The sequence below is a fragment of the Rousettus aegyptiacus genome, unplaced genomic scaffold, assembly GCF_014176215.1.
Source record: "Rousettus aegyptiacus isolate mRouAeg1 unplaced genomic scaffold, mRouAeg1.p scaffold_m13_p_9, whole genome shotgun sequence".
NCBI lineage: Eukaryota > Metazoa > Chordata > Mammalia > Chiroptera > Pteropodidae > Rousettus > Rousettus aegyptiacus.
In genome coordinates, this window is record NW_023416312.1 from 101,108,046 (window position 1) to 101,165,120 (window position 57,075).

Consider the following 57,075-nt stretch of genomic DNA (forward strand, 5'->3'; position numbering starts at 1 on the left):
CACATAGCCCAACCTCACTTCCAACACTGGCCCTTCTAAATTAGAAAGCGTGATCCCCCAGGGAGCTGTTTTCTTATGCAGGAAACTGCAGGCTGACTCTGCCTTTAAAGTAGTCTTGTACCCTCTACTTGACAGCTACTGAAAATGAGGCCTACAAAACAGTGATGGTTCATGCAGGGGGTTGAATAATATCTCCTCCGAAATTCATGTACACCTGGAACTTATAACAGTTTAGGAAGTGAATACAGTTTGAAAATTAATGATGCTCTGTAAACCGTTTCAAGTCTGTGATAAGTACAGAAATCATGGGTATATGCAGACATTTTATGTCTGTTGGATCTAATAAAAAATGTAAACTTGTATTTGGTATGTCTTTTTTTCTGTGAATTTTACTACTAATTTTATTGTATTTTACAAAAGTATCACTCTATTATAGATTAAAAATAATTTTTAAGGAGAAAGAAAAAAGAAAGGTCTTTTACTAAAAAGAGTTGAAAAGCACTACTCTAAACAACAGCTGGCAGCAGCTTCTAGAATTTTCTGGAAAGAAGCTGCTGCTGTTCGCTGCTGAACCTGTTCCCATTTAAAATTTGTGTTTAATTTGTCATTTCGAGAGAATTCTGGAGAGAGTATTTGGATCCATGTCCTTATATCACTATTTTTCTCAGAACTTCTAATTGTTTTTGTGTTTTGTTTTATCCAAGTTAAAATATTTTTACTAATTATTCTGATACAGGAGTAACATAGTTTCTAGATTCTGGGTGGTAGCAGGGGCGGTAACATCATTTTTGAATCTTCTGTACCCTCCCCCACCCCCCAAAAATGAGAGACAGAGAAAATAGAATAGCAAAACCAACAAACCCAGGGAAACACACACACACACACACACACACAACTAGATGACAAGGTATCCCCTAAACTCCAAAATCTGGACTGGCTGAGACCAAACCACTTCCAGCCCCCAAATCGATGGAATCTTAGTATCAGATGGAAGGAAGTAGATAGAAGGAATTGTGGGCAGAGCTGCCTGATGGGCCTAGAACTCTAATACTTACCTACCTTTAGGTAATTTCAACTATGGAATTCTTTATGGTTGCCCAAATGCAAGGCAAGAAAATAAAGAGAACCAATAAATCTGTAGCTAAACTTTTCAAAATACAAAGAGACCGTTGAGGAAAAAACAATCAACCTGATCGAACACTTGCACGCAGTTCAATGAAGAATAGTTTTAGAGTCTAGATGAGGGGGCGGAGGGTGTGGCTTCCTTATGGTCTCCAGGCAGGTGCAGGGGCCACAGCCAATATGGTGAAGAAGGAGGGGATGTGGAGCTCACTCTGAGACTGCATTCTTGAATACTTGGCAGCACGATTTCTAAGAAATTTAAATACTTAAGTTGAGAACTTGAAGAGAAGGGCCTATAAACAGCATACCTCTTCCCTGCCATTTCTGAGCCAATTAAGAAATACTACAAAAACTCAGCTTTACACTGGTAAAACTGGTGAGTGGATACAGCTTGTTACAGAACCAAATGGGATTGCTAATTCCCTAACTCCCATCCACAGAGTCTTGACTTGAACAACTCATTGGAGGAAGGTCTGCAGAACAGGCTTCAATATTGACACCTACCACCCAGGTGGATGGAGAAAGGAAGAAGAAAGAGACAAAAAGTTTCACACTCAGAACCTTTCACAAATTAACCACTCACTGAAGAAATGTGGACCTATGGATGCTGCACACCAATAGTGCATTTCTCTGCATCTCCATGTAGCATAACCTTCCTTGAGGGAACCAGAGGAGCAAAGAGCTACTCCCCAATGCACATGCCTCATATTTCACATTTTTGTACCTCTCAACCCACTGGGCTTAGGTATTAAGTCTATGTTGTACCCACAGCCAAAAGTTCCCTCCTTATTCGACTCTCATCCTAATTATTTCCAACCACCATTGTCCAACATATCTCATCAGAGGTTCTGCAGCAAGATCAAATGACAACCATAAGATACGCTGAAAGTAAAAGTTCAACATACAAGATTGCTCAAATATAAACCCACTGTGAATTTCCTGGGGAGACAATAAAGTTCAAAATTTTCCTTACAAGTTGAAGTTTAAAGATATTAGAGAAAAGCCCCAAATAAAACTCTTTTGGTCTGTGAACTAAATTTGAAAGCAATTGAAGTTCCAAATCACTCTCTCCAACCTCCCCCTCTGCTCAGACTCAGAGGTTCTGGGAGGTTAATGGATCCAGAGTCCTGCAGTCTGGGCCACCATCCACAGGAACTGGCCTTGGTAATTAGTTTATCTCAGTGCCAATTCACTCACAATCTTCCCTTTTAAAAAGAGTCGAAATAGTTAATAGGATACACACAGACATCCATACCTAGCTCTGTAGCCCCAGCAGAAAGATTTTCCCAGAACTTGGTGCCACGTTGGCCAAGATCCTATCCGAATCTCTGATATCTAACCAGAGAGAGATGCAGAAAATATGGGTAATTTTGAGCAATGTGGTGGCTGAGTTATCATTGCTTTAAAACACCTAGAAATTTGCAAAGGTAGCAGCCTTGGTTGCTTAGGTATCATTTGAGATGCCTTCTTTCAAAGTGTTAAATTTATCTTTAAAACCTCTTACTTTCCATTCCTCCCTTTGGGCCCTATGTCTTGGTTATCCTGATACTAAAGTGAGTATTTGCTCTACCTGGAAAAAGAGTAGGTACTCTCAGCCCTGGGCCATTGGTCTGTGTCCACTGGCCTTGCCAAAGGGTTGCTGCAGCCTTGACCTCTGCCTCCAGATCAGGTTTCTCTCTTAGGCTCCTGTTGGTTTCTGCTGAGGCAGCTTGAGTCAGGAAAGCTCAGTGACTTTGTTTTCCACACGTGCAGGACAAAATCACATCAAAGAGGTGTTCCCAGAGCCCATTACATGACCTTTGTCTCCCTTAGAAATCAGAAGAACTTTTCTATTAAAAGTTGTGGCCAAGAAGAGGGAGGGGCTAGAGAGGAGGAAAAGGAAGATGGAGGGGCCGGAAAAGTGCCACACACCCATCTTGAACTGTTGGAAGCCTTTCCGGGGGCAGGATCAGAGGTAGAAACTACTGGAATGATTCAAGGGGATTGTGTGTGATCCTATGCAGAAACATGATTTTTTGGGGGGCTCCTGTTTCCTTTTTCAAGGTATTGCAAAACCCCAGAAAGAGGACCTTCTTCCTGCTGCTGTCTAGAACCCAGCACTGTGCTGGCCCTCCAAGGACTGGGAGATTCTGAGACATGGCACTGGCTTTGGCTTGGGCACTTGTAATTCTAAAAAAGGCAGCAGTGGTAAGGAGGCTGTACTGAGCAACCTTGTAGGCAATGGAAGTCAACAAAAAGAAGACCTAAGGCAGACAGCCCAGAGTGGCTGCAACATGTGGACTACTTTACAAATGCAGGGAAAGCATCCTCAGGGAACCCCAGAAGTAACTTAGGTCCTGCTTTAGCAAGCTGCAGACCACGGCACAGGTTGGACACTGAACTGTACCTAAACCAGCACTGGAGAGATGAAAGTATTAGATGGAAGTTTAGGTCAGCTGAGTAGTACCATTCTCAAGGTTCCATAACTCTTATTTACCACTTCATTCATTGAAGCTACCTGGATAACTCATATTTTACAGATTAAAAATGGAGGCCCAGATAGCCCTGACTATTCCCTCTTGTAGTTACTACAAAGAATCACAGAATCTTAGAGTTGGGGGTTGGGGGGCTTAAAAGACCACCAATCTCCATTGCTCACTGGATGCTCCACCCTAGCAATGCTTGATCCCTTGATTGAATCCAGCCAAACCCTTACATTTTCTACCTCTAAAATCAGCCCAAGGCCCATCACGAGCTGGTGATTGCCCAGTGGGAGCTTCAGTTTTAGCAGACCCAAGTTAAATAACATTGTCGAGACCTATATTGTATTTTTTTGCAAAGAAAATGTAAGTAATTGGGTTTGAGCTATGTGACCTGGGGAAGGCACTCCCCTTGGTGGGATGGACCACAGGGACGGCCTCCTTCCTGACCTCTCCTCTAGGACTTCTGGAGTCCTGTCTTCACCGCTATTTAACGTGAGTGACAGAAGGTAGAAACTCCTCTAAGGACACTTTGTTCCTAATAGCCATCAGGCTGCTCTCTGTGATCCACACATGCAGGAAAGCCACCTTCTGGGCTCTAGGAAGCTGCGCCACCAGGTCCAAGCTGCTTGGCCTCATCTCTGCTCTCCTAAAGATGGGCTGGTTCTCTTTTTTGGGCTTCTCATCAACAGCGAATGGTAATAGAAGAATCCCTGACAGGGTTTCTCCTTGGATTTTCACTTCATGCACTGATCTGCCCTCCCAGGTAACATTAAGTCTGTTATCCGGGGCTGTTCAAAGGACATAAGAAAAGAGCAGGAGGGACACACGAGCCATACTCCCAGAGGGGCAGCTGCCCTGTGTTCCATGCGAGGATGCACTTTGTACCATGGAGTGTGATAAGACACACATAAAAATTACTTTGGTGCAGAAGTAATAAAAGACTGATTAAATTATCATTCATTTTGATTATTTTATTTACTTTTTAAATAGATTTTACTTATTATTTCTTTGTTATTATTTAATTATAATTAATTACATGATCACGCATCCATACTGTACAATGCGGCAGTTAAGAAGAATGAAGTAAACTAATATTCACTGACTGAAAACCACTCTCAGCCATACTATCAGGTGAAAACACCAAGGACAGTAAGTTTGTACACTGCGATCCCTTTAAGCTTTTTAATGTGAGTGTGGTGAATGTTTATGTATATACACATGTGAGTGTGTGAATACGTGTATATATGCGTGTGTATGTATGTGTTCATATATGCATGCATGCATGTATTCTGTGCGCCTATATGTGCGTGAGTGTGTATTTTTATGTGAATATGTTTGGTTTAGTGTATGTGTGTATATGTGTGCATGTATATATATGTGAGTGTGTGCATGTGTGTGTGTGAGATACATGTGTTTATATGCACAGGACAAAGCAGGGAAGGAACCGAACCCCACAGCTAAGAATGGTTCTCTCTAGGAGAGGGGAAGATTGAAGGAATGAAAAATTTCACATTGACTTTCACTTCTCACTTTTTAAGTATTTGGATCATGTGTGACTTTTACTTTCATTTTTGTGTTTCTCACGGTTTAGAGCCCAAATAAAACAAAGAAATCCCCACATTTTGTCATAGGAAAAAAAGTGGAAGTGATTTGATGTGGCAAATCTAAAGCCAAGGGTCCAAGTCCAAGGAAGATAAATGTGAACCTGGAAAACATGCTCTCACTCATAAATAGTTATCATGGGATTCACAGGCTACAGGGAGGATGAGAGCCGGGAGATCGCAGAGGCAGAAAGCCAGGCTGGGCTGTGTGATTTTGGGGCAGGGCTGGTGATGGGGAAGAAGACTTTATGACTATCTGCTCTCATGTAAGGAGTAGGCAAGTTGCCTTCCAGGGACCTGTCCAGCTCAAAGACTCCAGGTTCCCATTAGGTCAACAAAAACCAAAGTAATACTCACTGTAGCATGCAAGTGGCTGTAAAACTGGAACCACAATGATTTTTTAAACCTAGCATCAGAATGGGTTTTTAGGTTTCACTTAATTCATTTTGAGTCTCAGTGGCCCCAGAAGAAATATGTCCCTAGCTTAGCTCCTGTCCTTTAGGTGACAACTGCACTTCCACGGGACCCTTAACTCCTGTTGATGCTAGATTTGTTAGCTCTCTAGAGTCTTTAGAAATCTTCTCTCTTCTGCTGTGTGGGAGGGATGCACAGGGAGAAACTGAAGGCTAAACACAAAGCTTCCTACTTGTCATTTGGGTCCTGCCAAGGGAAGAAAGAAGCAAACATCTCCAAAGTCCAGGAAGTGGCCTAGCTTTAACCCCTTGCTCCCACACTCTAGAGGCAGACCAACCAAAGCCACTGTCCTGCCAGGCACTCAACCCCCATTGTCCTGAGAGTTCTCATTCCCGCCCTGACTCTCTTCTAACTCTGCCTCGTTTGCTCCCACCCTGTGCCCTGGCCTACCCTGTGCCCTTTGTTCTTCTCACTCTATACCCTCCCTGGACAATCATGACCTCAGCCATTCCAAGTACATCAGAAATTCCCTGCTTTCACTCAACCATTTATGTTAGGCGCCTACTTAATACCTGATGCTGTACTAACTGTAGAGGATATAGAAATAAGCAACAGGCATTTATTTGACAAACATTCATTGATGTTTCTGATATGTGCCAGTCACTATCTGAGAGGTTGAATAAGACACTGTTCTTGCCATCATGGAGCTCACAGGCTGTCGGAGTAGACAGAGAAATAATCAAAGAATTACAGGACTTAGTGGTAAATAATATGGTTGGGAAAGTCCGGAGTGCTGTAGATACCTAAGGGAGGGACTACCTCAAGCCTAGCATCAAGCCCAGTGTCTAGAAGAAGGTGACACATAAGCCAGGGCCTCTCTGTAACTGAGAAGTGCTGAAACAAAAGAAGCAGTAACTACTGCTGATTATACTTTTTCTTCTCTGGGCATTGTGTTCACAGCCCTTTGGCTGCAAGAATCCTGGGAGTTTGAAAGGATGGTAAAGGAGGAATAATATAATAAATGCATAGTTAAAAGTGTGTTTAGCATCAATATGCCAGACCTTACATCCTACAGGAATTCGCTATAAGGTCAATGACCATTTAGGCCCAGTCTCTGTTTAAACTTATTTGGTAACATCAAGCTCAGCAACCCCCACCACCACCCCAAGAGAACTCTTCAAAACGTAGACAGAAAGACTATCATTAGAGTCTATGAAAAACAACTCCATGTATTGACTTTGCTCATCTTGGTTCATTTTTATAACTCAACAGGTGAACTAAAATGACATTACAGTGAGCAGTTCTTCATTCTCAGTGAACAGAGGACAGATTTTAAGAAGCTCAGAGAATGAAGACCAGGGCCAAGCCTAGCAAAGAGAGTTGGACGTCCTGGAGAGCTGGCTAAACTATCATCTGTGAAAAGGGCTCCAGGGTCTCCCACAGCTTGGAAAATTGCTAGAAAACTGACTTTTCCAGCCTAGGAGTTCTACAAAGGAGAATATAAGATGACCCCACTACAGGAAAACCACACCTTAAGTTCTGAGTTTATTATCTTGGGTTTTGGGGATCTGGCTGAATTGCAAATCTTTTTTTTTGGACTCTTTTTAATCATGCACCTTGTCACCCTAGCAGGGCACACGACCATTGTGCTCATCACCCTCATTGACTCCTGCCTCCAGACCCCTATGTATTTCTTCCTTCGCAATCTGTCCACTATTGAAATTTGCTATATATTGGTTATTGTTCCCAACATGCTGGCCAATTTCCTGTCCAGTAGCCAGCGGATACCCATCCTAGGCTGTGCCTTGCAAATGCATCTTTTCATTGCCCTTGGAGGAGCAGAGTGTTTCCTCCTTGCTGTGATGGCCTATGACCGTTTTGTAGCCATCTGCAATCCCCTGCACTACACACTCATCATCACCAGGGCCCTCTGTCTGCAATTGCTGGCTCTGGCATGTGTCAGTGGCTTTGCGCTCTCACTCACCCTTACCACACTAATATTCCTCCTGCCCTTTTGTCGATCCCATGAGATCAATCATTTCTTCTGTGACATCCCAGCTGTGCTCTTCCTGGCCTGCTCGGACACACGAGCCAATGAGATTGCAGTCTTCCTGGTCTGTCTGCTCATCCTGCTGATTCCCTTCTTGTTGATACTGCTCTCCTATGGATTCATTATTGCTGCCATTCTTAGAATTCACTCAGCAGAGGGCAGGAGTAAAGCCTTCTCTACCTGTGCTGGGCACCTGCTAGTCTCTGTTCTGCACTATGGCTGTGCAATATTCATCTACATTCGCCCTAAGTCATGCTACACTCCAGAACAGGACAAAATTGTGTCCTTAATCTATACCAATGTAACTCCCATGCTCTACCCCATGATCTATAGTCTCAGGAACAAGGAAGTCAAGGGTGCCCTTAGGAGACTCCTGGAGAGCCACAGCCGGAGGAGGCAGTAGCTCAATGCAAGGTGAAGGGCAAAGTGAAGCCCACTAGGACTAACCTGGCCCTTCACAAGATGACGGTTGGTCATCTCAGTGTACACCTATGGCTCCATTTCTCCTTCTGAGGGCTGCTTCATGGTTCTGCATGCATCTGAATCTTACCATCCCCCATTCTGTGGTCAGAGAGATGGAACAAATCCACAGGCTTTCCAAAATGCAGAATTTCTGGGAAGTTTTGCTGTCCCTTCGTGGGCAATTACATTCAACATCTAGAACATTGTCAGAGACATGAATGCTGGCAGGAAGAAGGTCATGAGACAACTCAAAGAAAACCTGGCTAAAGATTAGCAGGGATAGAAATACAAGGAGCTCGTAAGTCCAAACTAAGTAATATGAATGGGTGGAAAGGCAGAGCCAGTCCAGAAACCTGCATCGCTGAAAATGACCTAGTGATCATTTGTAGCACAACGATGCAAACCAAAGCAGCAGCAGCAGCACCAGGAGCCTGTAACCTGCTCCATCTCCAACCCTCTCACCATCCTCACTAAAGCATTTCTCATCTGCCCCATGTTGCGCCTCTGGGCCAGGTGACTCATCCTCATCATTCCACTGGTTAAAGGGCCACTTTCCCCTGGCAGCCTGTGCAGACTTCCCCTTCTCTAATCTGACTTGCCGTGCTTAAGGAGGTGCCTCTCCATGGTGGCCTCATGTACTTCCTCATCCAGTACTGAAATGATTTGTCCATATCCGTGACTGGCCTGGAGGCTCCTTGAAGGGAAGAACTCTTATTAATCTCTGTCACCCTAGCACTTAGCAGTAATGGAACTGCCATGAACTTTAGCATATCTTCAAATCCTAGTTGTTAATGGAAAGAAGACCTTCACTATTCTGCTGATCTGAGGCCTCTGTGATTCAGGGACTCATGTCAAGTGTAATTATCTCAAGAAAGTATTTATTTACCCCACTTTTACCCCACAGGCTAGGTTGAGTGCCATGGATCCTTGCACTTTCCTTCATCATAGCACTCAGCAGGAAATAATTCTTGAATGAATGAATCAATGAATGAGCACCTTGTGTATACCACACACTGGGCATAGCACTGGAGATACAGCATAAGACACAGTCCCTGCCTTCAAGAAGCTCATAGATTAACCTGAGGGATTAAGCACCAAAATATCTTTTTTTTTCTTAACACAATGGTTACGAGTTATTAATAAAAAAGAGAGATTTGTCCCAACACCAAACCTAGGAATACCCACATTCTGTTAAAAAGGTCAGGAAGGGGGGCCTGGGTCCTAGACAACCCTTCATTGTACAACTAAAGCAACACAATGGCCATATCCCTCTGGACTCATATTCAGTCAATGCCACATTTTCTTATAGATCAAGGCCAAAAAGCATCCTAACTGGCACACAGAAAAACACCATGAGTGTCAGCTATTTCCAACCTGTCTGCCCTCTTCAATTTGCAGCCCCTCCTACCTCCATCATCATGCCTAGGCGACAACCCCATCTTATATAGCAAAGAGACCTTCAGAGCCACCAGAGGGGCACTCCTCAGTGGGAGCGGCAGATCTTGGAGAACAGGAACCATGAGAATCATTTTTCCTAGTGCCCAGCTCTACTTGCTCTTTGGTCAGTACCTAGGCCATAAAGTCACTGAAAGAAGATGGTGACTACAGAGAAGAATCCACTAGAAGCTCTGCCCGGTTTACAGACAAGCAAATTCCCAGTGACTGTCTAGTGCTGCCCAAAGATAGGCTCATGTTGCTATCAGATGCGGCAATATTATTCCATATCTCCTGGGATTGTGGTTAGGATTGTGCGGACAGTGGTGCCTGACCCAGTGCCTGGTGTACAGGGTGCCAAATCAATGGCGGCAAAGATTAGCCACAGTTTGATGTTGTATTGGGTCCTTCCATTTTGCCCTCTCCCACCTCAGACTGCACTTCCTTTTGTGCTCTCAGAGCTGGAAAATACTGTAGCTTGAAGAAGTGTATGTCATGGGGGGAGACATTATTTTGAGGTCCTGCGGGAAACTTAGATGGCAACTCCAGGTTGATCAAAGGGAAGGTGTGGTGACTGCTAAATTAAATCCATGTGGCTACAGAGAGAGAGAGAGAATGGAGTGAGAGTGAGACAGGGTCAAAAACAGTAGCTGCTTATTGCTGCTGACAACAGCCCCTTCCAGCCGTACACATGCCTTATGCTTCAAGGCCACGTACTATTTTATTTGGACACGCTTAGGTGGGTGCTTCTTTTATCACTTCAAGAAATATTAGCTCCTACTGCTCTCACCCTTAAATCCTCCCCTCCTTTCAAAACAAACTAGTGACATGTTGACAAATGTTGAAGCTAGGTGAAGGGCAGGTGTGTATTTTAAATACTATTCACTGTCCTTATGTGCAGATGTATAATTTCCATAATAAAATGTTTTAAAAGGCAAAAAGTACTAAGATCTTTTTTGTCTGAGCAGCAACCTTGCTTAGAATGCCTTCTTCCATCTTTGCCTTTTATTTAACTTTCACTCTTCCTTTAAGGCACAGCTCAAATGCCACTTAGTTCACCATTCCTTCCTGATTTCTCCTTTGATTCAGTTCTCACTTATGGCAAGTCTAGTGGGAATGTTTCTGACAGGACAAACAAACATATATACACATGCACATACAGCTTTGGGAGGGGCAAAGACAGGGATTCCCCTTACTCCTAGGCAGTGTGGTAGGGATCTGGCAGGAAAGGGGGTGCCTCAGGAGGAGGAAGACCTCCTCTCAGGCAGAGCAAGACAAGGCATGGATCCAGCCCTATGCAAAGGGACTCTGTGAGGGTACGGGATGAAGGGATTCAGAGGTGAAGTGAAGATAACCCACTACTTTCTCCAGCTTGAGGGTGGGGCATTCCCAGAGAAAAAAGGCCCAAGAATCTGTTAACCTAAAATAAAAAGGCCTTTGAAAGTGAGAGGCAAATAAAAATTTATTTGAGATAAATAAGTATAGCTATTTGGGACTCACTGATTTAGGCTGAAGCCCAAACAGTGTTCTGAGTAGGAGACAAAGGGAATGGGTATTTATGAGAAAGAGAAGGGAAACAATTATATCCAAAGAATGAAGGCATTGCTCTTGGTGCGGATAACATAACATAATGATGTTTATACTAAAAAATGTTTTTAATTTTAGTCTAGTAGTCATAACATCTGCTTTTTTGTTATCTTTGCAAATAGTTCTTTGGGACTCAAGGTTGCCCTAAGTCCAGTCCAAGCGTTATTTTGTCCTGTTTTAACATTCCAAAGTTTTGAGTTCCTCTAGCATGGTAGCTCAGCTTCATTTTAAAGTGGCTCCATTTACATTATTGTTTACAAATCTGTAAGGTAAGAGATGATGCCAACCTTGCCTAAAGTGGCCTAGGGAGGGTGGCTAGAACAGATTCAGGAAGGTCGATTAGATGGGAGGTGAGATGGAAGAATGTGAGGCTGCAGAAATATCTCTCGCGAAGACAGTAAATGAAATAGAAGGAAGCATTTGGGGACTGGGGAGTACGTGAGGTCAGTTGGGGGCTAGTGAGGTTCTAGGTGCCTGTGGGACATCCAAGTTCAGGTGGCTATACTAACTTAAAGTTCAGGAATTCAAGAAAGATGGTGAGTATCTGACAACTGGCAAAAAGATCTTTCTTGAATTTATAATTTATTTGGATATTAGGCTCTGTCACCTCTTAGTCTCAGTCATACATTATGCCTAATGTATTTTTAAAACTATTTATTACATTCTCAACAAATCTCCTTCAATTAAAAAATGTGAAGGCCTTAACCGCTACATGGGCTAGGATGGGTACTATAGGAAGGAGAGGCCGGGATGTGCTGAGCGTCCCCTGAGTATCTAGCTACATGTGCACATTTTTTGTGTGTTTATGCACATATGTGCACATGTACTTGAGTATTAGGAAGGGGTAGAAGAACAAAATCATTTCTCATGTAATATTGATGAAATGCTGATGAAGCAAACTACCAGTTGCTTTCTAGAGGAATGAATTTCCATGTAGGATGAGCATAATGTGTCTTAGTTGGAAAGGATTACTTTTGGAAAGCAGCTCAAAGTCATGAAAACAGGCAGGGCTGTGCCACACTGGCCCTGTAGTCGTTAACCTGGGCCCCCAGGCTCGGTGACTTCTGGGGACTTCATCATGTCCTCTTAATTGCATCAAAAAAGGTGCCAATTAGAAGTACTTTCAAAGGAAAGATTAACCTCCAATGAATAGAACAGTGTAATTAAAACTTCAACAATGTAGTTCACTTGGGAATTCATTAGAAGTTTTTTTCTGAACAATTACTGAATAACTTTCTTAATTTTTTTCCGCTTGCAAATATAATCCATACTCAAAATAGATTCTTGGATTGAAATAGAAAAAATAGAAAAAAAAATATGGGCAGTTCATTACTGTGGTAGCTTTTATGTGCAGAAAAAAAAATGAGAAAAGAAAATAAATATCAAGCATCTCACTACTAAAGATAACCACAATGCAAATGTTGGTGTATTTCAGGATGAAATGAGCTCGTTCATGTTTAGTATTTATTTATTTATTTTTCCTTAGTATTTACCAATTTCTTTCTTTTTAGAAAAATTTTATAATGGTGACATTGGTTAACAAAATCTAGTCACTTTCAGGTGTACAATTCAACAGTAAGACATGTAAATATTGGATTGTGTGTTCACCGCCCATAGTTAGATTTTTTTCTGTCACCACATATTTGACACCTTTTACCCATCTACTTCCCCCTCCCTTCTCCCCTCCACCCTCTGGTAACCATTAGTCTATAGTCTATCTCCATGAGTCTCTGTTTGTTTGTCCTGTTCATTTGTGGCTTTTAGCTTTATATCCTACATATAAGTGATGTCATGTGATTTTCAACTTTTTCAGTCTGGCTTATTTCATTTTGCATGATGATCTCGAGGTCCATCCATGTTGTTGCAAATGACGGTATTTCATCTCTTCTTCTTGTGGCTGAGTAATATTCCATTGTATATATGTACCACAGCTTCTTTAGCCAATCATCTATCGTAGGAAACTTCGGTTGCTTCCATGTCCTGGCCACTGTGAATAATGGACATTGGTGTTCAAATATCTTTTCAGATAAGGTTTTTCAAGTCTTTGGGGTAAATACTCAGTGGAGGGATTTCTGGATCATATAGTAGATCAATTCTTAGTTTTTCGAGGAACCTCCATGCTGTTTTCCATAGTGACCGTACCAGTTTGCAGTCCCACTGACAGTGTATGAGGGTTCTTTTTCTCTGCATCCTCTCCAACACTTGTTATGACTTGTCCTGTTGATAACAGCTATTTTAACAGGTGTGATTTGCATTTTTCATACGTTTGTTAGCCATTTGTATGTCTTCTAGGGAAAAGTGTCTGTTCAGGTCCTCTGCTCATTTTTGATTGGATTGTGTGTTTTTGTTGTTATTGAGTTGTATGCGTTCTTTGTATATTTTGGAAATTAGGCCCTTATTGGAGGCATCACTTGCAAATATATTTTGTCATCTAGGTGGTTGTCTCTTTACCTTGTTGATGGTTACTTTTGCTGTGCAGAAGCTTTTTATTTGATGTAGTCTCATTCGTTTATTTTAGCTTTCACTTCTCTTACTTTTGATATCAAATTAATAAAATCCTCTTTAAATCCAAGGTCAAAGAGCTTAGTTCCTATGTTTTCTTCTTTGTGATTTATTGTTTCAGGTCTTATATTCAGGTCCTTCATCCATTTTGAGTTAATTTTGGTGTGTGGTGATAGACAACAGTCTAGTTTCATTCTTTTGCAGGTGGCTTTCCAGTTTTCCCAGCACCATTTGTTGAAGGGGCTTTCCTTTCTCCATCGTATGCTTTTGGCTCTTTTGTTGAAAATTATTTGTCCATATAAATATGAGTTTACTTCTGGACTCTCGATTCTGTTCCACTGGTCTATATATATGTTTTTCTGCCAATACAGTGCATTTTTTGTTACTGTCGCTTTGTAGTCTGATTTGAAGTTGGGCAAAGTGATGCCTCCAGACTCATTCATTTTTCTTAGGATGGCTTTGGTGATTCGGGGTCTTTGTGCTTCCACACAAATCTGATGATTTTTTGTTCTATTTCTTTAAAAAACGCTGATGGCATTTTGATAGGAATTGCATTAAATCTGTATAATGCTTTAGGTAATAAGGTCATTTCAACTATGTTGATTCTTCCAATCCAAGAATACGAAATATCTTTCCATTTCTTTGTATCTTCTTCACTTTCTTTTAATAGGGTCTTATAGTTTTCATCATATAGGTCCTTCACATGTTTCGTTAGATTTATTCTTAGGTATTTTATTCTTTTTGTTGCAATTGTGAAAGGAATTATTTTTCTGACAATTCATTATTAGAGTATAGGAATACTATGGATTTTTTGACTGTCCTAAATCACTTATTAGGAAAGAATTTTACAAACATATTAGTGGTAACGATATAACTGAAGAGTATTGTGCCTTCTCCAAGTTGCACAGTGAGAACCACCAATAATATGGTGGAACTTGTGGCCCTTTCCAAGGACATGGCTCTTGTGGCCTGCATATGTCAGCCCTTGCATCTCCCTGTGCTTGTGGACTGGTTTGATGATCCACTTGGTATCAGGATTCCATGTGACAGTTTTATGGAATGGATCAATGAGGATAACGTCAAAGAATTTGTATGTGGAATGTTTACCAACCCAGTAAGCATTCAGCACTCTCAGAGCCCCACAGTAGTGTCCAGCTCGCTCCTCAGCAATAGACGGGAGACTTTGAGAAAACTTTAGCTGGTTAACACCGTGATGGACAGGCTTGCTGTAGGTCACACCCTTAGGAACTGGGCATTTATGGCCACTGTGGCACACATGAATCCGATATATGACATAACCTTGCTTGGCCTTGTATCCCAGCCTGCACACTTTATCGGGGTGGGCAGGGCAGTGGGGCCTGCGAGGTACAGAGAGCTGGCAATTCTGCCAGCAGTGCACCCTGAGAAGAAAGCGCATGACATTGGACTGCTTCTTCCTTCATAGCTCCTGAATGTACTTGTAAGCATCTATCTTGGCTTACCTGATGGCTGCGGCCAGACAGAAAGGCTCTATGGATTTTTGAACATTGATTTTGTATCCAGAAACTTTACTGTATTTGTTTATTGTTTCTAGTAGTGTTCTTGTAGAGTCTTTAGGGTTTTCTGTATAGAGAATCATGTCATCCACAAATAGTGACACTTTGACTTCTTCGTTTCTTATTTGGATGCGTTTTATAGCTTTCTCTTGTCTGATTGCACCCGCTAGGACCTCCAATGTTATATTGAATAACAGTAGTAATAGTAGACAGCCTTGCCCTGTTCCTGCTCTTAGAGGAAAGGTTTTTAGTTTTTCATCATTAAGCATGTTAGCTGAGGGTTTGTCAATAGATGGCCTTTATTATGTTAAGGTACTTTCCTTCTATACCAATTTCGTTAAGTATTTTGATCATAAATGGGTGCTGTATCTTGTCTAAAGCTTTTTCTGCATCTATTGATATGATCATATGATTCTTGTTTTTTAACTTGTTTATATAGTGTATTCCATTAATCGATTTGCATATGTTGAACCATCCCTGTGCCTCTGGGGTGAAGCCCACTTGATCATGGCATATAATCTTTTTAATATGTTGCTGTATTTGGTTCTCTAGTATCTTATTTAGAAAATTTGCATTTGAGTCCATGAGAGATATTGGTCTGTAGTTTTCTTTTTTGTGTCATCTTTACAAGGTTTTGGTATCAGGGTAATATTGGCCTCATAAAATGAGTTAAGAAGTATTGCTTCCTCTTTGATTTTTTGGAAGAGTTTGAGAAAAATAGGTATTAAATCTTCTTTGAATGTTTGGTAGAATTCACTAGCGAAGCCATCTGGTCCTGGACTTTGACTTTTTCATAGGTTTTTGATGATTGTTTCAATTTCTATACTGCTGATCCACTTATTTAGATTTTCCAGTTCTTTTTGAGTCAATTTAGGAAGGTCATATCTTTCTAAGTACTTGCTCACTTCTTATAGGTTATTAAATTTGGTATTACATACTTTTTCATGGTATTCTTGTATGATCCTTTGTATTTCTGCAGTGTCTGTTGTAATTTCTCCTCTTTCAGCCCTGATTTTGTTTATTTGTGTCCTTTCTCTCTCTCTCTTTTTTTAGTGAGTCTAACCAGAGGTTTGTCAATTTTATTAAACATCTCAAAGAACCAGCTCTTTGTCGTATTTATTTTTTCTATTGTTTTTTAAAATTTCTTTTAATTCTGCTCTAATTTTGATTATTTCTTTCCTTCTGCTGATTTTAGTCTTTATTTGTTCTTTCTTTTCTAGTTTTTAAAGATGAAGTGTTAGGTTGTTTATTTGGACTCATCCTTGTTTTTGGAGCTAGGCCTGTAATGATATGAACTTTCCTCTTACTACCGTTTTTGCCATGTCCCAAAAGTTTTGATATGTTCTACTATCATTATCATTCACTTCTGTGTCTCTCTTGATCTCTCTTTTTATTTCTTCCCTGATCCAGTTATTCTTCAGTAGCGTGTTGTTTAATCTCCATGTATTTGTCGTTCTTCCCACTTTCTTTTTGCAGTTAATCTCTAGTTTCAAAACATTATGATCAGCGAATATGGTTGGTATGATTTCAACCCTCTTATGTTTGTTGAGGTTATTTCTGTGTCCCAATATGTGGTTGATTCTTGAGAATTTTTCATGTGTAGTAGAGAAGAATATATAAGCAGCTGTTTTGAGATGGAAGGCTCTGTAAATGTCAATTATGTCCAGTTGATCTAATGTGTCATTTAAGGATGTTATTTCCTTACTGATTTTCTATTTGAATGATCTGTCCATATCTGACAGTGAGGTTTTTAAATCCCTTGCTATGATAGTGTTTTGGTCTGTTTCTCTGTTTAGTTCTGTTAGTGATTGTTTTATATACTTTGGGGCTCCCTGATTGAGAGCAAAGATACTAATAAGTGTTATGTCTTCCTGGTATATGATTCCTTTTATCATTATGAACTGTCCCTCAGTATCTTTCTTTACTTTTTTGAGTTTGAAGTCTATTTCATATGATATAAGTACTGCTAGTCCCACTTTTCTCTGAATGCCATTCGCTTGAAACATTATTTTCTGCCCTTTCACTTTGAGTCTATATTTTTCTTTGGAACTGAGATGTGTCTCCTGGAGGCAACATATAGTTGGATTTTGTTTTTTTGATCCAATCTGCAACTCTGTGCCTTTTTATTGGTGAGTTCAGTCTATTTACATTTAGGGTGATTATTGGAATATGAAGTTTTCCTATAGCCATTTTATCTTTTGCTTTCTGGTAGCTTGGTGTTTCAATTGCTTCCTTATCCTTGTGTGTCTATTTTATTTATTTTGGTTGGGTTTTATGGATTTCCCCTCTGGTCCTTCTTGTTTTATGTTATATACTTCAGTTCTGAATCTCTGGCATGCAGTTGCCATTACAAATATGTAGAGGATCATTTTATATATATACATATATATAAATACATATATTAGTCCATTTTTTTCTGCATGTGTCTTATTTTCATTCCCCTTTGCGAATTTGGATCTTTGAATCCTCCTCCCCTTTTCTGTTATTGTTGTTTCAATTTGACCCTATGTATGCCGAACGTTCATTACTATCCTGCAATAGCAAATCTCTTATTATTAGTTAAGCTTATAATGCCTTGTTCTTAGTAAGGGTTGCACTCCTCTGCTTCTATCTGCCTGCCTGCTAGTCACTTTTATCATAGCTATATATTTTTTTGTCATTTTTTTTAGGTGAGCTGAATCCTTTCAGTACTTCCTGTAATGCAGGCCTCATACTGGAGAATTCTCTCAATTTTTGTATATCTGGAAAGATCTTTATTCCTCCTTCGTATCTAAAGGAGACCTTTGCTGGATACATTATTCTTGGCTGGTAGTTCCTTTCATTTCATAGTTTGAATATTTGATTCCACTCCTTTTTTGCTTATAAAATTTGTGCTGAGAAGTCCGATGATAATCTAATGGGTTTTCCTTTATAGGTTACCATCTTCCTTTCCCTGGCTGCCCTGGTAATTCTTTCTCTGTCATTGATTTTTGATGCTTTTAATATAATGTGTCTTGGAGAAGGTTTTGGGGTTGAGATAATGGGATATTCGATTGACTTCCTAAATTCCAAGGTCCAGTTCATTCCTGTGGTAGTTCTTATGTGCAGATCCCTTGCTCTGATGTGCTGGTGTGCAGGTTGGGTATTTTTTGTTGGGTTTTAGATATTTAGCTTATTGTTTTAAGGAGAGAGAACTAGGGACATCTCCCACTTTGCCATGTTTCTGATGTCACTCTCCATGTTTAGTATTTAAAACAGTGACTGAAACATGGTAATCACTCAATCAATGTTATTGGTTATTATTATTCCATTATTAGTAGGTTTAGAAAAGTCTTTCCATATCCAAAAATTAAATAAATTTTATCTAAATTTTCTTTCTGTATTTCCATTTTGATTTTATTGTGTGTATAATACACAAACACCTTCTCATTATAAACAATTCATATGATATACAAATATGTAGCATAAATATGGATGTATTCCTTTGTAAACTTTCCTCCCATGTTTCGCTGAGATATGTAACAACAGCTTAATACTTCAATGTTCATTTGTCCATCCCTATTTCATTCTTTCAACAGTCACTTGCACCTTAGAATTATCCCACCAAATCATAAGCGAATGAGGCATTTACCCAGTGACTCCTGGCTGCATCAGCGGAGAGCTGTATCCAGGGGTGCAAACTCCTCTGCACTCCCAGTCACACCCTATGTACAGGCTGGATGGAAGCAGGAAAAGAGGATGTGCAGGGAGCTGGAGGGGAGTGCTGGCACTGGGTACAGAGGTGTCCATCACAGCAGCCCAAAGTCAGAGGGCATGAGGGGAGGCAGGGGCCCTGAGGCTTAGCAGGAATAAGCAGCCTGCAGTTGATGGTGAGCAGGAAGCGATTCTAGAGATATGTAGAAAACACAGGAAGGAGCTCATTAAGAGGTCAAAACAGAGCTCTTCACTTGTCACCCTGCCCAGGTTATTTTTCCCTTGATGGCCGGCCCTATGTCAGTAAGACCCAGTTATGCCAAAGCTGGAGGTCCTCCTTGACAATACATTTCTTCATCCTGCACATCCAGTCCTTCCTGACCCACTAACTACTCTTTCCTGTGTTTTCTTTTGAGCCCCTTCACCCACCTGCCCTGCTTGATGGGTTCCTCTTTCCCATACTATTATCCTTTCTCCCCAAGTATGTCAGCTCTGTGGGGAAAAGGCTTTCTGCTGGTTTCCTTCCCTGCTCTATTATTCCCAGTTTCTGGACATATGTGGGGCATGGAGACCCTCAGAAGAAATACTTGCCCAAGGAAGCAGCTCGAGTGAGGAGGGCTCCCCTGAACCTCCAGTTTTATACTCTTCCCTCCCCGTAGACAAGCAGAGGTGAAGAAGGAGCCAGCCCTGGAAAATGACATGTTTTTATTGCTATGTTTGCAGTGGCTTTTAGCACAGTAAGAATGTCCCCATTGCCCCCACCCCCTTGCCCAGCCCTGCCCCTCCAGCTGATGTCAGGGTGTGGGGAAGACTTTCTAGGTCCACTCTGTGGCTGTCTCGGGATTGGATGTGACGCCAAGGGGGGTTAAGGGAAGCTGCTACACAGAAGACTTGGGCACTGCATCAGCCTTAAGCTCGCAGGTGGGAGCCAAGCTGGATCCCTTCCCTGGCTGGTGCCCACCTCAGACCCCTCCCAGGGGGCAGGATATGGGCAAGCCTGAGCTCGCCAGGTGAGCAGCTCCAGATCCCTGGGATGGAACTTCGCATCTACTCACCCCAACGACTTGCAGGCAAATGAGCAGTGTGGGGACAGAGGCCACATAGCCTTGCCTGCCTCCAGCTGTACCTTTCTGGTTAACCTGACCCCTTACCAAACACAGAGGTAGACCAGCACCAGGCATGCCAGCAGACACAGGGTCACCTCCCATTTGAGGGAACCTGGCACCTTCAGCCCCCCAGAAAGCTACAAGACTTTGATACTGAGGTAGGGACAGCCGATGAGGGCTTGTCAGCAAAGGTAAAAGTGACTGGGAGCTGTCACAGGTGTGATGCTCCCTTTACTACAGGCCTTGTTCCTTCTGGTCCCACCAGAGCACCTGAGTTGAGCCCCAGCCCAAGTCTGCCACTTGGAGGCATTGTAGTCTGCGTGCCCAAAGCCCAGGAGACCCTGGGGGGATGCAGTGGCTGGCAGGCACCGCATAGCAACAGTGCCTGGATTAAAAAATGGTGATGAAGGAGAAAAGTTCAATCATCCTAGTTCCCACAGGGCCTACTCTGGAGGGTCCCCAGGGTCAGGCAGGGCCCAGGTGTGACTCTTGCTGGGAACCACCTCAGGGATGGTCTCCGCTTAACTATGCAGACTTGCAGGCTCAGGCCATGTGTGGCACCCAGAGACAGGGACGTGAAGGGCCTGGCCCCGTAGTGCCAGACTCATTCCCAGAGGTCAATGACGGGAGACCAAAGGTCAGCAAGCTTGTCACATGTGAGGCGGACCGTCCTGGTACTGACACAGGCCCTTAGGTTAATCCGCAGATGTGGTGCGGAGCGAGCTTAGTGAGAAACTGTCACATGCCCAGGGTCTAAGTCCAAGCACGAGAGGTGGGGCATGCCATTAGTGCCCGTGCAAAGGGGAGGGGCGGGGCTTCGTGGAGGCATTCTCATTGGCTAAGCCATCTGCGCGCTCTCGGGGCAGGCTTGGCGGAAATCCGGAAATGCGGAAATCCGGTAGACTCCATTACCACACGAATAGCAGAGCTTAGCGCATGCGCCCCAGAGATCCCTTGCGGCAGTGTGCGTGAACCGGCGGAACGTCCACACGGGGTCTCCGTTCCTTCAGGCGCGGGGCTGAAAGGACAGACGCAGTCAAGATGGCTTCTGAGGCGAACAGGGAAGTCGAAGCAGCCATCCGGGCCGCAGAAGAAGGGGTAGGGGGTGTGGCTGGTGTGGGGGATGTCCTCGAAGGCCCAGAAGACCAGGGTGGCCCCGGTGGGCCCCAAGGCCAGATTGAGCCGGGCAACCCTCAGGGCCAGGATAGCCCTGGTGGTCCCAGCAGCCACCGCGCCCCTGGCAGTCCTGATGGCCAAGGCGGCGCAGGTGCCCATGACCATCCTGGGAGCCCTGGTGTCACAGATAATCAGGGTGACCCTGGTGCCCGTGACGACCAGGACGGAGCTGGTGCTCATGACCATCCCGGAGGCCCTGGTGTCCCAGATGACCAGGGTGACCCTGGTGCCGATGACGAGGGTGATGCCAGTACCCAGGACCATCCGGGAGGCCCTGATGCCGGATACGAGCAGGCTGGCCATCGCGGCCTGGGCGGCCCTAGAGTCGAGGAAAGGGTGGGATTAGCAGCCGTACGGGCTGCCAATGTGGCGCGGGCACCTCGAGCCTCCGGGCCAGGGGGAGATGCAGCTCCAGTGGCTGTAGGACCAGGAGATAGAGCCATCGTCTTGTATCCTTTCCAAAGAGGCCCCGAAGCCTGGAGCCCAACGGATGGGTCAGAGCCATCCCACAGGGTGGACCATGGCTTTAGGGGACAGGGCACAGGACAGCCCAGGACAGGGGATGGGACAGCCGAGGACGGGTGTAAGGTGGGGGTACAAAAATGCGAGCAGGAGGCAAACCTGGGGTAGCCTGTTGGCAGGGGCAGTAGGAGAGTAGAGGAGGCTGGATTATGGGCAGGCAGGCCCCATGGAGTGTAGGAGGTGGGACAGGATGAGCTGAGGGAGGAGGGAGGCAGGCCAAGAGGACCTGAGTTGGCAGGACTGGGTGTGTGTGAGGCACGGTGGGGGAGGACGCCCCAAGAGGAAGCCTGGGGTGAAGGCCAGCCTCTGAGGTGTGAGCAAGCCTGAGGCACTGGCCGGTTCAGCCGCTGACGTGTGGCGCCTTAACCACAAAACTCTCAGCACTATCACTGTGCCATTTGGGACTCATCTGGAGGCAGAGATGGCCCGGCTGGCCATGGACATAGAGGACCCACGCACCCAGCAGGCCATTCAAAAGGAGTTCAGAGTGCATGGCAGCATCCTGGCTGTGTAAGTTCTGGAATGGGCCACACGGGGGTGGCAACCAGTGCTGGGGCCTAAGAGCCAGCCTTAGCTGGAGAGGGGGATCTGTAAAGGATAGGAGGGAACACTCAAGTGTCAGGTCTCAGGAGAGGGTGCAGTGTGCTGGGGGTGAGAGGGAGTCATACCCTCTAACTTGAGTTTTACCTCTCACTTTCAGCAGGTGGACTGCTGAAGAGCCAGGCCCCCTCCAAGATTCCATCAACTCTTTCTTCCAAAGGCTTTTCCTGGTGATTCGAAACATTCAGCACAGCAGACCCTGCACTCCCCTGAGGCTCGGAAGGGGGCCTAGGCCCTAATCCTGCGACCCTCTCAGCTGGGTACTGCACAGGGAATCTATTTCTGGATCAGCACCACTGTCTCCCTGGGGAGTCACTGTTTGCCCATATTGTCGTTTGCTTCTCCAGTCCCACTTGTTTGTTTCCCTGTTGCTTCAGGAATAGAGTGATTAAATACTTGTTAAGTGCAGCAAAGAAAACTGAGCTAGTATTCTGGGTCTGCTTTTCAGCCTCTGCGCCTGCATATTTCCTTGCCTTTGTCTGGGCTGGGAGGGGAGGGGAGGTGCTGGGGATTCAGAGAGTGGTACAAAGTAACTGTAGACAACTAAGAAAAGCAAGAAAATGAAAATCGGTTGCTCTGACATTGGGCATTAACCACAGTCAACATTTTAGAATATCTTTGCTGGTTAAACTTGTACTTATGCGTTAAATGTGTAATGGTAATAGAAATGTATAGAGTTATTACTCAGGTATTTTTTGTGAGCTTAGCATTAATTTCTCCTCAAAGTCATTGAACATAGGAACGTGACCTCTTTCTAAAAGTGCTTCAAGAACATGTCAGCGAATAATACAATTCTTGAACGTTTATATGATTTCCTTTTCCTTAAATTTTTGTGGCTAATTTTTCATTGGAATACTTGTATTGAAGACTTTCCATGAGTGCTTCTTCCCATAAGATAGATTCCAGAGGGTAGAGATGTTGACCTCCGTGTTTACTTCCTATTTCTTTTTAAGACTCTTGATCACAATGGCTCTTCAGAAAACATGCCTCTGACCAGATTTGTGGTTTCCTAAAAATCCTTGTTCCTGTTGGGGTGTTTTCTGAACACGAAAGAGCTTAGTTTGCAAGAGAGACGACATAAAACCCAGGGACAGTAGAATAGGAATTTTGGGCTGGCTGGCCTTGCTTCAGGTCAGAGAGGACGATGGCTGTGACACCTGGCGTAGTCTCTGCGATTGGGGGAGCTAGCTCCCTCTGTTATGGCATTTCTCCTGAAACCTGGATGTCGTGGACTGGAGAGGAACTGTGAGGGGTGGCAGGGACATAAACTTCGGTACAAGAGAGGGGCAGATGCTGCCTTGGTCTCTGACCTTCACGAGGGAAGGCTGCTGGGCCTGGATGTAGAAGGTGAGAAGGCATCGTCAGCAATGGGGTGGGGATTGAGCAGCCTGGACTGAGGTTCCTGTCCCGCCCCTCAGACCCAACCCAGGTACTTCGCCATGGCATCAGGGGATCCCAGCACAGACTGGAGGCACCACGGGGAATGCAGTTTATGAGCTCTGTCATTGTCTCCAGCCCTGCGCGCCTGTAGCTATACCTTTCCTGTTAACCCTGACCCCCTTACAGACACAGAAGTAGACCAGCACTCAGCACTCCAGCAGCCAGTAGGGTCACCGCCCAGGCGATGAACCCTGGCACCTCCAGCCCCAGCCCCACCCCTCACCCACCCCTGAGTGCCAGACGACTATTGCTGGGGAAGGCAGAGCCATGAGAGCTGTGCCAGCAGAGGGGCAAGCGACTGGGACCTGTCCATGGGGTGGTGCTCCCCAGGCTGCAGCCCTCGAGCCTGGCTGGTCCATCGTGAGCACCTGAGCTGACCCGGGCCTAAGCCTGCCTCCTGGAGGCATCGCAGTGTGTGCGCCTGGAGCCCGGGAGGCCCTGGGCGGAGGCAGCGGGACTGCCGGCTACCCACCTCCAGGGGCAGTTAGGTACCACGGAGTGACAGCCCCTGGAGTAAAAAATGGCACTGGAGAAGTGAAGGCCATCCATCCACGCTCCTTCAGGGACTGGGATGGACGGTCCCCGGGGTAAGACAGAGCCCAGGTGTGGCTCCTGCTGGGAGCTACCCCAGTGATGGTCCGCGCTCAACTCAGCAGGCTTGTAGGCTCAGCCCTGTGTGGCGCCCAGAGATAAGAACGTGAAGATCCTGGCCCTGTTGCCCCAGACTCATTCCCAGAGAACCATGAGAGGGGACCTGAGGTCAGCAAGCCTGTCACACATGAGGGGGACCGTCCTGGCACTGGCACAGGCTCTTAGGTTCACCCGCCAGCGTGGGCTGTGGCAGGCTTGGTGGGAAACTGTCAAGTGCCCAGGGCCTCAGCCTGAGCGCGAGGGCAGCCGTTCCATTGGCTCAGGGGGCGGAGCTTCGTGGGGGCGTCCTCATTGGCTAAGCCGTCCCTGGGCTCTCTGGGCCAGACTGGCGGGACCTGGTGTCAAGCTGTCGTTCTTGCGCAGGCGCACTGTATCCGTCTCAGCAGTCGCCTGAAAGAGCGGAACGCCTTGAGGGGCCTCAGCACCTCAACCGCGGGCTGAGAGGGCTGTCGCAGTCAAGATGGCCTCCGAAGAGATGAGGGAAGTCGCAGCTGCCATACAGGCTGTAGAAGAAGGGGCAGGGGGTGTGCCCGGTGCGGGAGGTGGCCTCGGCAGCCTTGAAGACCAGGGTGGCCCTGGAGACCCAAATGGCCAAGGTCTTCTTGGCATTCCAGGAGAACAAAGTGGTTCTGGCGGCCCTAGTGGCCAAGGTAGCCCTGACAACCAGGGTGTCCCTGGTACTCCTAATGACCAGGAGAGCCCTGATGCCCCTGAAAACCAGGGTGGCTGTGCTGCCCCTGATGACCAAGTTGGCCCTATTGCCTCTGACATCCAGGGTGGTGCCTGTGCCTGTGACCATCATGGAGGCCCTGATGCCCAATACGAGCAGGGTGGCCACCGTGGCCTGGGTGGCCCTGGAACCGAAATGGTGAGATCAGTGTCCTTAGGGGCTCCCCATGCGGCATGGGCAGCGCGTGCTTCCGGGCCGGGTGGAGACGCAGCTCCAGAGGCTGAAGGATCAGGAGACATACGCATCATCTTGTATCCTTTCCAACGAGACCCTGAGGCCTTGTGGCCAACAGATAGGTCAGGGATATCTCACAGGACAACCCGGGGCGGGAGTGGGGTAGGCGGACAAAAATGGGAGCCGGGAGGTGAAGCTGAGGTAGCCTGGTGGCAGGGACAGGGGGAGAGGAGAAGAGGCAGGAGGGTGGGCAGGCAGGCCTCAGACAGTAGGGAAGGCAGGACAAGATGAGCTGAGGGAGGAGGGAGGCAGACTGATGTGGCCAGAGCAGGCAGGACAGGGATCGTGTGTGGCAAGGTGGGGGGGGACCCCCAGAAGGGTAGCCTGGGGTGAAGGTCAGCCTCTGAGGTGCGAGCAAGCCTGACGCACTGGCCAGTTCAGCCGCTAATGGATGACACCTTAACCGAGATTCCCTCAGCATGATCAATGTGCCTTTCCAGTCTCACCTGGAAGCAGAGATAGTCCACTTGGCCATGGACATCGAGCACCCGCCCCACAATCCGGCCGTTCGAATTGAGTTCAGAGTGCGAGGCAGGATCCTGGCTGTGTCAGTTCTGGAACGGGCCAACATGGGGGTGGCGGCCAGTGTCCGGACCTAAGAGACAGTCAGCCAGAGAGGGGGATCTGTAACAGATAGGAAGTTTCCCTCAAGTGTCAGGCCTCAGGAGGGGGTGCGGTGTGCTGGGGGCAGCGGGAGTCATCCCCTCTAACTTGGTTTTTACCCCTCACTTTCAGCAGGTGGACGGCTGAAGACCCCGGTCTCCTCCAAGATGCTGTCAACTCCTTTTTCAATCGTCTTTACATGGTGATGGGAAACATCCAGCACATCAGACACCTTTTCCCATGAGTTTTGGAAGGGGGGCTGGGATTTAATCCTGCGACCACCCCCCGAATCGGGCAATGCCCAGGAAATCAATTTCCGGAGCAGTGCCACTCTCTCCCTGGGACCCCACGGTTTGCCCATATTGTCGTTTGCTTCTCCAGGCCCACTTGTTTGTTTCCCTGTTGCCTCAGAAATGGGATGATTAAATACTTGTGCAGTGCAGCAAATAAAACCGAGCTTATTTTGTGTCTTCCTTTTAGCTACTGCGCCCGCCCGTGTATTTCTTTGTCTTTGTCATCAGCTTTGGAGGGGAGGGGAGGTGCTGGGATTCAGAGAGTGGTACAAAGTAATTGAAGACAACTAAGAAATGCAAGAAAATGAAAATTAGTTGTGTTCTGACATTTAGCATTAAATGTATAATGATAAGAGAAATGTATAAGGTTATTACTTAGAGTATTTTTGCAAGATTAGTATTAATTTATCCTGAAAATATTTTACTGAACATATGACATGACCTCTATCTAATAGTGCTTCAAAAACTATGTCGGTGAACAATGTAATTCTTGAATGTTTATATAATTTCCTTTTCTTAAATGATTCTGGCTAATTTTTCATCGGAATCCTTGTATTGAAGACTTTTCATGAGTGCTTCTTCCAGTAAGATAGATTCCAGAGGGGAGAGATGTTGACCTGCGTGTTTACTTGCAATTTCTTTTTAAAAACTTCGATCCCAATTGTTCTTCAGAAATCATGCCTCTCACGAGATTTCTGTTTTCTCAAAATCCTTGTCACCGTTGGGTTGGTTTCCAAACAGGAAAGAACTTAGTTTGAGAGAGAGAAGAGAGAAAACCCAGGGACAGCAGAATAGGAACTCGTGGCTGACCGCACTTGCTTCGGGTCAGGGAGAAAAAGGGCTGCAACGCTTGTTGAAGTTTTTGGAATACGGGGAGTTAGCTCCCTCTGATATAGCTTTTATCCTATAATCTTGCTAAACTCACTAAGTAGTTCTAGGCGCTCTTTCTTTCGTAGATTCTCCGGATTTCCTACAGAGACAATCATGTCTTGCAGATCAAGGTTTTCTTCTTCCCTTTCACTTGGGATGTCTCTATTTGACTGATTTATTTCCTCCTATGAGTTGAATTTTTCTGATTTTTGGCATCCTTGGTAACTTTGTGGTGGTTGTTGTTACAAACCTATAATTTTCCTTGTGCGCTAAATATTTTGCAATCCTTAATCTATTTCCGAACTTTTTTAAATCGAATATTCTTACTTTAGTTAGAAACTCTTTTATCCTTTTGAATCTTTTCAGATTTGCTATGTGTGGGCAGAGCAGCTTCTAATATAGGTCTAATTATTTTCCACACTCCCGAGACAAGCGCCCTCTGAGTATTGTATATGATGCCACACCTGGGGTGATCAGTATTCTCCTGAAACCTCAAAGAAGATCCTCTGCGATCTCTAGGATCATCTCTTCCTGCAGCTCTTGATCTGCAGTACACGGACTGGGCTTCAGGGTGCTATCTCTCTGGTTCTTCCTTCCTCACCTAGCAAAGCCCAGAATAAGCCTACTGCCTTCTCCCGTGGGTGGACTGCTGAAGCTGCTGGCAGCCTGAACACCAAGGTCAGGTCACAGAATTTCTCTGTTCCAAACCCGCCCCAAGCTCCTCTCTCACCCAGAGCTACACGGCCAAATCCTTTCCAGTGGTCTACAAACTCTGCTATGATCCAGCTCACATCCTCTCTGGCCTCCTTCGCTCCTCTCCCTACCTTGCTCACTCAGATCCAGCCACATCGGCCTCCTCCCCTGTCTGAGATACACCAGGCCTACTCCTGCCTCAGGTAGTTTGCACTGGCTCTTTCCAGTCTGGAACTCTCTTCCCTCGTGGAGCCACGTGGCTTAACTTTGACTTCTTTCAGGTCCTTCTCAGATGTCATCCCCTCAGAGAGGCTTCTCTGGCCACCTCATTAAAATTTCCCCCCACTCCTCCCACTCCCTGCATCACTTATTACCACATACGGTGCCCGCAGCTTGCAGAACACTGCCTGCCTGGCATAGAGTAACCCAACACACACTTGCTTTGTAATCAGACCATGGTCTCTCCCACCGGAGTCTCATCGAAAGTCAATTTCCTGGGTCAGAACACACCTGGCCTATGCCTGCCCCCTCCCCTTCACCCTGCATTAATGGGCAGGGGAGGGGAAAAGAGATTGGCAGGTTCACCATGCCGGACATAGAACTAGGAGAAGAAGGAGCTGCCAGATTTTAAGTAACTTGGGTGCATTGAAGCCACTCGGGGTGGAGTGGGGGGTTGAATACAGAGATGACATGATTCGACCTCTGTCTAAGTGGGTTCTCTCCTCCACATTGGGAGAGGAGGGCAGAAGGCGAGTGATAGGTTGGCAACATCCCGGGGGGACACATATTTACAGAGGGAGACTGCGAGGTGGAGATAAATTAAATAAATAGGTGGTTGGGGGTATAAACAGCAAGGAGGGCGGGGGCTGTCACAACACCTGGGCACAAGGTCGGGAGGCTGAGGGTATTGCTGCTGCTGCTGGGGTGTGGGGCTTGGTCCTGTCACCCCCTCCCCGCCTGCAGGGCCCAAAGCAAGGCACTGATGCAGGGGGCCCAGGTGTACCTCGCCTGTGCCACCCAATCTCGAGCTCTGCCCTCCCACTTCGACGCGAAGGTAGCCCAGGACAGAGAAGTCCCCTCCTCGCTGGTTCTGCCACCTTTAGCTGTTGATGGATACAAGGCTGATGATCTGCTCCAGCTTCTGGTGCAGCTTAGATGAAGTAGACAAATTCTTTCAAAGACGCAAATTACTGTAAGATGAGAAGACAAAAAATAATATCTGAGGAACTATAACAAGTAAGGAAGATGGATTCATATCTTAAAACCTCCCCATAAATAAAACTCCTGGCCAGGTACTATATTTATTACTCCTATCAAATATTTAAGGGAGAAATTGTGCTAGTCTTATACTCTTCTTCTCCAGTAAATAGAGGAATTGGAACATTATTATCATGAAACAAAAACCAGACTTTTAATACATCTGACAAGAGGTTAATATCCAAAATACATAAAGAACTTATATGACTCAACACAAGAAAACAAACAACCCAATTAAAAAATGGGCAGAATACCCAAACAGATATTTCTCCAAAGAGGAAAAATAGATGGCCAACACACATATGAAAAGATGCTCAAGGTTACGAATCATCAGAGAAATACAAATTAAAACCACTGTGAGATATCGTCTCATGCCTGTCAGGGTGGCTATCATCAATAAATCAAAGAACGACAAGTGCTGGCGAGGATGCGGAGAAAAGGGAACCCTCATTCGCTGTTGGTGGGATTGCCAATGGGTACAGCCGCTATGGAAAACAGTCCGGAGGTTTTTCACAAAATTAAAAATGGATTTACTTTTTGATCCAGCAATTGCACTTCTGGGTATTTATCCAAAGAAAATCAAAACAATGATTTCTAAAGATTTATGCATCACTATGTTCATGGCAGCACAATTTACAACAGCCAAGATATGGAAGAGACCTACATGCCCATCAACAGACAATTTAAAAAAATGAAACCCTACCATTTACAACAACGTGAATGGTCCTAGAGGTTCTTATGCTGAGTGAAATAAGTCAGAGAAAGATAAATATCATATGATTTCGCTTATATGCGGAATCTAAGGAACAAAAAGAGCAAACTAATCACAAACAGACTCACAAATATAGAGGACGATCTGGTGACAGCCAGAGGGGAGGGTGTTTGGGGAGCTGGGAGAATGGGGTGAAGGGTTAAAGACGTACAAATCAGTAGTTGATAGATGGTCACGGGGATGGGGAGCACGGCAAAGGGAATGCAGTCAGCAGTAATGTAATGGCAGGTGAAGAGCCAGAGGAGAGAAAGAGCAATTAGGGGGGATCATTTTATAAACTATATAATTGTTTAACTATACACTTGAAACTAATAGTAAACTAAAAGTTTTTAAACATTAGCAAGAAGACAACTACAGACCAATATCCCCTGTGAACATCGATGCAAGAAAATTAATGAAAATATTAAGTCAAATTCAATAATATATTAAAACACTAATGGGCCACGATCAAGTGTGGTTTCTTCTAGAAATGCAAGGTTAAAGGACTAACGCAACTTGATTTCAGGACTTAGTCTAAAGGGACAGTAGTCAAGATGGTGTGTAACAGGTGCCACCACTGACCAGTCCCTCACAGATTCGCCCAGAGTACTTACAGCCCTTCAAGTTTTACTCATGGTAAGACCCTATACAGGGGTACTATTTTTTATCTTTTAAACTGTATTTCCACTGCATCTTTTCTACGTTTAGGTGCACAGATGCTTATCATCGTGTTAAAATTGCCTACAGTACTTAGTACGGTAACATTGTGTACTGATTTGTAGACTAGGAGCAATAGGTTATACCACAGGGCCTAAATGTGTAGTAGCCTAGACCATCTTGGTTTGTGTAAGTGGACTCTATGATGTTCACACGGTGACAAAATTTCTCAAAATGTATCCCTGCCATTAAGTGGCACATGCCGGTACCACGAACTTGATGCCTTAAACCAACAGATATTCATTCGCTCACAGTTCGGGAGGCTGGGAGTCTGAAATAAGGTGTTGGCAGGGTCGATTCCTTCTGGCGGCTGTGAGGGAGAGTCAATCCCGTGCCTGTCTCCGGAAAACTGATGGGTATCTGCACTGCTTGGCATTTCTTGGCTTATAGACTCATCTCTCCAATTCTTCCTCTGTCTTCAAACGGCCTTCTCCTCTCTCTGTCTCTGTGTGCTCACATGATTTTCTTATAAAGACATCAGTTGTTGGATGAGGACCACCCTAACACAGTGTGACCTCATCTTAACTAATTACATTTGCAAAGACCCTATTTCCAAATACGGTCACGTTCACAGGCTCAGCGTTAGGTTTTCAACGTATCCTTTTTGGAAGGCACAATCCAACGCACAACAATCCTCCATTGTTTCCCATTTAACTCAGGGGCAAGCTGTTAGCATGACTTGACTTCTGAGGCCCTACACCATGTGGTGCCTGTCAACTCTCTGACCCCTCTCCCGCTACTCTCCTCCACTCATTCTGTTCCAGCCCCACTGGTCTCTCCCCTCTCCCCTACTGTAATGCGGGAGTCCCAGGCCTGGAACTTGCACCTGGGTTTGGATATTCCAGAAAAACCATCAGGAGGACCAGAGAGATGAGAAATGCCGTTTATTACTTACGAGGCTGAGAAGTTTCAGCAGCAGCTGGTCAGAGCTTCAGGAAAAGGGCGGCTGCTCACCAAGAGCAAGCAGAATGTTTCTGTATGCATGCAAGCAGATGGAGGAGCTACCTCACTGGGGGACCAGCCGCCTTCTTAGATGGATGGGAGCAAGATGTGCTGCTTGGTTAAAGGAGCAGATAACGTCCACGGGAGCTGCAGAAAATGTCCTTAGGAGTAGGCGCTGCTGAAAGCTCTTTGTGTGCTGCCTTCTTTGGCTGCTGGCCGGGCAGTTTTCAGTCTCCCGAGTTTGTGGAGGGGCTATGTTCTGAGTGAATCCTATAGTCACCTCCTTCAAGTCTTCGCTCCAATCTCACCTTCACGATAAAGCCTCCCCAACCACCCCATTTACAATGGAAAACCGCTCATTCCAGCACTCCCTATTCTTTCCTCTTGCCGTAATACTGACCATCTTCCCATAGGCTACATCATGTAGTTATTTGCTTTGTTCCGTAACTGTCTCTCCCCGTTAGTATGTAACCTCCATGGAGGCTTAGAAGAGGGTTGAGCAACAAACGTTCCTTGAATTATTGAATAAAGTTAACCCAGAAAATGTGAGGAAACCCCTTTGTGGCCTAGGAGTGGGGAAGGACTTTGTAAATGTTTAAAACAAATAAGGGTGTCATAGCAATACTATATTTTTAAAATATTTTGCTGGACGTGGCATTCAGAGAAAAGCAGGAGTAGCGGTACTGATATCAGGTGAAACAGACTTCAAAATAAAAAAGGTAGAGATACTGAGGGACACTTCATAATGATAAGGGGAATCATGCACGAGGAAGACATAACACTTACTAATATCTATGCTCCCAATCACGGAGCCCCGAAGTATATAAAGCAATTAATAACAGAATTAAAGGGAGAAACAGACCAAAGCACTATCATATAGGTAAGCTGAATACTCCACTGTTAGATATGGACAGATCATCTGAACAGAAAATCGATAAGGAAATAACATCCTTAAATGACACATTAGACCAACTGGACATAATTGACATTTACAGAGCCTTCCATCCCAAACGGCTGCTTGCATATTCCTCACTAGTGCACACGGAACATTCTCAAGAAGTGACCACATACTGGGACACAGAAATAGCCTCGACAAATATAAGAGTGTTGAAATCTTACCAACCACATTCCCTGATCATAATGCTTTGAAACTAGAGATCAACTGCAAAAAGAAAGTAGGAAGAATCACAAATACATGGAGATTAAACAACATGCTACTGAAGAATAACTGGGTCAGGGAAGAATTAAAAAGAGAGATCAAGAAAGACATAGAGAAAAATGATAATGATAGCACAACATATCAGAACTTTTGGGATGTGGCAAAAGCGGCAACAAGAGGAAAGTCCATAAGGTTACAGGCCTATCTCCAAAAACAAGAACGAGTCCAAATAAATAACCTAAGGCTTCATCTTAAAAAACTAGAAAAGGAAGAACAAATGAAGCCTAAAGCGAGCAGAAGGAAAGAAAGAATCAAAATTAGAGCAGAGATGAATGTAATTGGAAACAAAAAACAATAGAAAAAATAAATGCAACAGGCGCAGGTTCTTTGAGAAGGTTAATAAAATTGACAACTCCTGGCTAGACTCACTAAGGAAAAAAGAGAAAGGACACAAATGAACAAAATCAGGACTGAAAGAGGGGAGATTACGACTGACATCACAGAAATACAAAGGATTATGCAAGAATACTATGGAAAGGTATATAATAATACATTTAATAACCTAGAAGAAATGGACCTGTATTTAGAAAAATATAATCTTCCTAGACTGAACCAAGATGATCTGGAAAATCTAAATAGACCAATCATCAGTATGGAAATGGAAAGATTTATCAAAGCGCAGGACCAAACAGCATCACCAGTGAATTCTATCAAACATTCAAAGATTTAATACCTATCCTTCTGAGACTCTTCCAAAAAATCAAAGAGGAGGCAATACTGCCCAACTCAATTTATGAGGCCAATATCACCCTGATATCAACACTTGGTAACGATAACACAAAAAAGAAAACTCCCGACCAATATCTCTCATGAACACAGATGCAAAAATCATAAATAAGATGCTAGCGAACTGAATACACCAACATATTAAAAAGAGTATACACCACGATCATCCCAGAGGCACAGGGATGGTTCAACATATGCAAATCGATTGATGTGATACACTACATAAACAACTTAAAAAATAAGAATCGTATGATCATGTGAATAGATGCAGAACAAGCCTCCAATGAGATATAGCACCCATGCGTGATCAAAACACTTAACAAAATTGGTATAGAAGGAAAGTACCTTACCATAATAAAGGCCACCTATGACAAACCCTCAGCCAACATTATACTTAATGGTGAAAAACTAAAAACCTTCCCTCTAAGATCAGGAACAGGGCAAGGCTGTTCACTATCACCGCTATCACTATCCGAGCCAGTGCAGTCAGACAAGAGAAAGATATAAAAGGCATCCCAATAGGAAACTAAGAAATCAAAGTGTCGCTATTTGCGGATGACATGATTCTCTATACAGAAACTCTAAAGGCTCAACAAGAACCCTGCTAGAAACAATAAGCACATAAAGTCTCTGGATACAAAATCAGCATTCAATAATCCATAGCGTCCCTATACGCTAATAATGAATTGTCAGAAAAAGAAGTGGGAAAAATAATTCCTTTTTCAATTGCAACAAAAAGAATAAAACACCTACAAATAAATTTAATGAAACATGTGAAGGATCTATATGACGAAAACTGCAAGACTCTGTTAAAAGAAATTGAAGAAGATACAAAGACATGAAAAGATATTTCGTATTCTTGGATTGGAAGAATCAACATAGTCGAAATGACCTTACTACCTAAAGCATTGTACAGATTTAATGCAATCCCTATCGAAATCCCATCGGCATTTTTTAAGGAAATAAAACAAAAAATCAGATTTGTATGGAAGCACGAAAGACCCCGAATCGCCAAAGCCATCCTGAGAAAAAAGAACGAGGCGGGAGGCATCACTCTGCCCGACATCAAATTATACTACAAAGGGACGGTAACCAAAAAAGTATGGTATTGGCAGAAAAACAGACACATGGGCCAGTGGAAAACAATCGAGAGTCCTGAATTAAACCCATATTTATGTGGGCAAAAAATTTTCTACAAAATAGCCAAAAACATACAGTTGGAGAAAGGAAAGCCTCTTTAAGAAATGATGCCAGGAAAATGGGAAGGTCACCTGCGAAAGAATGAAACTAGAACGTTGTCTATCACCACGCACCAAAATTAACTCAAAATGGATTAAGGACCTGATTATAAGGCCAAATCAGGAGTGAAAGAGGAGAAATTACTATTGACATCGCAGAAATACAAAGGATAATGCAAGGCTATGAAATGCATAGAAGAAAAGTAGGAATGCAACTCAAGGACCTCGACTTACAGAGGATTTTATGAATTTGACCTGCAAGACAAGAGAAGTAAAAGCAAAAATAAACGAATGGGACTACATCAAACTAAAAAAGCTTCTGCTCAGCAAAAGAAATCGTCAACAGGTAAAGACATAACTATCCGACTGTAGGCAATTTTAACACGATGATAAGCATCTGTGCACCTAAACGTAGAAAAGATGCAGTGGAAATACAGTTTAAAAGATAAAAAATAGTACCCCTGTATAGGGTCTTACCATGAGTAAAACTTGAAGGGCTGTAAGTACTCTGGGCGAATCTGTGAGGGACTGGTCAGTGGTGGCACCAGTTACACACCATCTTGACTACTGTCCCTTTAGACTAAGTCCTGAAATCAAGTTGCGTTAGTCCTTTAACCTTGCATTTCTAGAAGAAACCACACTTGATCTGGTGCATTAGTGTTTTAATATATTATTGAATTTCACTTAATATTTTCGTTAATTTTCTTGCATCGATGTTCACAGGGGATATTGGTCTGTAGTTGTCTTCTTGCTAATGTTTAAAAACTTTTAGTTTACTATTAGTTTCAAGTGTATAGTACATTGGTTAAACAATTATATAGTTTATAAAATGATCCTCCCTAATTGCTCTTTCTCTCCTCTGGCTCTTCACCTGCCATTACATTACTGCTGACTGCATTCCCTTTGCCGTGCTCCCCATCCCCGTGACCATCTATCAACTACTGATTTGTACGTCTTTAACCCTTCACCCCATTCTCCCAGCTCCCCAAACACCCTCCCCTCTGGCTGTCACCAGATTGTCCTCTATATTTGTGAGTCTGTTTGTGATTAGTTTGCTCTTTTTGTTCCTTAGATTCCGCATATAAGCAAAATCCTATGATATTTATCTTTCTCTGACTTATTTCACTCAGCATAAGAACCTCTAGGTCCATTCACGTTGTTGTAAATGGTAGGGTTTCATTTTTTTAAATTGTCTGTTGATGGGCATGTAGGTCTCTTCCATATCTTGGCTGTTGTAAATTGTGCTGCCATGAACATAGTGATGCATAAATCTTTAGAAATCATTGTTTTGATTTTCTTTGGATAAATACCCAGAAGTGCAATTGCTGGATCAAAAAGTAAATCCATTTTTAATTTTGTGAAAAACCTCCGGACTGTTTTCCATAGCAGCTGTACGCATTGGCAATCCCACCAACAGCGAATGAGGGTTCCCTTTTCTCCGCATCCTCGCCAGCACTTGTCGTCCTTTGATTTATTGATGATAGCCACCCTGACAGGCATGAGACGATATCTCACAGTGGTTTTAATTTGTATTTCTCTGATGATTCGTAACCTTGAGCATCTTTTCATATGTGTGTTGGCCATCTATTTTTCCTCTTTGGAGAAATATCTGTTTGGGTATTCTGCCCATTTTTTAATTGGGTTGTTTGTTTTCTTCTTGTTGAGTCGTATGAGTTCTATATGTATTTTGGATATTAACCTCTTGTCAGATGTATTAAAAGTCTGTTTTTTGTTTCATGATAATAATGTTCCAATTCCTGTATTTACTGGAGAAGAAGAGTATAAGACTAGCACAATTTCTCCCTTAAATATTTGATAGGAGTAATAAATATAGTACCTGGCTGGGAGTTTTATTTATGAGGAGGTTTTAAGATATGAATCCATCTTCCTTACTTGTTATAGTTCCTCAGATATTATTTTTTGTCTTCTCATCTTACAGTAATTTGCGTCTTTGAAAGAATTTGTCTACTTCATCTAAGCTGCACCAGAAGCTGGAGCAGATCATCAGCCTTGTATCCATCAACAGCTAAAGGTGGCAGAACCAGCGAGGAGGGGACTTCTCTGTCCTGGGCTACCTTCGCATCGAAGTGGGAGGGCAGAGCTCGAGATTGGGTGGCACAGGCGAGGTACACCTGGGCCCCCTGCATCAGTGCCTTGCTTTGGGCCCTGCAGGCAGGGAGAGGTGGCAGGACCAAGCCCCACACCCCAGCAGCAGCAGCAATACCCTCAGCCTCCCGACCTTGTGCCCAGGTGTTGTGACAGCCCCCGCCCTCCTTGCTGTTTATACCCCCAACCACCTATTTATTTAATTTATCTCCACCTCGCAGTCTCCCTCTGTAAATATGTGTCCCCCCGGGATGTTGCCAACCTATCACTCGCCTTCTGCCCTCCTCTCCCAATGTGGAGGAGAGAACCCACTTAGACAGAGGTCAAATCATGTCATCTCTGTATTCAACCCCCCACTCCACCCCGAGTGGCTTCAATGCACCCAAGTTACTTAAAATCTGGCAGCTCCTTCTTCTCCTAGTTCTATGTCCGGCATGGTGAACCTGCCAATCTCTTTTCCCCTCCCCTGCCCATTAATGCAGGGTGAAGGGGAGGGGGCAGGCATAAGCCAGGTGTGTTCTGACCCAGGAAATTGACTTTCGATGAGACTCCGGTGAGAGAGACCATGGTCTGATTACAAAGCAAGTGTGTGTTGGGTTACTCTATGCCAGGCAGGCAGTGTTCCGCAAGCTGCGGGCACCGTATGTGGTAATAAGTGATGCAGGGAGTGGGAGGAGTGGGGGGAAATTTTAATGAGGTGGCCAGAGAAGCCTCTCTGAGGGGATGACATCTGAGAAGGACCTGAAAGAAGTCAAAGTTAAGCCACGTGGCTCCACGGGGGAAGAGAGTTCCAGACTGGAAAGAGCCAGTGCAACCTATCTGAGGCAGGAGTAGGCCTGGTGTATCTCAGACAGGGGAGGAGGCCGATGTGGCTGGATCTGAGTGAGCAAGGTAGGGAGAGGAGCGAAGGAGGCCAGAGAGGATGTGAGCTGGATCATAGCAGAGTTTGTAGACCACTGGAAAGGATTTGGCCGTGTAGCTCTGGGTGAGAGAGGAGCTTGGGGCGGGTTTGGAACAGAGAAATTCTGTGACCTGACCTTGGTGTTCAGGCTGCCAGCAGCTTCAGCAGTCCACCCACGGGAGAAGGCAGTAGGCTTATTCTGGGCTTTGCTAGGTGAGGAAGGAAGAACCAGAGAGATAGCACCCTGAAGCCCAGTCCGTGTACTGCAGATCAAGAGCTGCAGGAAGAGATGATCCTAGAGATCGCAGAGGATCTTCTTTGAGGTTTCAGGAGAATACTGATCACCCCAGGTGTGGCATCATATACAATACTCAGAGGGCGCTTGTCTCGGGAGTGTGGAAAATAATTAGACCTATATTAGAAGCTGCTCTGCCCACACATAGCAAATCTGAAAAGATTCAAAAGGATAAAAGAGTTTCTAACTAAAGTAAGAATATTCGATTTAAAAAAGTTCGGAAATAGATTAAGGATTGCAAAATATTTAGCGCACAAGGAAAATTATTGGTTTGCAACAACAACAACCACCAAATTGCCAAGGATGCCAAAAATCCGAAAAATTCAACTCATAGGAGGAAATAAATCAGTCAAATAGAGACATCCCAAGTGAAAGGGAAGAAGAAAACCTTGATCTGCAAGACAACATGATTGTCTCTGTAGGAAATCCGGAGAATCTACGAAAGAAAGACCGCTTTGAACTACTTAGTGAGTTTAGCAAGATTATAGGATAAAAGCTATATCAGAGGGAGCTAACTCCCCGTATCCCAAAAACTTCAACAAGCGTTGCAGCCCTTTTTCTCCCTGACCCGAAGCAAGTGCGGTCAGCCACGAGTTCCTATTCTGCTGTCCCTGGGTTTTCTCTCTTCTCTCTCTCAAACTAAGTTCTTTCCTGTTTGGAAACCAACCCAACGGTGACAAGGATTTTGAGAAAACAGAAATCTCGTGAGAGGCATGATTTCTGAAGAACAATTGGGATCGAAGTTTTTAAAAAGAAATTGCAAGTAAACACGCAGGTCAACATCTCTCCCCTCTGGAATCTATCTTACGGGAAGAAGCACTCATGAAAAGTCTTCAATACATGGATTCCGATGAAAAATTAGCCAGAATCATTTAAGAAAAGGTAATTATATAAACATTCAAGAATTACAGTGTCCACCGACATAGTTTTTGAAGCACTATTAGATAGAGGTCATGTCATATGTTCAGTAAAATATTTTCAGCATAAATTAATACTAATCTTGCAAAAATACTCTAAGTAATAAACTTATACATTTCTCTTATCATTATACATTTAATGCTGAATGTCAGAACACAACTGATTTTCATTTTCTTGCATTTCTTAGTTGTCTTCAATTACTTTGTACCACTCTCTGAATCCCCAGCACCTCCCCTCCCCTCCCCTCCAAAGCTGAGGACAAAGACAAAGAAATACACGTGCGGGTGCAGTAGCTAAAAGGCAGACACAAAATACTAGCTCAGTTTTATTTGCTGCACTGCACAAGTATTTAATCATCCCATTTCTGAGGCAACAGGGAAACAAACAAGTGGGCCTGGAGAAGCAAATGACAATATGGGCAAACTGTGAGGCCCCAGGGAGAGAGTGGCTCTGCTCCGGAAATTGATTTCCTGGGCATTGCCCGATTCGGGGGGTGGTCGCAGGATTAAATCCCAGCCCCCCTTCCAAAACTCATGGGAAAAGGTGTCTGATGTGCTGGATGTTTCCCATCACCATGTAGAGACGATTGAAAAAGGAGTTGACAGCATCTTGGAGGAGACCGGGGTCTTCAGCCGTCCACCTGCTGAAAGTGAGGGGTAAAAACCAAGTTAGAGGGGATGACTCCCGCTGCCCCCAGCACACCGCACCCCCTCCTGAGGCCTGACACTTGAGGGAAACTTCCTATCTGTTACAGATCCCCCTCTCTGGCTGACTGTCTCTTAGGTCCGGACACTGGCTGCCACCCCCATGTTGGCCCATTCCAGAACTGACACAGCCAGGATCCTGCCTCGCACTCTGAACTCAATTCGAACGGCCGGATTGTGGGGCGGGTGCTCGATGTCCATGGCCATGCGGACTATCTCTGCCTCCAGGCGGTACCGGAAAGGCACATTGATCATGCTGAGCGAATCTCCGTTAAGGCACCAACCATTAGCAGCTGAACTGGCCAGTGCGTCAGGCTTGCTCGCACCTCAGAGGCTGACCTTCACCCCAGGCTACCCTTCTGGGAGTCCCCCCCCACCTTGCCATACACACACCCAGTCCTGCCAACTCTAGCCGCCTCGGCCTGCCTCCATCCTCCCGCAGCTCATCCTGTCCCCAGGCCGTCCTCCCCACTCTGTGGGGCCTGCCTGCCCACCCTCCTGCCTCTTCTCCTCTCCCCCTGTCCCTGCCACCAGGCTACCTCAGCTTCACCTCCCGGCTCCCATTTTTGTCCCCCTACCCCACTCCCGCCCGGGGTTGTCCTGTGAGATATCCCTGACCTATCTGTCAGGGTCTCGTTGGAAAGGATACAAGATGATGCGTATGTCTCCTGATCCTTCAGCCCCTGGAGCTGCGTCTCCACCCGGCCCGGAAGCACGCGCTGCCTGTGCCGCATGGGGAGCCCCTAAGGACACTGATCTCACCATTTCGGTTCCAGGGCCACCCAGGCCACGGTGGCCACCCTGCTCGTATTGGGCATCAGGGCCTCCATGATGGTCACAGGCACAGGCACCACCCTGGTTGTCAGAGGCAACAGGGACGACCTGGTCGTCAGGGGCTTCGGGGCTCTCCTGGTCATTAGGAGTACCAGGGACACTCTGGTTGTCAGGGCTACCTTGGCCACTAGGGCCGCCAGAACCACTTTGTTCTCCTGGAATGCCAAGAAGACCTTGGCCATTTGGGTCTCCAGGGCCACCCTGGTCTTCAAGGCTGCCGAGGCCACCTCCCGCACCGGGCACACCCCCTGCCCCTTCTTCTACAGCCTGTATGGCAGCTGCGACTTCCCTCATCTCTTCGGAGGCCATCTTGACTGCGACAGCCCTCTCAGCCCGCGGTTGAGGTGCTGAGGCCCCTCAAGGCGTTCCGCTCTTTCAGGCGACTGCTGAGACGGATACAGTGCGCCTGCGCAAGAACGACAGCTTGACACCAGGTCCCGCCAGTCTGGCCCAGAGAGCCCAGGGACGGCTTAGCCAATGAGGACGCCCCCACGAAGCTCCGCCCCCTGAGCCAATGGAACGGCTGCCCTCCGGCTCAGGCTGAGGCCCTGGGCACTTGACAGTTTCCCACCAAGCCTGCCGCAGCCCACGCTGGCGGGTGAACCTAAGAGCCTGTGCCAGTGCCAGGACGGTCCCCCTCATGTGTGACAGGCTTGCTGACCTCAGGTCCCCTCTCATGGTTCTCTGGGAATGAGTCTGGGGCAACAGGGCCAGGATCTTCACGTTCTTATCTCTGGGCGCCACACAGGGCCGAACCTACAAGCCTGCTGAGTTGAGCGCGGACCATCACTGGGGTAGCTCCCAGCAGGAGCCACACCTGGGCTCTGTCTTACCCCGGGGACCGTCCATCCCAGTCCCTGAAGGAGCGTGGATGGATGGCCTTCACTTCTCCAGTGCCATTTTTTACTCCAGGGGCTGTCACTCCGTGGTACCTAACTGCCCCTGGAGGTGGGTAGCCGGCAGTCCCGCTGCCTCCGCCCAGGGCCTCCCGGGCTCCAGGCGCACACACTGCGATGCCTCCAGGAGGCAGGCTTAGGCCCGGGTCAGCTCAGGTGCTCACGATGGACCAGCCAGGCTCGAGGGCTGCAGCCTGGGGAGCACCACCCCGTGGACAGGTCCCAGTCGCTTGCTTCTCTGCTGGCACAGCTCTCATGGCTCTGCCTTCCCCAGCAACAGTCGTCTGGCACTCAGGGGTGGGTGAGGTGTGGGGCTGGAGGTGCCAGGGTTTATCGCCTGGGCGGTGACCCTACTGGCTGCTGGAGTGCTGAGTGCTGCTCTACTTCTGTGTCTGTAAGGGGGTCAGGGTTAACAGGAAAGGTATAGCTACAGGCGCGCAGGGCTGGAGACAATGACAGAGCTCATAAACTGCATTCCCCGTGGTGCCTCCAGTCTGTGCTGGGATCCCCTGATGCCATGGGGAAGTACCTGGGTTGGGTCTGAGGGGCGGGACAGGAACCTCAGTCCAGGCTGCTCAATCCCCACCCCATTGCTGACAATGCCTTCTCACCTTCTACATCCAGGCCCAGCAGCCTTCCCTCGTGAAGGTCAGAGACCAAGGCAGCATCTGCCCCTCTCTTGTACCGAAGTTTATGTCCCTGCCACCCCTCACAGTTCCTCTCCAGTCCACGACATCCAGGTTTCAGGAGAAATGCCATAACAGAGGGAGCTAGCTCCCCCAATCGCAGAGACTACGCCAGGTGTCACAGCCATCGCCCTCTCTGACCTGAAGCAAGGCCAGCCAGCCCAAAATTCCTATTCTACTGTTCCTGGGTTTTATGTTGTCTCTCTTGCAAACTAAGCTCTTTCGTGTTCAGAAAACACCCCAACAGGAACAAGGATTTTAGGAAACCACAAATCTGGTCAGAGGCATGTTTTCTGAAGAGCCATTGTGATCAAGAGTCTTAAAAAGAAATAGGAAGTAAACACGGAGGTCAACATCTCTACCCTCCGGAATCTATCTTATGGGAAGAAGCACTCACGGAAAGTCTTCAATATAAAGATTCTCTGTCACCCGCAGCACACTGCACCCTCTCCTGAGACCTGACACTTGAGTGTTCCCTCCTATCCTTTACAGTTCCCCCTCTCCAGCTAAGGCTGGCTCTTAGGCCCCAGCACTGGTTGCCACCCCCGTGTGGCCCATTCCAGAACTTACACAGCCAGGATGCTGCCATGCACTCTGAACTCCTTTTGAATGGCCTGCTGGGTGCGTGGGTCCTCTATGTCCATGGCCAGCCGGGCCATCTCTGCCTCCAGATGAGTCCCAAATGGCACAGTGATAGTGCTGAGAGTTTTGTGGTTAAGGCGCCACACGTCGGCGGCTGAACTGGCCAGTGCCTCAGGCTTGCTCACACCTCAGAGGCTGGCCTTCACCCCAGGCTTCCTCTTGGGGCGTCCTCCCCCACCGTGCCTCACACACACCCAGTCCTGCCAACTCAGGTCCTCTTGGCCTGCCTCCCTCCTCCCTCAGCTCATCCTGTCCCACCTCCTGCACTCCATGGGGCCTGCATGCCCATAATCCAGCCTCCTCTACTCTCCCACTGCCCCTGCCAACAGGCTACCCCAGGTTTGCCTCCTGCTCGCATTTTTGTACCCCCACCTTACACCCGTCCTCGGCTGTCCTGTCCCCTGTCCTGGGCTGTCCTGTGCCCTGTCCCCTAAAGCCATGGTCTGCCCTTTGGGATGGCCCTGACTCATCCATTTGGCTCCAGGCTTCGGGGCCTCTTTGGAATGGATACAAGACGATGGCTCTATCTTCTGGTCCTACAGCCACTGGAGCTGCATCTCCACCTGGCCCGGATGCTCGAGGTGCCCGCGCCACATTGGCAGCCCCTACGGCTGCTAATCCCACCTTTTCCTCAACTCCAGGGCCACCCAGGCCGCGATGGCCAGCCTGCTCGTATCGGGCATCAGGGCCTCCCAGATGGTCCTGGGCACTGGCGCCGCCCTCATCGTCATCGGCACCAGGGTCACCGTGGTCATCTCGGACACCAGGGCTTCCAGCATGGTCATGGACACCTCCACATTAGAGCATGTTAAAGCTAATATTCACATTCCCAGCCTCCCTTGCAGCTGGCGTTGCCCATGTGACATGGCTCTACTCAATTTCTGGCATTTTCTCACACCTATGGCACTAGTTCTCTCTTTCTCCTTACAGCAAAACTTGAAAGAGTTGTATATGTGTGGTGTGTCTCTGGTTCCTCTTGATATGATCTCTTTGAACCTGCTCCACACATGAACATTCGAGCTGCTTTCTTCCTACCTGGTTTTGGCCATTGCCTCTTCCTGATGTCATTTTCCTTCACCCCGAAGAACAACTTTCAGCATTTCCTGTAGTGCTGGGTGCAAAGGATTTGCTGTCTTTCTCTTTCTGTCTCCACCAGCACCAATGGCAGGCAACTACCTGCGTAAGTATGTGTCGCATAAGAAGGCATTTCGCTTGTCTTTGTCCCTGGTTCTCAAGGTAACCTCCAAATTCTTGGACTTTACTGACTAATAGGAGTGCCTTTGTTATTCATGGTTGGCCTCTAGGATTACGTCTAAGTTTATGCTAAATGAGGTCACTCATGGTGGACCCCCAAGATACTTTTAAGATGGGAGCTGGCCATGCTAGAAAGACCTATTATATGATTAGAGGGTGGGGCTTTGAACCAGATGATATCAGTACGACCTCCAAGAAAGAGAGAGTACCTGGGGATTGAATTCAATCCCATGGCCAATGATCCAATCGTCAATCATGCCTTCATAATGAAACCCCAATCAAACACTCTGGACACTGAAGTTCGGGAAAGCTTCTCTGATTGATGATGCACACTGATATGCTGGAAGAGTGACACATCCTGAGGACATAGAATCTTCATGTTTTAGACACTCCCAGGTCTCATATCTCTTCATTGGCTGGTCCTGATTTGCATCTTTTATAGTAAAATTATAACAGCGGGTACGGTGTTGTCCTGAGTTTTGTGAGTTGTTCTCGTGAATTATTGAACCTGAGAGAGTAGTGGAAACCCCAAAGTTTTAGCCAGTTGGTCAAAAGGGTGGGTAGTCTGAGAATCCCAGAGCTTGCAACTGGTGTCTGAAGTGAGGGGAGTCTTGTGGAGGACTGTGGTCTCGACATGTGAAATTTGACCTAACTTTAGGTAGTTAGTGTCAGAACTGTGTCAGCACTGTGTTCTGAGGCCCATATTTCCCTGAGGTGGGGTGTCTCAAGGTAGGAGGTTAGTAAATTCACTAGGCTCCCCTACCTAAGCCACATTTTTCCCAATTGGTTTGATCACTCATAAAGATGATATTTAGGTTGAAGCACATGTCAAAGGACACATGCCGAAGGTTGCAGATGGGAAACTAGACCTATTCGAATGGGGTCATAAAGCAACAATCAGTGGGCATGAGTGGATGGTGTCAGTGAACTAACTCCTTAGAGAGCAAATGACTCAAGTCGTCCGAACTGTAAAGCCATATTTTTTTTCCAGGAGGAAACAGAAGCTACAGAAACTATTCAAATTCACTCCAGAATAACAGCTAAACACGAAGAAAGGAGAGCAGGCCAGTGGATCCCCTGAGAAATGAGCAGTGGAGAGTAGGACGAGGGAAGTGAGACACGTCCTTGTATGGAAGACACATGGCGTTTAAAGTCTCACAGTAAGTTAGAGATGACTTAGAAAGGAGTGTTCTACTTCAGCTTCTTCTGTGGGACTTACGAAGGTGTAGCCTTGAGCAGAGGTTGTAATTTTTACTTTTAGGTTCAGCAAATAGGTTTTAATCATCATCATTAAAAAAGTGTGTCAGTGGAGAACTGGATCCTCACGGGTAGGTAGCAAATAGGCATGGACAGTCTGCTCAGACACGTGAAGGGACCCCCAAAGAACATACTGAGCTCAACAATCCTTCATCATTTCCCATACCGTCTTCTGTTAATGCTCATGTCACAAGAAGAAGGTCTTGAATTAAGAAGACCCGCCTAACGATCTGAAAGAAGGGCAAAAGTGGAAGGCAGTTGGACACCTAGGTGGTTCTGACTCCCACCTCCACAAACAATGCTGTGAAGAACATCCTTATACATAGACCTTAAAGGAGTAGGTGACAAATTTCCAGGAGCAGAATTGCTAGGGTTTAAGAAAGTGTGTACTTCATCTGTCCTTGTCATGCCAGACTGTTCTCTCCTAGGACTGTACCCATCTCCACTCCCACCGTATCCTTGTGAACTCTGCAGGTTTCCTCTTCTGTATCTAGCCCGTTCGTATCCTTTGCCCGTTTGACAAATTAGGATTTCTGTCATCTTTTTTATGACAAGCAGGATTTTTTTAAGTTTATTAGGGTAACACTGGTTAATACAATCATATAATTTTCGGATGTGCATTATAATTTGACATCTATATATTCTATTGTGTGATTACCGCCCAGAGTCCAGTTTCCTTTACCACCATATATTTGATCCCCTTTAACACCTTCACCTTACTCCTCCTCTCGATATTTGACCCCCTTTTTCCCTGTCTACCTCCCCCCTCCTCCCCCACTCCACAGCCTCTGGTAACCACTAGTCAATTGTCCATGTCCCTGAGTCTCTGTTTGTCCTGTTCATTTGTTGCTTTTAGCTTTACATCCCACATATAAGTGATATCATGTGATTTTCAACTTTTAACTCTGGCTTATTTCATTTAGCATGGTTATCTCCAGGCCCATTAAGGTTGTCGCGAATGGCAGTATTTCATCTCTTCTTATACCTGAGTGATATTGCATTGTATATATGTACCACAGCTCCTTTAGCCAATCACCTATTGTGGGACACTTCGGTTGCTTCCATGTCCTGGCCACTGTGCATAATGCTGCTATGAACATCAGTGTGCAAATGTCTATTTGGATGTGGGTGTTCAAGTCTTTGGGGTAAATACCCAGCAGAGGGATTGCTGGATCATACGGTAGATCAATTCTTAGTTTTTTGAGAAACCTCCATGCTGTTTTCCATAGTGGCTGTATGAATTCGCAGTCCCACCAGCGGTGTATGAGGGTTCCTTTTTCTCAGCATCCTCTCCAACATTTGTTATTACTTGTCCTGTTGAGGACAGCTATTCTAACAGGTATGAGATGGTACCTCATTGTGGTTTTGATTTGCATTTCCCTAATAGCTAGCGATGTTGAGCATCTTCTCATATATTTGTTGGCCATTTGTATGTCCTCTAGGGAGAAATGTCGGTTCAAGTCCTCTGCCCATTTTTTGATTGGATCATTTGGTTTTCTTTGTTATTGAGTTGTATGAGTTCTTTGTATATTTTGGATATTACCCTTTTTCGGAGACATTTCTTGCACATATATTTTCCCATTTAGTACGGTAACATCGTGTACTGATTTGTAGACTAGGAGCAATAGGTTATACCACAGGGCCTAGATGTGTAGTAGCCTAGTCCATCTTGGTTTGTGTAAGTGGACTCTATGATGTTCACACAGTGACAAAATTTCTCAAAATGTATCCCTGTCATTAAGTGGCACATGCCGGTACCACGAACTTGGTGCCTTAAACCAAAAGATATTCATTCGCTCACAGTTCAGGAGGCTGGGAGTCTGAAATAAGGTGTTGGCAGGGTCGATTCCTTCTGGCGGCTGTGAGGGAGAGTCAATCCCGTGCCTGTCTCCAGATGGTTATCTGCACTGCTTGGCATTTCTTGGCTTATAGACTCATCTCTCCAATTCTTCCTCTGTCTTCAAACGGCCTTCTCCTCTCTCTGTGTGCTCACATGATTTTCTTATAAGGACATCAGTTATTGGATGAGGACCACCCTAACACAGTGTGACCTCATCTTAACTAATTACATTTGCAAAGACCCTATTTCCAAATACGGTCACGTTCACAGGCTCAGCGTTAGGTTTTCAACGTATCCTTTTTGGAAGGCACAATCCAACGCACAACAATCCTCCATCGTTTCCCATTTAACTCAGGGGCAAGCTGTTAGCATGACTTGACTTCTGAGGCCCTACACCATGTGGTGCCTGTCAACTCTCTGACCCCTCTCCCGCTACTCTCCTCCACTCATTCTGTTCCAGCCCCACTGGTCTCTCCCCTCTCCCCTACTGTAATGCGGGAGTCCCAGGCCTGGAACTTGCACCTGGGTTTGGATATTCCAGAAAAACCATCAGGAGGACCAGAGAGATGAGAAATGCCGTTTATTACTTACGAGGCTGAGAAGTTTCAGCAGCAGCTGGTCAGAGCTTCAGGAAAAGGGCGGCTGCTCACCAAGAGCAAGCAGAATGTTTCTGTATGCATGCAAGCAGAGGGAGGAGCTACCTCACTGGGGGACCAGCCGCCTTCTTAGATGGATGGGAGCAAGATGTGCTGCTTGGTTGCAGGAGCAGATAACGTCCACGGGAGCTGCAGAAAATGTCCTTAGGAGTAGGCGCTGCTGAAAGCTCTTTGTGTACGGCCTTCTTTGGCTGCTGGCCGGGCAGTTTTCAGTCTCCCGAGTTTGTGGAGGAGCTATGTTCCGAGTTAACCCTACAGTCACCTCCTCAAGTCTTCGCTCCAATCTCTCCCTCACGATAAAGCCTCCCCAACCACCCCATTTACAATGGAAAACCGCTCATTCCAGCACTCCCTATTCTTTCCTCTTGCCGTAATACTGACCATCTTCCCATAGGCTACATCATGTAGTTATTTGCTTTGTTCCATAACTGTCTCTCCCCGTTAGTATGTAACCTCCATGGAGGCTTAGAAGAGGGTTGAGCAACAAACGTTCCTTGAATTATTGAATAAAGTTAACCCAGAAAATGTGAGGAAACCCCTTTGTGGCCTAGGAGTGGGGAAGGACTTTGTAAATGTTTAAAACAAATAAGGGTGTAATAGCAATACTATATTTTTAAAATATTTTGCTGGACGTGGAATTCAGAGAAAAGCAGGAGTAGCGGTACTGATATCGGATGAAACAGACTTCAAAATAAAAAAGGTAGAGATACTGAGGGACACTTCATAATGATAAAGGGAATCATGCACGAGGAAGACATAACACTTACTAACATCTATGCTCCCAATCACGGAGCCCCGAAGTATATAAAACAATTAATAACAGAATTAAAGGGAGAAACAGACCAAAGCACTATCATATAGGTAAGCTGAATACTCCACTGTTAGATATGGACGGATCATCCGAACAGAAAATCGATAAGGAAATAACATCCTTAAATGACACATTAGACCAACTGGACATAATTGACATTTACAGAGCCTTCCATCCCAAACAGCTGCTTGCATATTCCTCACTAGTGCACACGGAACATTCTCAAGAAGTGACCACATACTGGGACACAGAAATAGCCTCGACAAATATAAGAGTATTGAAATCTTACCAACCACATTCCCTGATCATAATGCTTTGAAACTAGAGATCAACTGCAAAAAGAAAATAGGAAGAACCACAAATACATGGAGATTAAACAACATGCTACTGAAGAATAACTGGGTCAGGGAAGAATTAAAAAGAGAGATCAAGAGAGACATAGAGACAAATGATAACGACAGTACAACATATCAAAACTTTTGGGATGTGGCAAAAGCGGCAACAAGAGGAAAGTCCATAAGGTTACAGGCCTATCTCCAAAAACAAGAACGAGTCCAACTAAATAATCTAAGGCTTCATCTTAAAAAACTAGAAAAGGAAGAACAAATGAAGCCTAAAGCGAGCAGAAGGAAAGAAAGAATCAAAATTAGAGCAGAGATGAATGTAATTGGAAACAAAAGAACAATAGAAAAAATAAATGCAACAGGCGCAGGTTCTTTGAGAAGGTTAATAAAATTGACAACTCCTGGCTAGACTCACTAAGGAAAAAAGAGAAAGGACACAAATGAACAAAATCAGGACTGAAAGAGGGGAGATTACGACTGACATCACAGAAATACAAAGGATTATGCAAGAATACTATGGAAAGGTATATAATAACACATTTAATAACCTAGAAGAAATGGACCTGTATTTAGAAAAATATAATCTTCCTAGACTGAACCAAGATGATCTGGAAAATCTAAATAGACCAATCATCAGTATGGAAATGGAAAGATTTATCAAAGCTTACCACAAAGTAAAGCGCAGGACCAAACAGCATCACCAGTGAATTCTATCAAACATTCAAAGATTTAATACCTATCCTTCTGAGACTCTTCCAAAAAATCAAAGAGGAGGCAATACTGCCCAACTCAATTTATGAGGCCAATATCACCCTAATATCAACACTTAGTAACGATAACACAAAAAAGAAAACTCCCGACCAATATCTCTCATGAACACGGATGCAAAAATCATAAATAAGATGCTAGCGAACTGAATACACTAACATATTAAAAAGATTATACACCACGATCATCCCAGAGGCTCAGGGATGGTTCAACATATGCAAATCGATTGATGTGATACACTACATAAACAACTTAAAAAATAAGAATCATATGATCATGTGAATAGATGCAGAACAAGCCTCCAATGAGATATAGCGCCCATGTGTGATCAAAACACTTAACAAAATTGGTATAGAAGGAAAGTACCTTACCATAATAAAGGCCACCTATGACAAACCCTCAGGCAACATTATACTTAATGGTGAAAAACTAAAAACCTTCCCTCTAAGATCAGGAACAGGGCAAGGCTGTTCACTATCACCGCTATCACTATCCGAGCCAGTGCGGTCAGACAAGAGAAAGATATAAAAGGCATCCCAATAGGAAACTAAGAAATCAAAGTGTCGCTATTTGCGGATGACATGATTCTCTATACAGAAACTCTAAAGGCTCAACAAGAACCCTGCTAGAAACAATAAGCACATAAAGTCTCTGGATACAAAATCAGCATTCAAAAATTCATAGCGTCCCTATACGCTAATAATGAATTGTCAGAAAAGGAAGTGGGAAAAAGAATTCCTTTTTCAATTGCAACAAAAAGAATAAAACACCTACAAATAAATTTAATGAAACATGTGAAGGATCTATATGACGAAAACTGCAAGACTCTGTTAAAAGAAATTGAAGAAGATACAAAGACATGAAAAGATATTTCGTATTCTTGGATTGGAAGAATCAACATAGTCGAAATGACCTTACTACCTAAAGCATTGTACAGATTTAATGCAATCCCTATCGAAATCCCATCGGCATTTTTTAAGGAAATAAAACAAAAAATCAGATTTGTATGGAAGCACGAAAGACCCCGAATCGCCAAAGCCATCCTAAGAAAAACGAACCAGGCGGGAGGCATCACTCTGCCCGACATCAAATTATACTACAAAGGGACGGTAACCAAAAAAGTATGGTATTGGCAGAAAAACAGACACATGGGCCAGTGGAAAACAATCGAGAGTCCCGAATTAAACCCATATTTATGTGGGCAAAAAATTTTCTACAAAATAGCCAAAAACATACAGTTGGAGAAAGGAAAGCCTCTTTAAGAAATGATGCCAGGAAAATGGGAAGGTCACCTGCGAAAGAATGAAACTAGAACGTTGTCTATCACCACGCACCAAAATTAACTCAAAATGGATTAAGGACCTGATTATAAGGCCAAATCAGGAGTGAAAGAGGAGAAATTATGATTGACATCGCAGATAAAAAGGATAATGCAAGACTATGAAATGCATAGAAGAAAAGTAGGAATGCAACTCAAGGACCTTGGACTTATAGAGGATTTTATGAATTTGACCTCCAAGACAGGAGAAGTAAAAGCAAAAATAAATAATGGGACTACATCAAACTAAAAAAGCTTCTGCTCAGCAAAAGAAATCGTCAACAGGTAAAGACACAACCATCCGAATGGGAAAATATATGTGCGAGAAATGTCTCCGAGAAAGGGTAATATCCAAAATATACAAAGAACTCATACAACTCAATAACAAAGAAAACCAAATAATCCAATCAAAAAATGGGCAGAGGACTTGAACCGACATTTCTCCCTAGAGGACATACAAATGGCCAACAAATATATGAGAAGATGCTCAACATCGCTAGCTATTAGGGAAATGCAAATCAAAACCACAATGAGGTACCATCTCATACCTGTTAGAATAGCTGTCCTCAACAGGACAAGTAATAACAAATGTTGGAGAGGATGCTGAGAAAAAGGAACCCTCATACACCGCTGGTGGGACTGCGAATTCATACAGCCACTATGGAAAACAGTATGGAATTTCTCAAAAAACTAAGAATTGATCTACCGTACAATCCAGCAATCCCTCTGCTGGGTATTTACCCCAAAGACTGGAACACTCACATCCGAATAGATATTTGCACACCGATGTTCATAGCAGCATTATTCAGAGTGGCCAGGACATGGAAGCGCCCAAAGTGTCCCACGATAGGTGATTGGCTAAAGGAGCTGTGGTACATATATACAATGCAATATTACTCAGGCATACGAAGAGATGAAATACTGCCATTCGCGACAACCTCAATGGGCCTGGAGATAACCATGCTAAATGAAATAAGCCAGAGTTAAAAGTTGAAAATCACATGATATCACTTATATGTGGGATGTAAAGCTAAAAGCAACAAATGAACAGGACAAACAGAGACTCAGGGACATGGACAATTGACTAGTGGTTACCAGAGGCTGTGGAGTGGGGGAGGAGGGGGGAGGTAGACAGGGAAAAAGGGGGTCAAATATCGGGAGGAGGAGTAGGGTGAAGGGGCTAAAGGGGATCGAATGTATGGTAGCTGAAGGAAACTGGACTCTGGGCAGTAATCACACAATAGAATATATAGATGTCAAATTATAATGCACATCCAAAAATTATATGATTGTATTAACCAGTGTTACCCTAATAAACTTAAAAAAATCCTGCTTGTCATAAAAAAGATGACAGAAATCCTAATTTGTCAAACGGGCAAAGGATACGAACGGGCTAGATACAGAAGAGGAAACCTGCAGAGTTCACAAGGATATGGTGGGAGTGGAGATGGGTACAGTCATAGGAGAGAACAGTCTGGCATGACAAGGACAGATGAAGTACACACTTTCTTAAACCCTAGCAATTCTGCTCCTGGAAATTTGTCACCTACTCCTTTAAGGTCTATGTATAAGGATGTTCTTCACAGCATTGTTTGTGGAGGTGGGAGTCAGAACCACCTAGGTGTCCAACTGCCTTCCACTTTCGCCCTTCTTTCAGATCGTTAGGCGGGTCTTCTTAATTCAAGACCTTCTTCTTGTGACATGAGCATTAACAGAAGACGGTATGGGAAATGATGAAGGATTGTTGAGCTCAGTATGTCCTTTGGGGGTCCCTTCACATGTCTGAGCAGACTGTCCATGCCTATTTGCTACCTACCCGTGGGGATCCAGTTCTCCACTGACACACTTTTTTAATGATGATGATTAAAACCTATTTGCTGAACCTAAAAGTAAAAATTACAACCTCTGCTCAAGGCTATACCTTCGTAAGTCCCACAGAAGAAGCTGAAGTAGAACACTCCTTTCTAAGTCATCTCTAACTTACTGTGAGACTTTAAACGCCATGTGTCTTCCATACAAGGACGTGTCTCACTTCCCTCGTCCTACTCTCCACTGCTCATTTCTCAGGGGATCCACTGGCCTGCTCTCCTTTCTTCGTGTTTAGCTGTTATTCTGGAGTGAATTTGAATAGTTTCTGTAGCTTCTGTTTCCTCCTGGAAAAAAAATATGGCTTTACAGTTCGGACGACTTGAGTCATTTGCTCTCTAAGGAGTTAGTTCACTGACACCATCCACTCATGCCCACTGATTGTTGCTTTATGACCCCATTCGAATAGGTCTAGTTTCCCATCTGCAACCTTCGGCATGTGTCCTTTGACATGTGCTTCAACCTAAATATCATCTTTATTAGTGATCAAACCAATTGGGAAAAATGTGGCTTAGGTAGGGGAGCCTAGTGAATTTACTAACCTCCTACCTTGAGACACCCCACCTCAGGGAAATATGGGCCTCGGAACACAGTGCTGACACAGTTCTGACACTAACTACCTAAAGTTAGGTCAAATTTCACATGTCGAGACCACAGTCCTCCACAAGACTCCCCTCACTTCAGACACCAGTTGCAAGCTCTGGGATTCCCAGACCACCCACCCTTTTGACCAACTGGCTAAAACTTCGGGGTTTCCACTACTCTCTCAGGTTCAATAATTCACGAGAACAACTCACAAAACTCAGGGAAACACCGTACCTGCTGTTATAATTTTACTATAAAAGATGCAAATCAGGACCAGCCAATGAAGAGATATGAGACCTGGGAGTGTCTAAAACATGAAGATTCTATGTCCTCAGGATGTGTCACTCTCCCAGCATATCAGTGTGTATCATCAATCAGAGAAGCTTTCCCGAACTTGTGTCCAGAGTGTTTGATTGGGGTTTCATTATGAAGGCATGATTGACGATTGGATCATTGGCCATGGGATTGAATTCAATCCCCAGGTACTCTCTCTTTCTTGGAGGTCGTACTGATATCATCTGGTTCAAAGCCCCACCCTCTAATCATATAATAGGTCTTTCTAGCATGGCCAGCTCCCATCTTAAAAGTATCTTGGGGGTCCACCATGAGTGACCTCATTTAGCATAAACTTAGACGTAATCCTAGAGGCCAACCATGAATAACAAAGGCACTCCTATTAGTCAGTAAAGTCCAAGAATTTGGAGGTTACCTTGAGAACCAGGGACAAAGACAAGCGAAATGCCTTCTTATGCGACACATACTTACGCAGGTAGTTGCCTGCCATTGGTGCTGGTGGAGACAGAAAGAGAAAGACAGCAAATCTTTTGCACCCAGCACTACAGGAAATGCTGAAGGTTGTTCTTCGGGCTGAAGGGAAATGACATCAGGAAGAGGCAATGGCCAAAACCAGGTAGGAAGAAAGCAGCTCGAATGTTCATGTGTGGAGCAGGTTCAAAGAGATCGTATCAAGAGGAACCAGGGACACACCACACATATACAACTCTTTCAAGTTTTGCTGTAAGGAGAAAGAGAGAAGTAGTGCCATAGGTGTGAGAAAATGCCAGAAATTGAGTAGAGCCATGTCACATGGGCAACGCCAGCTGCAAGGGAGGCTGGGAATGTGAATATTAGCTTTTACATGCTCTCATTTTGACGTGAGCAAGGGAAAGGGAGATGAACATTGAATTAGTCTTTCGAGTGTGCTACAGTGAATGTAGTTCTTGATTTTTAACTCTCTGGATTAGGTCCTATGAAATCTAGCTATCCTTTGTTTCCCATTATGATAAATAGACTTTCAGTAGAGCTTTTTATATAGGTTTCTATTTCTTATACTTGAAAGAGCTTGATGACAAGGGAGAAAGAGAGAGAGATTGCACTAGTCGGTTCTCACACCAATCCCATCTCAGAGGAGCAGGAGTTTCCCCAGGAGAGGTGGGAGTCATGACTAAAGTATCAATGGGAAGCAAGGAGAATGCCACCTTCCACATCCTGAAGAACACAAGCAGCTTCTTTCTCCAGTGGGCCAGTGATGTCCTCAAGAGGCTGCTGGGTTTCAGTAAAAACCAGAGATGGATGAAAGCTAAGAAAAGACACTGAGATGTTGGAGAGCTTGTTGACAATGGAAAGGGATGATTGAGACTAAGTGAACTTACTCTGTTTCAGCCCAAGGTGTAGAAAGGAAAACCGAGAGAGAGAGAGAGAGAGAGAGAGAGAGAGAGAGAGAGAGAGAGAGAGAGAGAGAGATCAGTGTCACAAAGACTTTCGGTTATAGATGGTGGGAACATTTAGCAAGTCTTGTGGTATAAGAAAGCCTCGGATGAGGTATTCTTAATGACTCCTTCCAGCCCTAGTATTCCATAATTCATTTAAGTCCTTAAGAGTCAACTTGATTTCTGTCTTCTTAAGTAAGTAGAATGGTTGGCATCCATGGTTAGAGGAATTTGACTCATGGTTAAATGGGGAGGCCTAAGAAAATCTGGTCAGAAGGGATCTGGTGTGGTCACCATGCCCCAGGTTCTGATCCTTAGCTGGGCCAGTTCGGAAGTCCAGCTGCATCACAGCTGTAGCAGCCCAGACAACTTTCATCAGATAGAGCAAATGAGTCAAGGAACCAAATTCATGGGCACCAATGTATAAAGCCCAGGTAACAAATATTAATAGCTATGAGAATAGTAACTGTTGGGTAGACCTGCTGGTAAGCTCACTGTGGTAGAAATTTTACAGGGACTTCTAGGGGGCCCTTGGAGCGACCCTTCCTTAACTTGAGATTTTTATTCACCTCTTAACTTAAAATTTAAATCACCACTCCTCCGAAATATTGAATTCACCTAGGACATGGTCCGCACTCCACCTGCTATATTCACCTATCATCTGAGGCCTCATTCACTGTGGTTCGCAGAGCTTCCTCATTTGTTTGGCATTCTCTTGCATCATCCTCCCTTAACATGTTTCTTCAATTTATCTCGCTGCTGCTTTCTTCCCTAGAGTCATGATGAGAGTCTTTGAGGAAAAGAAAAAGTTGAGGTGGTCTCCCTGAGGTAAAGAGGAGAGGTGAGGTAGATTCTTTTTCCTCTGCCTCCCTTGAAATCCCTTATTTAACACTGAAAATGGGCTGCTTACAGGGCACCAGAGTACCCAGGAGAGGCAATGGGAGAGGCCCCAGTTCAAGCAGCCAGAGAGGTAAGTCCCCGAGATGGAGAAAGTTGAGGAACAAAGCATTGCCCTGAGGGATGATCTGCACTGTTTGCAGAGAGACTGAGCTGTGCAGCAGTCTGTGACTGTGTATTTCTGAATTTGTACCTGTATATGGGTCTATAAATAGGTCTTCCTGAAGAAATTTGGAAAATAAATGCAAATCTGTCTCATTTGTGAGGAAGGTATTGAGCCAGAGGGTGACCGGTGTCTAGAATGGCTTGTGGCTTGAGGAAGCATAACATTGAGCAAAGTGATGGAGGGGAGTCTCTGCCTGGGGCTCAGAATGTTTCTGTCAGTCTTGTTCTCTGTCCCCTTCTAGTGGTCAGGCAGCTTTGATCTTTTAGGTATATGCAGGAGGGACCTGAAGCCAGAGAACAAGAATGTTTCAATATATGTAAATCTGTAACTGTGATACACCACAGAAATAGAATGAAAGATAAAAATCATATGATCATTTCCATAGATGTAGAAAAAGCATTTGACCAAATACAACATATTTTCATGATAAAAACCTTCAACAAAATGGTAATAGAGGGAACATACCTCAATATAATAAAGGTCAGCCATATGGCAAACCCACAACAAACAGTACACTCAACAGTGGAAGGTTGAAAGCTTTTCCTCTAAGATCAGGAACAAGACAAGGCTGGTCAGAATGCAAATACTGTAAGATTACAATCTCTAAAATATTAAATTCATTGAGAAGTTATTTTGGCCCAGCCGATTCCTTATCCTGGTGGACATAATCCTTTGTACTTGAAAAGAGTATGTGATCTACATAGGTCTAAAATTTAGATTTTGGATAATGTTCTAAAAATATCAATTCAATCAAGGTAGTTGATAGTATTGTTCAGATCATCTGTGTCTGGGGTCAACAAACTTTTAATGTAAAAGATCAGATAGTAAAATTTTAGGTTTTTGAGCCACATAGGGTCGCTGTTGCTGCTTTCTTGTCCTTCATTTTCCTCCTTTCCCTCCCCTCCTCCCCTATCTTCTTCTTTACTACTCATTAAAAGTGAAAAACCATTCTTAGCTCATGGGCTATTCAAAAACAGGCTGTGAGCTGCATTTAGCCAGTTGTCTCCTCCCTC

The 57,075-nt window shown here is 44.9% G+C and overlaps 5 protein-coding genes across 5 annotated transcripts; 3 read left to right on the forward strand and 2 right to left on the reverse strand.

Moving 5' to 3' along the window:
* Positions 1–7,104: 7,104 nt before the first annotated feature.
* On the forward strand, positions 7,105–8,052 carry LOC107499605 (olfactory receptor 10Q1-like). Its single transcript, XM_016123959.2, has one exon. The coding sequence runs from the start codon at positions 7,105–7,107 to the stop codon at positions 8,050–8,052; it is 948 nt and encodes a 315-aa protein (XP_015979445.1).
* Positions 8,053–14,490: 6,438 nt separating this feature from the next.
* Positions 14,491–20,022, reverse strand: LOC107499612 (60S ribosomal protein L15-like). The gene is given in 2 exon segments (XM_036226571.1): positions 14,491–15,105; positions 19,993–20,022. Coding segments are annotated over 2 exon segments (645 nt in total).
* A 733-nt stretch (positions 20,023–20,755) lies between these two features.
* Positions 20,756–22,658, forward strand: LOC107499614 (cancer/testis antigen 1-like). The gene is made up of 3 exons (XM_036227201.1): positions 20,756–21,572; positions 22,027–22,155; positions 22,346–22,658. The coding sequence occupies exons 1-3, from the start codon at positions 20,989–20,991 to the stop codon at positions 22,482–22,484; spliced, it is 852 nt and encodes a 283-aa protein (XP_036083094.1). The 5' UTR covers positions 20,756–20,988; the 3' UTR covers positions 22,485–22,658.
* A 2,138-nt stretch (positions 22,659–24,796) lies between these two features.
* Positions 24,797–26,276, forward strand: LOC118607704 (EKC/KEOPS complex subunit LAGE3-like). The gene is made up of 3 exons (XM_036226412.1): positions 24,797–25,317; positions 25,719–25,847; positions 26,036–26,276. Exons 1-3 carry the CDS (start codon positions 24,797–24,799, stop codon positions 26,145–26,147), a joined length of 762 nt encoding a protein of 253 aa, XP_036082305.1. The 3' UTR covers positions 26,148–26,276.
* Positions 26,277–39,360: 13,084 nt separating this feature from the next.
* Positions 39,361–43,640, reverse strand: LOC118607761 (EKC/KEOPS complex subunit LAGE3-like). The gene is made up of 4 exons (XM_036226572.1): positions 43,627–43,640; positions 43,103–43,360; positions 42,520–42,648; positions 39,361–39,472 (listed from the first exon to the last, which is right to left on the reverse strand). The coding sequence occupies exons 1-4, from the start codon at positions 43,638–43,640 to the stop codon at positions 39,361–39,363; spliced, it is 513 nt and encodes a 170-aa protein (XP_036082465.1).
* Positions 43,641–57,075: the final 13,435 nt, after the last annotated feature.

Coding starts and splice junctions, on each gene's coding strand:
- LOC118607761 (XM_036226572.1), bottom strand. Junction 42,649..43,102: donor GAAGATAGAGCCATCGTCTT/GTATCCATTCCA, acceptor CAAAACTCTCAG/CACTATCACTGTGCCATTTG. Junction 39,473..42,519: donor CATGGCAGCATCCTGGCTGT/GTAAGTTCTGGA, acceptor CCTCACTTTCAG/CAGGTGGACGGCTGAAGACC.
- LOC107499605 (XM_016123959.2), top strand. CDS start 7,105: ATGACCCCACTACAGGAAAACCACACCTTAAGTTCTGAGTTTATTATC.
- LOC118607704 (XM_036226412.1), top strand. CDS start 24,797: ATGGCCTCCGAAGAGATGAGGGAAGTCGCAGCTGCCATACAGGCTGTA. Junction 25,318..25,718: donor GGAGACATACGCATCATCTT/GTATCCTTTCCA, acceptor AGATTCCCTCAG/CATGATCAATGTGCCTTTCC. Junction 25,848..26,035: donor CGAGGCAGGATCCTGGCTGT/GTCAGTTCTGGA, acceptor CCTCACTTTCAG/CAGGTGGACGGCTGAAGACC.
- LOC107499614 (XM_036227201.1), top strand. CDS start 20,989: ATGGCTTCTGAGGCGAACAGGGAAGTCGAAGCAGCCATCCGGGCCGCA. Junction 21,573..22,026: donor GGAGATAGAGCCATCGTCTT/GTATCCTTTCCA, acceptor CAAAACTCTCAG/CACTATCACTGTGCCATTTG. Junction 22,156..22,345: donor CATGGCAGCATCCTGGCTGT/GTAAGTTCTGGA, acceptor TCTCACTTTCAG/CAGGTGGACTGCTGAAGAGC.